This window comes from Leucoraja erinacea, chromosome 7 (assembly GCF_028641065.1).
Source record: "Leucoraja erinacea ecotype New England chromosome 7, Leri_hhj_1, whole genome shotgun sequence".
NCBI lineage: Eukaryota > Metazoa > Chordata > Chondrichthyes > Rajiformes > Rajidae > Leucoraja > Leucoraja erinaceus.
In genome coordinates, this window is record NC_073383.1 from 1,066,328 (window position 1) to 1,127,275 (window position 60,948).

General features: G+C 43.9%; 3 protein-coding genes across 4 annotated transcripts in view; all 3 read left to right on the plus strand.

Moving 5' to 3' along the window:
* dnajb11 (DnaJ heat shock protein family (Hsp40) member B11) overlaps nt 1–3,209 on the plus strand; it is a 23,414-nt gene extending 20,205 nt beyond the window's left edge. Inside the window, exon 10 of the mRNA XM_055637639.1 lies at nt 1,525–3,209. Coding sequence (XP_055493614.1) covers nt 1,525–1,589 — 65 coding nt within the window. The 3' untranslated portion in view covers nt 1,590–3,209. The remainder of the gene's footprint in view (nt 1–1,524) is intronic.
* A 7,249-nt stretch (nt 3,210–10,458) lies between these two features.
* On the plus strand, nt 10,459–53,139 carry LOC129698561 (cyclin-dependent kinase 2-like). Of its 2 annotated transcripts, XM_055637640.1 has the most exons (7): nt 10,459–10,613; nt 19,491–19,568; nt 23,191–23,311; nt 24,823–24,993; nt 31,386–31,487; nt 44,200–44,403; nt 53,001–53,139. In XM_055637640.1, the coding sequence occupies exons 1-7, from the start codon at nt 10,498–10,500 to the stop codon at nt 53,103–53,105; spliced, it is 897 nt and encodes a 298-aa protein (XP_055493615.1). In that variant the 5' UTR covers nt 10,459–10,497; the 3' UTR covers nt 53,106–53,139. The 2 variants fall into 2 exon arrangements, with proteins under 2 accessions (XP_055493615.1, XP_055493616.1); XM_055637641.1 differs by lacking the exons at nt 31,386–31,487; nt 44,200–44,403; nt 53,001–53,139 and adding an exon at nt 26,647–26,785.
* Nucleotides 53,140–55,928: 2,789 nt separating this feature from the next.
* On the plus strand, nt 55,929–57,654 carry LOC129698526 (uncharacterized). Its single transcript, XM_055637609.1, has 4 exons — nt 55,929–56,763; nt 56,842–57,003; nt 57,088–57,267; nt 57,378–57,654. The coding sequence occupies exons 1-4, from the start codon at nt 56,593–56,595 to the stop codon at nt 57,492–57,494; spliced, it is 630 nt and encodes a 209-aa protein (XP_055493584.1). The 5' UTR covers nt 55,929–56,592; the 3' UTR covers nt 57,495–57,654.
* The last annotated feature ends 3,294 nt before the right edge of the window (nt 57,655–60,948 follow it).

Below are 60,948 nucleotides of genomic sequence, written 5' to 3' on the forward strand. Positions count from 1 at the left end.
TCCTAGAATCGTGTTTGCGGCCACAGACATGGCCATCTGTGCCCTTGACTAAAGAATCCCTTGTCATTCTTGCGTGCCTAGTCCTTGACCTATGGTGCCGTACAACAGCGACAGTCATGGTGCCACCGGTCTGGCTGCTGCTGTCATTTTATCCCGAGAGGTCCTATCGGCCTCTCGAAAATCCTTTCCCTCCCCTGCTAACCGTCACCCATGTATCTGACTGAAACTTTGGTCTGACCATTGTCATCAGGGACTCTCCCCCCCCCCCCCCCCCCCCCCCCCCCCCCCCCCCACCTCCCCCTGAAAGCTCCTTGCTCTCTCGTGTATCAAGTGAAGTGTGCCCTGCCCCTTTAAACAGCTAGTGCAACCCAAAAAATGAACAATTTTCCTTTCCCTGTTCTGCTTTGCCTCAACAAAGCACTGGGTCCCCAAAATCCATACTTTGACTTCGACATCAACACTTCAACCTCATGTTAGCCTTCCTCAAAATACCTAAATAGGATACAAGTTCCTGACGGTGTATGCAATCACTCGTTCCAAGTTAGTTTAATTTTGAATGTTAAATTAATTCGTAATTATTATGGATGAAATCCAGATAAGTAATGGATTCCTTTTTTAAGCAATAGAAGTTTCAATGAAAATTGACATTTTTATAAACTGAATATTTTAACTCCCTAAAAATAGTTGGTGAATTGTCAGGAACTGTTTTGGTCAAAATTGGAACCAAGGACCAAGCTGTCTCTTATTTTTAATGGGAAGTGGTGGTTCCAGGCCTTCAGAAAGCTAGCGGCTGAAAGCTGAGGTGTGGATCTGGATCAATGATGCAAGTTCCTTTTCAGGAGTATTGTCGATCATCAAGAGCAAGCGTCAAGGCCAACACGCTGCTCTGCTGTCACCACCCACTAGCTCTTAAATGTGTTCTGAGCCAGGCTTCCTGCTCAATAATCTGCACCTTATCAGTTGTTTACAGCACTCGCATAAAAAAGCCTAGATTTAAATTCTGCAGGAATTTTAGAAAGTTTGCATAATGACAAAGCTGCAGTGACCAGAGAGGAAATTACTGGGGATTTCACCTGCCTTTCCCACTGTGGCTGGGGACACAGCATTTTATGATAATTTCATTTTATCACATAAAATTTATCATGTGTTTATTCTTCACATTATGTTTGTCAGAGGAGCTTACTTTGTTTTTTTATTGGCAGAAGATACTTTGCTTTCTTGTACAGAGCAAATTGACTTTAATGGGAAAACCAGTCTTCGGGTTTCTTGACCACAGCAGGCCCTGCATCCCAACATTCCCCAAGAAAAGCCTCTCTAAAGCTAAAATCCAGGGGGTTGTTCTCTTTATTGTTTTATTGATGTTTATGTGCAAATATTGATAGCTCTGGTCAAGAAACATGGATGAGATTCGGACTCTTGTCCATCCGAGAGCCGTGCGTACATTCTCTCGCTCCTTAATGAGTAATATAAGGCAATGTTGATTATGAATTCAAAAAATAGATGATTTTTTTTTTAATCCTTTAGATATAAAGAATCTGCTTAAACAAGGACCAGTGAAGAAAGTCTACAATGGGCTTCAGGGATATTGATGGAAACACAAAAACAGACTTTTATGTGAAAATGAAAATTTAATTATTTATTATCTGAGGTTTCTAATGTTGAATGTATTCCTTATTTTGGGCTTGGGAGGGTGGGAAATTGCTAATCTTTTAAAAACTGAAATCTGTGTACGTGTGTTTCTAACCAACACCAGATTATAGTCTTTTCAAAAAATTGTTCCTATTTCTGTCTGCCTTTTCACATCATTTCTCTTGCCTTCAACCTAAATCTAAAAAAAACAGTTGACTGACCAGAAGAGGAGTAATGTATTTTTTAAGGTGAATGGATCTTTAAATGCTCTTCAAAGCAGAAAAGTTGAATGCAACTTCACTTCACCGTTAAAAAGTGCTCTTGGCTTGTAAAATACTAGATGTTTAATTTTGAATATTGTATGAATCAAATATGCAGATTACAGTACACTGAGAATTTTTCAGATACTTTCATTTAAACTTCCTGTGTTTCTTTTGAGGTATTTGGTAGCCAAATACTGCTCAAGGTTAAAGTAACTGGTTTTGTAGCCTCTTGTGGGCTGCGAAGAATGCAACATTATACATCTCAGATATATCATTTGGGATTAATCTATTCCTACTCAAAGTCTGTGAATTACGATTAATGTTTTCTGAAACTTTTGAGGGAACAGTTTGAGTGACTGCAAAACAATTCATTTACTGTACAGCGCGCAGTTCATGAATAAAATTGTCAAATGGAAAATTACATTTTTGGAATTGTGCAGTGTTGACATTATTGTAAATTAAATTCATTAACTAAAATTGTTTGGGAAGAAAGTGCATCTGTCCCATGCAGCAGGATTGTTGCGTCTTTTTTTTTGTGTGCGCATTATTATAATTGGAGAATTGAGCAATCAATTTTTTTTTTTCCAGAAACTGGGTTGCCTCAATATGCTTAAAGTACAGCATAAAAATTTGATTTGAAACTGGACTGTGATATGTTTGGATATCAGAAGAGATAAATGCTGACTAAAATGCTCTTTGCATACATCGTAACAAGATTATGCAATTGTCTCTGCCACTGATTAGTCTTCCTTACAAAAGCTATAGTTATTTTAGAATGACAGATGGCAAAATTATTGAACCGTTCATTGTTATCTTTGAAGTAGAATTGTTTTTTTGGCATTTGTTTGATTATTCTGCACATGAGATGCACAACTTCAAAGGAATTTGTATGCTTCCTCTGTATTTTCACGTGATGCTCCATTTATTTATAAAAAATGAGGCAATGTTGCCTATTCATTATTGAATTTAAAACTACAGGCATACAACTTTTTTTAAATATTGCTGTTTTCATAATTCAGGATTGCAAAATTGTGATCTGTTTTTGGATCAGTAAAATGCCGTATGTTTCTTTTGATCAGTTCTCACACATCCCACTGTTTTAATGCAAATGTTTCCTCATGATTTCTATTACTGAACAAAAATACCAAAAAAAATATTTTAAAAAGTTTTTGGCGTGACAGAAGACAGACCGCTTTAAGATAAAACAATTTGTTTTTTGTATATATAGTTAAATAAAAATGGTTAGTGTTCTGTTAAGACATCTTTTTTGAAACAAACATATTTTCACAATTAAAATCACTAAATGTGCACAGAAAATGTCCTTGTCTGGATAATGTAGATCTATGGAGTGACAGATGGTTTGTTGTTTGAACACTAATGGATTCAACTTACTTTCAAAATCTCGCGTTATAGGATTAGAATTAGGCTATTCAGCTCATCGAGTCTACATCGCCATTCAATCATGGCTGATCTCTGCTTCCTAATCCCATTTCTTGCCTTCTCCCCATAACCCTTGACACCCGTTCCAATCATGAATTTGTCTATATCTGCCGTAAAATTATCCACTGACTTGGCCTCCATAGCCCTCTGTGGCAATGAGTTCCACAGATTACCCTCTGACTAAAGAAGTTCTTTCTCATCTCCTTTCTAAAAGAGTGCCCTTTAATTCTGAGGCGATAACATCTAGTGCTAGACTCTCCCACCAGTGGGAATCTTTTGTTCCACATCCACTCTATGCCTTTCATTTGTTCTGTAAGTTTCAATGAGTTTCCCCTCAACCTTCTAAACTCCAGCGAGTACAGGCCCAATGCTGTCAAGTGCTCTTCATATGCTAACCCACTCATTTCTGGAATAATTCTTATAATCCTCCTCTGGGCCCTCCATATGGCTCATATGGTGCCCAAATTTGCTCTAAATACGACCTGACCAGTGCCTTGTAGACCCTCAGTGTTACATCTCTGTTTTTGTATTCCAGTCCTGTTGATATAAATCCCAGCATTGAATTTGCCTTCCTTACTACCGATTCGACTTGTAAATTAACTTTTTGGGAGTCCTGCACCAGTACTCCTAAGTTTCTTCGCACCTCCGATTTCTGGATTTTCTCTCCGTTTAGAAAACTCTTGGTAAATGGAACAATGCTAAATTACTGCCTTCAAGCTTAATCTGTTTTAGACATTTAAAATGAGTGCAGGAGTTGAGTGTTTTATTGTCGTATGTCCCAAAAGAGAACAATTCTTTCTTGCAGTAGCACAACATATATGTGAATAAGGTACTCTGCAAACACCATAATAAACAATCAAAAAAAGTTCAGTATATTTAAAAAAAACAATAGTAGTGCAAAGACAAAAATAATGCCCGCATGCCTATGTAGTTGGGAGCTTAGTTGGAGGTTGTAATATTTAATAGCCTGATGGATGTTGGGAAGAAGCTGTTTCTGAACCTGGACGTTAGTTTTCCAGCTCCATTGCAGGAGTGAAATGAGAGTGGTGAGAGTTTCTGATGCTGGCTACCTTTTTGAGGAACCTGTGATATGGAGATTGTAATAGGAAAAAAAAATCACATGTGGTTAAAGTGCACATTGTCAGATTTTAATAAAAGGTAATTTTATACATTTTGGTTTCACTATGTAGAAATTATAGCAGTGTTTATACATAGTCCCCCCCCCCCCATTTCAGGGCACCATAATGTTTGGGGATACAGCAATGTCATGTTAATGAAAGTAGTCATGTTTGGTATTTTGTTGCATATCCTTTGCATGCAATGACTGCTTGAAGTCTGCGATTCATGAACATCACCAGTTGCTGGGTGTCGTCTCTGGTGATGTTCTGCCAGGCCTGTATTGCAGTCATCTTTAGCTTATGCTTGTTTTGGGGGCTAGTCCCTTTCAGTTTTCTCTTCGGCATATAAAAGGCATGCTCAATTGGGTTCAGATCGGGTGATTGACTTGGCCGCTCAAGAATTTATCATTTATTAGCTTTGGAAGAACTCCTTTGTTGCTTTAGCAGTATGTTTGAGATCAATGTCTTGCTGTAGAATGATCCGTCGGCCAATGTGTTTTGAGGCATTTGTTTGAACTTGAGCAGATAGGATGTGTCTATACACTTCAGAATTCATTATGCTACTGCCGAGCGCTCTCATATACCTGCATTAAGGAGGCATTTAAACACACCCGAGCTATTACAAACACCTATGAAGCCATGTGCCCCAAACATTATGGTGCCCTGAAATTTGAGGGGAGATGGGGGGAATTATGTATAAACACAGCTGTAATTTTTACAGGGTGAAACAACAATGTATAAAAATACCCTTTAATAAAATCTGACAATGTGCATTTTAACCACACTTGATTTATTTCTATTACAAATCTCAAATTGTGGAGAACAGAGGCAAGTAAATAAATGAGGGGTCTTTGTCCCAAACATTATGTTTGGGCACTGTAGTTTAGAGATACAAGGCGGAAACATGCCCTTCGGCCCACCTGGTCCACACCTTCCAGCGATCCCCGCATATTACCACAACCCTACAATCTGACATGGATAGAGAAGTGGTTGGCAGACGGGAAATAAAGAATAGGAATTAACGGGTCCCTTTCCAAATGGCAGGCAGTAACTGGTGGGGTACCGCAAGGCTCGGTGCTGGGACCGCAGCTATTTACAATATACAAGGGATTCAAAGTAACATTAGCAAATTTGCAGATGACACAAAACTGGGTGGCAGTGTGAACTGTGAGGAGGATGCTATGAGAATGCAGGGTGACTTGGACAGGTTGGGGGAGTGGGCAGATGCAGTTTAATGCGGATAAATGTGAGGTTATCCACTTTGGTAGCAAAAACAGGAAGGCAGATTACTATCTAAATGGCGTCAAGTTGGGAAAAGGGGATGTTCAACAGATTCCGGGGGTCCTTGTACATCAGTCTATGAAAGTAAGCATGCAGGTACAGCAGGCAGAGAAGAAAATGAATGGCATGTTGGCCTTTATAACAAGAGGAATCGAATATAGGAGCAAAGAGGTCCTTCGGCAGTTGTACAGAGCCCTAGAGACCACACCTGGATTTGAGGAAGGACATTCTTGCTATTGAGGGAGTGCAGCGTAGGTTTACAAGGGTAATTCCCGGGATGGCGGGACTGTCATATGCTGAGAGAATGGAGCAGCTGGGCTTGTACACTCTGGAGTTTAAAAGGATGAGAGGATATCTCATTGAACAACCAGGTTCAGGAATAGCTACTCCCCCACAGCCATCAGGCTATTAAACCTGGCTCGGACAAAACTCTGATTATTGGTGGTCCATTATCTGCTATTTGCACTTCATCAGTTTATTTGTTTAAGTGTGTATATATTTATATTGTGGTATATGGACACACTGATCTGTTTTGTAGTAAATGCCAACTATGTTCTGTGTGCTAAGCAAAGCAAGAATTTCATTGTCCTATCAGGGACACATGACAATAAACTCACTTGAACTTGAACTTGAAACATATAAGATTGTTTAGGGTTTGGACTCGCTAGAGGCAGGAAACATGCTCCAGATGTTGGGGGAGTCCAGAACCAGGGGCCACAGTTTAAGAATAAGGAGTAAGCCATTTAGAATGGAGATGAGGAAACACTTTTTCTCACAGAGTGGTGAGTCTGTGGAATTCACTGCCTCAGAGGGCAGTGGAGGCAGGTTCTCTGGATGCTTTCAAGGGAGAGCTAGATAGGGCTCTTAAAAATAGCAGTCGGGGGATATGGGGAGAAGGCAAGAACGGGGTACTGATTGGAGATAATCAGCCATGATCACATTGAATGGCGGTGCTGGCTCGAAGGGCCGAATGGCCTACTCCTGCATCGATTGTTTATTGTCTATTGAAACATCACCTATTCCTTCGCTCCATAGATGCTGCCCCACCCGCTGAGTTTCTCTAGCTTTTTTCCAGCATCTGCAGTTCCTTCTTAAATAGATTTGGCTTAATATTTTATCTTGTAGACTGGAATAGAGTGGACTATTAAAATGTATAAAGCTGATCTGAATAATTGTGAAAACAAATATTGACAGAACATTTGCAGTTAGTCTTGGTACAAATATTGTTTTCTGATTTGTTCCACTGTCATTTGGCTTGTAAATTGCCAAAGAGCTCCATGTAGAAAAAAAAAGTTGTATCTTTAAATTAGTCAAGAAATGTTTCTAAATTATTCTGCACCAAACAACTTGTGCACTTCAACTTTAAAGTAAAAATTTGTGAGGGTGTTTGGGATAAAATATTGATATTAAATGTTTAAATTTAGAGCAAAGTCCTGCATGTGTGAATGCCTAATTAGAATGCATTTCACAGCCATCTGGTGGTAGCCGCATGCAATGTTGTGCAGATACGGATCCAAATGTATTTGAATATAATTCCATATTTTGTTATGGTTCATGCTGCCGTTATCCATGATTGCGTTTCCAAACATCATAATACTGTATGATTAGAAGTTTTTTCATCCCAAAACTTAAATTTATATCATCATTCTAATAACAGGAAAAAAGAGGAAAAGGGAACAAAATGATGATTAGTTTTTTTTCCCTTGGACAATTTATTTTTAATTATTGAGTAGATATGAGGAGAATCTGTAAGAACGGAGTTCATACAGGAGACTCGATGGGATTGGGATAGTTTAGGTGTCCGATGGTTTTTAGTTAACATTTAAATTTAACCAAGGGAGGAATAATGGTGCAGCGGTAGAGTTACTGCCTTACATTGCTGGAGACCCGGGTTCGATCCTGAGTACGGGTGCTCCTTATACTGACTTAATATGTTCTTCATAATCACATTACAAGTACTGGAATGATCAATACAGCCAAATAGCAGTTTACAAACATCAATCAAGCAATTGTCAAATCACAACAGTATAATCGGTAAGCATGATGAACTGGACCCTGTCGTGACCCGTGTTCACAAACTGCCTCTCGGACACGCAGTTGATTCAGGCAGGCCACTCGAATGCTCGCTGCCTGGACCCTTGAAGAAGGGTCTCGAACCGAAAAACGTCACCCATTCCTTCTCTCCAGAGATGCTGCCTGTCCCACTGAGTTACTCCAGCATTTTGTATTTATCTTCTTTTCAACGGCTATTGCGGCCAGGCCCAGGAGCAAACTGGCAGTGAGAATCCTCCACCAGCCACTGTCCCTCTCCTTTCTGTACCAGTTGACCAAATATCAAGAGTGACTCGACAAAGGTTTCAATATTTTACAAATCAAAATCTTATTGGTTACTGTAAATAATGCATTGCTAGTTAGAATCACGGTTAGAAGTAGTGGAGAGATCTAAGCTGCCAATCTAAGCTGGGAACTGCAGATGCTGCGGTTTCACAAAAAAGTGGAGAAACTCTCTGGGAGCTCTATGAGCGAAGGAAATAGGCAACGTCTCGGAGCCGAAACCCTTCTTCAGACTGATCGGGGGCACAAGAAAGGGAAAAGGAGGAGTGGCCAGAAGGCTGGAGGGTGGGAGGAGACAGCAGGGGAGCTGAGGAAGGGGAGGAGACAGCAAGGACTAACAGAATTGGGAGAATTCGATGTTCATGCCCCCGGGGTGCAGACTCCCCAAACGGAATATGAGGTGATGTTCCTCCAATTTCCGGTGCTGCTCGCTGTGGCCATGGAGGAGACCCAGGACAGAGAGTTCGGAGAGAGGAGTGGGAGGGGGAGTTACAGAATAGTGAGCCACCGGGATAGCTTGGATATGCGGACCGAGCGGAGGTGTTCGGCGAAAGATCGCCCAACCTCCGCTTGGTCTCACCGATATAGATCTGCTGACAGGTAGAGCATCTCTAGAGAGAAGAGATGCAGGTAAACCTCTGTCGCACCTGGAACGATTGCTTGGGTCCTTTCCGGAGTCGAGGGGGGAGGTAAAGGGACAAGTGGTCATCTCTTGCGGTTCAAGGGAAAAAGGACCTTGGACCGAGAGGGAAGGGAAGAATTGACAAGGGAGTTATGGAGGGAGCGGTCTTTGCGGAAGGCAGATATGGGGGGAGATGGGAAGATGCGGCGAGTGGTGGGGTCACGTTGGAGGGTGGCGAAACTGACGGAGGATTACTTTTTGTATGTGACGGCTGGTGGGGTGAAAGGTGAGGACTAGGGGGACTCGGCCCTTGTTGCGAGTGCGGGGATGGGGAGAGAGAGCAGTGTTGCGGGGTATGGAAGAGACCCTGGTGCGAGCCTCATTTATGGTGGAGGAGGGGAACCCCCGTTCCCTGAATAGTGAGGACATTTCAGATGTCCTGGTGTGGAACGCCTCATCCGTGGAGCAGATGCGGCGTAGACGGAGGAATTGGGAGTAGGGGATGGAGTCCTTACAGGAAGCAGGGTGGGAAGAAGTGTAGTCCAGATAGCCATGGGAGTCAGTGGGTTTATAGTGTATGTCGGTCGGTAAGCTGCCAATTAGCGGTTTCAAACAGTGTGGATTTTCTCTGGGTGCTCTGGATTCCTCCCATATTGTGAGCCAGTTTGGGCACCCTATCTGAGGATGTGCTGGCTCTGGAGAGGGTCCAGAGGAGGTTTACAAGAATGATTCCGGGAACGAGTGGGTTAACATATGATGAGCGTTTGATGGCACTGGGCCTGTACTAGCTGGAGTTTAGAAGGCTGAGAGAGGACTTCATTGAAACAAACAGAATAGTGAAAGGCTGTGGATGTGGTGAAGACGTTTCCACGGAAGATAGACACAAAGCTGGAGTAACTCAGCGGGACAGGTAGCATCTCAGGAGAGAAGGAATGGGCCCTTCGAGACCCTTCTTCAATCCCTTTCCATTAGTGGGAAAGTCTAGGACTAGAGGTCACAGCCTCAGAAATAAAGGACCTTCCTTTAGGAAGGAGATGAGGAGGAATAGTCAGAGGGTGGTGAATCTGTGGAATTCTTTGCCACAGAAGGCTGTGGAGGCCAAGTCAATGGATATTTTTAAGGCAGAGATTCTTGATGAGTGCCAGTGTCAGAGGTTATGGGGAGAAGGCGGGAGAATGGGGTTAGGAGGAAGAGATAGATCAGCCATGATTGAATGGTGGAGTAGACTTGATGGGCCGAATGGCCCAATTCTGCCATCACTTATAACCATAGTCCAAAGATGTGCGGATTTGTGGATGAATCGGCCCCTAGTGTACAGGACGTAGAACAAGTGAATCTTGGATAGGGCTTTGTATCTTCCACGCTGTATCTCCAAAAGTAAACTGTTTCCAAGTATGTAGACAGATTGATGGAAGGGGGGGGGGGGGTGGAAGCACAGGTGTTGGGGAGGGAGGGAGGGGGACAGGTGGGCGCGCGGGGGAGGAGGATGGTTGGACGCGTGCGCGGGGAGGGGGTTGGGGACGTGAGGGGGGGGGGGGGGGGTGAAGGCGCGCGGGGGGTTGAGGGAACGCGAGGGGGTGGGGGTGGGCGCGCGGTGAGACGACGGTTGGGCGCGCGGGAGGTTGAGCGGGGACGCGCGGAGGAGAGTTAGGCGCGCGCTGGGGGGAGAGGGACGGTTGGATGCGTGCGCGGGAGGGAGGGAGGGGGGGTGGGGTGGGGCGGGGAGGCGCGCGGGGGAATTGAGGGGACGCGGGGGGGGGGGGCGGGGCGGGGCGCGCGGCGCGGCTGTCAACAGGGGCGGGAGGACGCCATGGACAACTTCCAGAAGGTGGAGAAGATCGGAGAGGGCACCTACGGTGTGGTCTACAAGGCTATGAATAAAGTGACGGGAGAGATGGTGGCTCTGAAAAAGATAAGACTGGACGCGTAAGTCAATGCCAGGGCCCGCAAGGTTTACTGGCCTTTCAAGGGACGACACAAAGCGCCAGAGTTACTCCAGCACTTTGTGTCACTGATGGTTCCCTGGTGGCTTAAGAGTTTCGTGCTAATCCTCTGAAACTCTGCATTTGGAAACAATAAGGAGCAAGTACATATTCTCCCTGAAGTCGCCTATAAGCAGGACATTCTCATTTTATGCCTGCACTCATTCTCCCAGAATGGTATCAACGTGACATTCACGGAAATTGATCATTAAAAAAAAATCCAATGTCTCCATCCCGACGCTTGCATTAAAAAAAAGAACATAAACAACGTAACTTTTGACAAGTATCAAACGCCAGTTGCTTGACTATGAAAATCGTACAGACATTTTCCTCTGCAACATGATCTGGATCAGTTGGGAAGGTTGTGCCAAGGAATGGCACGTTGAATTTAACACTGAGAAGTGAGAGATATTACACTTTGATATGTCAAACCAGATCAGGAGTTGCACAGTTAAATGGTAGAGCCCTGGAAAGTATAGTAGATTGGAGCTGGGAGCAGGCAAATGGGACAAGCCCAGTATGTCAACTTGGTCGGCATGGACAAGATGCGCCGAAGGGGATAATTCCATTCTGTATAGATCAATGAGTCTATCGTCCTTTCGGTACATGGTTCGATACAATAGAACTTTATTTATCGCAGGAGGAGAACCGATCTGCCAACAGTCATAAATACACAAAATACATGAAACATGAAATTAAAGTGACGAGTGGAAAGGCTTGGGGGATGTGCAAAGATTGGGGAGGGGGGGGGGGGGGGGGGAGGAGAGTAGGCCTTAGTCTACCCCCCACCCCCTCCCCGATAGAAGGGGAAGGAGTTGTAAAGTTTGATAGCCTTTACAACTCCTTTAGGTTCCCTGAAAGTGATAAGGTCTAATGGACATAGTGAAGAAAGCATTTGCCATGTATGCCATTATTGGGAATGGTATTGAGTACAAAAGTTGGGAAATTATTATACAGCTGTAAAACACATTGGTGAGAGCTCGTGAGGAGTACTGTGTGTAGTTCCGGTCACCCAGCTAAAGGAAGAGTCACTCAGCTATACGGGACATAAACATGCCTTTTTGCTCACCTTGTACATGCCAGCCAACTTGGCTAGTCCCATTTGCCTACACTTGATCCATCAACATCGAAATCCTTCCTATCCATGTATCTGTTCTAATTTTTTTTTGAAAGTTGTAATTGTATCTGCATCTATAGCTTCCCCTGGCAGTTCATTCCAGATAAGGACGACCCTCTGAGTGCAAAAGGTGTCCCCGGGTCCCCTCTTAAATCGCCGTCTTCTCAGCTTAAGTGTATACACATGAATTTTAGAATCCTCTACTGGGAAAGAGTGTAAGCATTCACTTTATTGGTGCACTTCGTGATCTTATACACCTCAATAAAGTCATCTCTCAGCCTCCTATGCTCCAAAAGAAAAAAAGCCATGGCCTATCCACCTCTCACTATAACTTAAGTACAGGTAACATCCTGGTGAATTTCTCCTGCACCGTTTCCAAATTAATGACATCCTTTCTATGCTGAGCGATCAGAACACAATATTCTCACCAACAGCTTGTACAGCTGCATCATGATGTTTCAACTTTTGTACATAATACCCTTCTCAATGAAGGCAAGTATGGCAAATGCCTACTTCACCAAATCGTCCACCTGAATCTTCACCTTCAGTCATTCATGCATCCTGTTGTAAACAAATATTATTTCTTGCTATACCGTCATTTTATAGGCCAATTTAGTGAAAATGGTATTTAAACCACAGTAAATCCTAATTTTTAAGGACCTCTTTTTAACGGATTTCGGTCATAGCGGACTGACCTTCCGACGTTCACTGCCAGGCAGAGCTTCCGACCTTTGCCACTACTCCAGCCAATCCTGCCACCATAGCCGCTATGGCTACCACTGCAGTTTCCACCACTACCTCTGCGCTAGCACCATCACCTACGCCACTACCATCACTGCTGCAGTCGCCACACCCATCACCACTACCTCCACCACCGCCGCCACCAGCATTACCACCATCACTGCCACTGCTGCCCCTTAGCTGCATTCCGGCCGCCACCAATGACTGCGTGGATCCTTGCCTCTCTCCCGGCCATCAACTCACCTGAATTCCAGGTCCAGTTCCAGACCAAGAGTCTGAAGAAGTGTCTGGAACCAAGACGGGAGACGCCTTGTTCTCCAGAGATACTGCCTGACTCGCTGATATACTCCAGCACTTTATGCCCTTTTTTGTATTAACCAGGAACTGTAGTTGTTTGATCGGTCTGAAGAAGGGTCTTGACCCGATTCCTTCTCTCCAGAGATGCTACCTGCCCCGCTGAGTTACTCCAGCATTTTATGTCTATATCTTCGATTTAAACCAGCATCTGCAGTTCTTTCCTACATACTGTAGTTGTTTGTTTCTGCTAGTTACACAATTACTCGGTTATACGGACAATTGTCAAAAACGGACACCTTCTTCTCCCCTTTGGTCCGTTATAACGATGGTTTATTGTATTTATTTTTCTCTTGACACAATCTTACTTTTCCTCTTTATTGCCCTTTATGATAATTGATTTGATTCCTAAATCGTTAGCCTTGCTTGTTTCATTCCTTCTTTTGATCCTTGTGTTCCTATAGTTATGAATTATGATTTTGGTTCAGTAATAAGGCAGATGAAATACATAGGTGTGCAAATTTGAAAGACTAAATGATTTTATGCTGCTTTAAAAAAACTGTTTATGGTCCTTTGCCATCTGGTGGTTCACCTCTACCAAGTGCAGGGGAGAGAAAAGGGGATAGAGGAGGCATCCCCGGGCGCGTGCTCAGTGCCTGTGCTGCGCAGCTGACAGACGTCTGGACTGACATCTTCAACCTGTCACTTGCCCAAGCAGTTGTCCCCACTTGCCTTAAAGCCACCTCCATCGTGCCAGTGCCAAAACACTCCACTGCGGCAAGCCTCAACGACTTCCGCCCAGTTGCACTTACCCCCATCATCACCAAGTGCTTCGAGAGGCTGGTCCTGGCACACCTCAAAAGCTGCCTACCCCCCACACTGGATCCCTATCAGTTTGCCTACTGCAAGAACAGGAGTACGGAGGATGCCATCTCAACGGCACTTCACTCCGCCCTCTCCCACCTTGACAACAGAGACACTTATGTAAGAATGCTGTTCATCGATTACAGCTCAGCATTCAACACCATTATTCCATCAAAGCTGATCACCAAACTCGGTAACCTGGGCATCGACCCCTCCCTCTGCAACTGGATACTGGACTTTCTAACCAACAGACCCCAGTCTGTGAGGTTAGACAAGCACACCTCTTCAACCCTCACCCTGAACACCGGCGTTCCTCAGGGCTGTGTGCTGAGCCCCCTCCTCTACTCCCTCTTCACCTATGACTGCACACCTGTACATGGTACTAACACCATCATCAAGTATGCAGATGATACAACGGTGATTGGCCTCATCAGCAACAACGATGAGCTGGCCTACAGGGAGGAGGTCCAGCACTTAGCAGCATGGTGCGCTGACAACAACCTGGCCCTTAACTCCAAGAAGACCAAGGAGCTCATTGTAGACTTCAGGAAGTCCAGAGGTGGCACGCACACCCCCATCCACATTAACGGGACGGAGGTGGAACGTGTCTCTAGCTTCAGGTTCCTGGGAGTCAACGTCTCCGATGACCTCTCTTGGACCCACAATACCTCTACTCTGATCAAGAAGGCTCATCAGCGTCTCTTCTTCCTGAGGAGACTGAAGAAGGTCCATCTGTCTCCTCAGATCCTGGTGAACTTCTACCGCTGCACCATCGAGAGCATCCTTACCAACTGCATCACAGTATGGTATGGCAACTGCTCTGTCTCCGACCGGAAGGCACTGCAGAGGGTGGTGAAAATTGCCCAACGCATCACCGGTTCCACGCTCCCCTCCATTGAGTCTGTCCAAAGCAAGCGCTGTCTGCGGAGGGCGCTCAGCATCGCCAAGGACTGCTCTCACCCCAACCATGGACTGTTTACCCTCCTACCATCCGGGAGGCGCTACAGGTCTCTCCGTTGTCGAACCAGCAGGTCGAGGAACAGCTTCTTTCCGGCGGCTGTCACTCTACTAAACAACGTACCTCGGTGACTGCCAATTACCCCCCCCCCCCCCCGGACACTTATTATTTATTTTTTATTCAAATCGTTTGCTATGTCGCTCTTCAAGGGAGATGCTAAATGCATTTTGTTGTCTCTGTACTGTACACTGACAATGACAATTAAAATTGAATCTGAATCTGAATCTGAATCTAAGTATTCCCTGTTTGCTATAATCAGCAGACAGAAAAAATAAATAGATCTCATTGTTTCCATCACAGGAAACAGACTATTGACCGACATCCTCTACAAATCTACTGACTCCCATTGCTGTCTTGACTACACTTCTTCCCACCCTGCTTCCTGTAAAGTCTCTATCCCCTACTCCCAGTTCCTCCGTCTATGCCGCATCTGTGCGCAGGATGAGGTGTTCTATGCCATGTCCTCATTCTTTAGGAAATAGGGGTTCCCCTCTTCCATTATAGATGAAGCTCTCACTCTATATCACGCAGCTTTGCTCTTGCTTTTCCACCCCCCATTCGCAACAAGGACAGAGTCCCCCTTGTCCTCTCCTTCCACCCCATCAGCCGTCGCATACAGCATATAATCGAACACTTTCACCACCTCCAAGGGGATCCCACTACTGGCCACATCTTCCCATCTACACCCCTTTCTGCTCTCCGCAGAGACCGTTCTATCCGAAACTCCCTGGTCAACTCGTTCATTCCCACCCAAACCACCTCCTTCCCAGGTACTTTCCCCTGCAACCGCAGAGGGTGCAACACCTATCCCTTTACCTCCCCCCTTGATCCCATTCAAGGATCCAAACAGTCTTTCCAGGTGAGGCAGAGGTTCACTTGAAAGTAAGCATGCAGGTACAGCAGGCAGTGAAGAAAGCGAATGGCATGTTGGCCTTCATAACAAGAGGAGTAGAGTATAGGAGCAAAGAGGTTCTTCTGCAGTTGTATAGGGCCCTAGTGAGACCACACCTTGAGTATTGTGTGCAGTTTTGGTCCCCTAATTTGAGGAAGGACATTCTAGCTATTGAGGGAGTGCAGCATAGGTTTACAAGGTTAATTTCCGGGAGGGCGGGACTGTCATATGCTGAAAGAATGGAGCGCTGGAGTTGTATACTCTTGAGTTTAGAAGGATGAGAGGGGATCTTATTGAAACATATAAGATTATCAAGGGTTTGGACACGCTAGAGGCAGGAAACATGTTCCCGATGTTGGGGAAGTCCAGAACCAGGGGCCACAGTTTAAGAATAAGGAGTAAGCCATTTAAAACGGAGACGAGGAAACACTTCTTCACAGGGAGTTGTGAGTCTGTGGAATTCTCTGCCTCAGAACACGGTGAAGGCCTGGATACTTTCAAGAGAGAGCTAGATAGGGAGTCAGAGGATATGGGGAGAAGGCAGGAACAGGGTACGGATTTGGGATGATCAGCCATGATCATGTTGAATGGCGGTGCTGGCTCGAAGGACCGAATGGCCTACTCCTGCACCTATTGTCTATTGTCTATTGTCCTCCAACCTCATCTACTGCATCCGCTGTTCCAGTTGTCAACTTCTCTCCATCGGCGAGACCAAGCACAGGCTCGGCGATCGTTTCGCTGAACACCTCTGCTCAGTCCGTCTTAACTTACCTGAACTCCCGGTGACTCAGCACTTCAACTCCCCCTCCCATTTCCAATCTGACCTTTCTGTCCTGGGCCTCCCCCATTGTCATAGTGAGGCCCAGTGCAAATTGGAGGTACATCACCTCATATTTTGCTTGGGTAGCTTAAACTCCAGCGGAATGAACATTGACCTCTAACTTCAGATAGCCCTTGCTTTCACTCTCTATCCCCTCCCCCTTCACAGTTCTCCCACTAGTCTTTCTATCTCCGACTACATTCTATCTTTGTCCCACCCGACTTCATTCTATCTTTGTCCCAACAGTCTGAAGAAAGGTCTCGACCCGAAACGTCACCCATTCCTTCTCTCCAGAGATGCTGCCTGACCCGCTGAATTACTCCAGCATGTTGTGTCTATCTTAGAAAAATAAATATCAATGAGTAACTTTGATATGATATATTTTCTACCTTTTAAATATTGGCATTTAAAATGCTCTTTTTAAATAATTTGGATATGTGAATCTACATATTTAGTCTATAGATTTATGTGTTCTCAGACGCTAAAATAATCCTTTTTTAATATATTTGAGGTTTTTCCTGGTAAATACAATTTTTTAAAACATTAAAAAATTTGAGAACTTTCAGTATTATTTACATGAACTTTTATAAATTCTTACCCATGATCTCTTTAGCATTATCGAGATGTAATTAAACTGTCATGCACTGGGGTATTGCATAACATCAGTTTTGGAATTCCTGGGTGTTTGGCCTGCACTGCACGGGAGCCTTTGTGTGCGAAATAGCTGCGTCACCTTATTTTACAAACAGCTACAAGTATTGCTATTGGACCGTATAATAAAAATGCAAAGTAAAAATAATAACCTATTATATGAACTTTAAAATAAAAAATAAATGTCATTTATTCCCACAGCCTAATTCTACTTCAGCTAAAGAGTGTATGTATTTGCACTTGATTTTTATTCAGACAATGCCATTATTTCAGGCATGCAGAAGTAGCAAGAAAATCTTTTTTCAAATGTAGCAAGGATATGGGGATGATTAGAAGGAAAAAGAGAAATCTTACGGATAACTCCAATAAGAATGACTATTTTGTATCAATCTTCACAAAGGAAAATAAAATCAATGTCAGAGTAAGGAAAGAACAGGCAAATAACTTTAGAGGATATAAATAAAGAGGAACTACTTAAAAGGGTAGCACTGCATGAAATAAAAACAATGGTAGAATTAAAAGAGGTTCTTGGGTGCAGTCTTTCAATCTGTTGATAATGCGGATACTGCTAAAAGACTGGAGGATTGAAAATGTTATTCTGTTTTTAAAAAGACAGAGAAATAAACCCAGTAATTATAGAGGTGTAAACCTGATGTTTTGGGAACATTTCTGGAGACTACAACTACTTTTCATTCAAAATAAAACATGGATTAGTTAATTACAACTTACAGATTTTTATTGAGGCTAATATTGTATGACATGCTTGATTCAATTCTCCGGTGAAATAATCAAGGGTATTAAAGTAGTATAATTGATACCTTGTATAAACACATTCCCAAATAATTCAAAGCGTACCCTATAATGTTGGCAATGGTAGAACTGAGCCCAAGGAATGCAACAAGCATTAGCCATGGCAGCATTGATACACTTTGCTGCAGAACAGAAAGCAGTATATGGTAAATAGGTGTCCTTGAGACTCTTGAAAGGCGCCCATAAATAAAATGTATTATTATTATTATTAAATGGATGTTTTTCAGATTAGTGGCAGGCATTTGCTTGTTAATAACACAAATCTAATAATTGTAGCCTACTTCAGAAGGCCATGGACTGATGATCTAAATCAATTGAAGGCAGAGCAGAGTGGTGAAATATAAACCAAATTTTTTGTGAATTGTTTGTTCTGAACAAAAATGTAATAACCTTTCAGTTAAATTAAATTATTTTATTCTGATAATGCGGTGTCACAGGTAGATAGGATGGTAAAGAATGTTTTTGGTACATTGGCCTTCATCATTGAATATGAATGTTGGGACATTATGTTACAGTTGTACAAGATATTTGTGAGGCTGCATTTGAAGTTTTGGTCACACTGCTAGAGAAAAGATGCCATTCGGCTGGAAAGAATGCAGAGAAGATTTATGAGGATGTTGCCAGGACTGAGCCATAAGAAGAAGTTGGGCAGGCTAGAACTTTATTCCTTAGAGCTTAGGAGGCTGACGGTGATCTTATGGAGTTACAAAACCAAGAGAAGAATCAAGTAGCATCAAGAATTAGAGGATTTAGGTTTACTGCAGGAGAAGAAAGCTTTACTAGGAATTTAAGGGGCTACCTTTTCACTCGATACTATAACAGCATTTAAAAGACACTTAGACAGGTACATGGATGGGGGAAGACGGCTGTGGGAGACGTCTGATCAGGAGGTCCGGGCCGCTGAGGAGGAGGATTTTCACTGTCGGGGATCGGCGTTGGCGTTCCACTAGCCCGGCGTGAGGGCCTGAACATCGGGCCACCCGGGGCGGCGACTGCGGGTGCTCGGAAGGCCCCGACCACGGATGAACATCTGGGAAGATCGGAGGGGAGGCTGGCTGGACAATGGTGCCTTCCTCACCTTGGTGCCACTGTGTTATGTTGCGTCGTGGACTTTCTGTGTTTGTGCTTTTTTTTTTTTTTCTATTTTATTTTTTTAATATGTTTTAATATTTATTATTTATTTATTTTTATGATACTGACTGTAAAGGGAAATTCATTTCGTTGTCTCTAATTGAGACAATGACAATAAATTTGAATTCAATACAATACCATACAATGGGAAGGGTTTAGAGGGATATGGACGAACAAATGGAATTAGTTTAGATGAGGCATTAGATAGTCAAGATGGGCTGAAGGACCTGTTTCCTTGTTGTATTACTCTATGTGGATGAGAATCGGTTTTCCTCGCTATATTTGGAGAGCTCCTGTTAAGAATAATTTTTGCAATGATTAATTATTTTAGGAATCAGGATAATTAGCTTGTTTGATAGTTGGGAGAATTCAATGGGAAAATCCTGAAGATAGAATTGAAAAAGAAAGAAAGGTTATTGCATAAGACCAAGGTGTGAAAGTAAATGTAAAATATATATAAATGTTCATTATTCTTAAATATAGAGAAATGGAAGGAGTGCCCAGTACTGCTATTCGAGAAATATCATTGTTAAAAGAATTAAATCATCGAAATATTGTGAGGTAAGAAAAATATTTTTGATTGGGTGAGAAAATGATTAACTTATTATGATTTTTAATTATTCTCCATCTTAAGTAAATGATGTTGTTTCCTTCATAGAGTTTATTAGTATTGCAGCACCCTTTATTGCTGCTGTTCAAACATAAGAATGTAATAGATATTTACCATATCCACGGTTCGGGAACAGACAAGTATTGTTAGTTGGGTTTGAAAGCAGTACTCATGAATAATAGGCATTCAAAATGATCTATAGTTATGGTAAGCATAAAGTAGGAATGCACTATTTTATACATGTGGTAATCTGAGGCAACATTTCCGCCAAACAGTGTTTTTCCTTGAAGTGGTTTTAAGTTTCTCTTATTATGGAAGATATCAAAACCATTTGGCTACTTACTGAAAGACACCAAACACAATGGAAGAACAAAGGCTTGTGCCCTACATAGTTCTTCTAATATATTTAAACTTTCTTTCAGCTCTTCTTGGCTCTTTTTATTTCTTGGCTTTGACTAAGATCAATACTTATGTGTACTTGCTGCCTCTGTTCTTTAACAGCTCATGCATGTTACCGGCCACGTTTTCATTTTATTAGAATCTTAACTAATTAAGACTAATTCTATTTTGTCACACCCTTTACATTAGAGTCATAGAGAAATACAGCATAGAAACAGGCCTGTTAGGCCACCAACTCCAACAATAATCCAATCAATTCCATTCTCTGCACATTCTATTGCCAGATTCTATTACTAACCTACACACTCGGGGCAATTTATAGGGGCCAATTATCCTACTGACCTGCACACCTTTGAGATGTGTACAAATGCAAGCCTGAACCTATTTGTAGATCATAAATCAGAGATATTAGCCACTTAGCAACTTAACTGGTGAATTCTGAAGCCTTCTCTTATTATATTAACAAACATTTTAGTCTGAAGAAGGGTTTCGGCCCGAAACGTTGCCTATTTCCTTCGCTCCAGAGATGCTGCTGCACCCGCTGATTTTCTCCAGCATTTTTGTGTACCTTCGATTTTCCAGCATCTGCAGTTCCTTCTTAAACATTTTAGTTTAGTTTAGTTTAGAGATACAGTGCGGAAACAGGCCCTTCAGCCCACTGAGTCCACACCGACCAGTGATCCCCGCACACTCACACTACCCTACACACACTAGCGAAAATTTTACACATGCACCAAGCCAATTAACCTACATACCTGTACGTCTTTGGAGTTTTGGAGGAAACCGAAAATCTCGGAGAAAACTCATGCGGTCACGGGGAGAACGTACAAACTTCGTACAGGCAGCACCTGTAGTTAGGATCGAACCCTGTTCTCCAGCACTCTAAGCACTGCAAGGCAGCAACTCTACTGCTGCGCCCTTAGTTTTATTAAAAATGTGTTCAAGAACTGGAACTTTAATCTTTATACCTGATTGTCAGGGATATATAGATTGACCTTTCACTCAAGGATTCACTCAATAAACCAGGGAAGGTAGTGCATCCGTGGATAACAAGGGAAATCAGGGATAGTATCAAAACAAAAGATGAAGCGTACAAATTAGCCAGAAAAAGCAGCCTACCAGAGGACTGGGAGAAATTCAGCAGAGGAGGACATAATTCAGCAGAGAGTCCAGCAGAGAAGGACATAATTAAGAAAGGGAAAATAGATTATGAAAGAAAACTGGCAGGGAACATAAAAACTGACTGCAAAAGTTTTTATAGATATGTGAAGAGAAAGAGATTAGTTAAAACAAATGTAGGTCCTTTGCAGTCAGAAACAGGTGAATTGATCATGGGGAACAAGGACATGGCAGACCAATTGAATAACTACTTTGGTTCTGTCTTCACTAAGGAAGATACAAATAATCTGCCGGAAATAGCAGGGGACCGCGGGTCAAATGAGATGGAGGAACTGAGTGAAATCCAGGTTAGCCGGGAAATGGTGTTAGGTAAATTGAATGGATTAAAAGCTGATAAATCCCCAGGGCCAGATAGGCTGCATCCCAGAGTACTTAAGGAAGTAGCCCCAGATATAGTGGATGCATTAGTGATAATTTTTCAAAACTCCTTAGATTCTGGAGTAGTTCCTGAGGATTGGAGGGTAGCTAATCTAACCCCACTTTTTAAAAAGGGAGGGAGAGAGAAAACGGGGAATTACAGACCAGTTAGTCTAACATCGGTTGTGGGGAAACTGCTAGAGTCAGTTATTAAAGATGGGATAGCAGCACATTTGGAAAGTGGTGAAATCATTGGACAAAGTCAGCATGGATTTACGAAAAGTAAATCATGTCTGACGAATCTTATAGAATTTTTCGAGGATGTAACTAGTCGAGTGGATAAGGGAGAACCAGTGGATGTGTTACATCTGGACTTTCAGAAGGCTTTCGACAAGGTCCCACATAAGAGATTAGTATACAAACTTAAAGCACAAGGTATTGGGGGTTCAGTATTGATGTGGATAGAGAACTGGCTGGCAAACAGGAAGCAAAGAGTAGGAGTAAACGGGTCATTTTCAGAATGGCAGGCAGTGACTAGTGGGGTACCGCAAGGCTCAGTGCTGGGACCCCAGCTATTTACAATATATATTAATGATTTGGATGAGGGAATTGAATGCAACATCTCCAAGTTTGCGGATGACACGAAGTTGGGGGGCAGTGTTAGCTGTGAGGAGGATGCTAGGAGGCTGCAAGGTGACTTGGATAGGCTGGGTGAGTGGTCAAATGCATGGCAGATGCAGTATAATGTGGATACATGTGAGGTTATCCACTTTGGTGGCAAAAACAGGAAAGTAGACTATTATCTAAATAGTGGCCAATTAGACCTGGGTGGCATGGTACACCAGCGAATGGTATGTTAGCATTCATAGCAAAAGGATTTGAGTATAGCAGCAGAGAGGATCTACTGCAGTTGTACAGGGTCTACGTGAGATCACACCTGGAGTACTGCGTACAGTTTTGGTTTCCAAATCTGAGGAAAGACATTCTTGCCGTAGAGGGAGTACAGAGAAGGTTCACCAGACTGATTCCTGGGATGTCAGAACTTTCATATGAAGAAAGACTGGATAGACTTGGCTTGTACTCGCTAGAATTTAGAAGATTGAGGGGGGACCTTATAGAAACTTACAAAATTCTTAAGGGGTTAGATGCAGGAAGATTGTTCCCGATGTTGGGGAAGTCCAGGACAAGGGGTCACAGTTTAAGGATAAAGGGGAAATCCTTTAGGACCGAGATGAGAAAAATATTTTTCACACAGAGAGTGGTGAACTCTCTGGAACTCTGCCACAGAAGGTAGTTGAGACCAGTTCATTGGCTATATTTTTAAGAGGGAGTTAGATGTGGCCCTTGTGGCTAAAGGGATCAGGGGGTATGGAGAGAAGGCGGGTACAGGATACTGAGTTGGATGATCAGCCATGATCATATTGAATGGCGGTGCAGGTTTGAAGGGCCGAATGGCCTACTCCTGCACCTATTTTCTGTGTTTCTAAGGTCTCTTATTTTGCCAACAAAAACTATAATCCAGACCCTCATTTTTGAGGCTAAAGATGTGAAGACTTTGTGCATTTTATTTCCATTAAATTATGATATTGTGATGAACCCATCAAAGTAATAAGAATAATTTGTGTACATTTACTCTAGACTGCTAGATGTTATCCACAGTGAAAAGAAATTGTACTTGGTGTTTGAATTTCTCAATCAAGATCTGAAGAAGTATATGGACTCTGCTCCACCTACTGGACTCCCTTTGCAATTAGTTAAGGTAATTAAAAGTTAGTTGTTTTTCAGTATGTAATTAGTCTAAAGAAGGGTGTTGATTCGAAACGTCACCCATTCCTTCTCTCCAGAGATGCTGCTTGTCCCGCTGAGTTACTCCAGCATTTTGTGTTTACCTAGTTGTTTTTCAATTGTCTCTTCTATAAAATACTGTCACACACACACACACATGCCTCTTTTGTCAGGCTTGATAACCAGTCAACCTTGTTGTTTTTTGGATCTACTGGGAGACATAATTTGGAACGTGACATGTTGCAATTAATGGAAATAGACTTAAATAATAATGTTTACCAAAATTACATTGCAGCATCATTATGTGTAAATGTTAAAGCCTTTAAAAGAAAAGAACTGACTTTGATTTTCAGTTTAACTCAAATAGAACTCTGGATGCAGGGTGAAATCTTGTTCAAACTGGACTAAGCATATGAACATTAATGTACATTTGTCTATTTGGCTTTATAATGCTGACAACTTTGTAATTGAAGATCTTTTTGGTCTGTTTTTTTCATCTCTTATCAACTTTATACCTTGGATCTTTTTGGTGAATTGTTCTTGAAAGCATCTTTTCCCTAAACATCATTTATAGGAGAGCCATGAAAGAGGATTCCTTTACAGATTGCGGGAGGAAGACATGGAGGGGTGTAGATCTGGAGATTTAAGTCCACAACATGCATACATTATTGTAGCAGATATACATCTAGAAACTAGCCAAATTGATGGGTTCCATTAGGGAATACTCCAGGGGAGGCTTAAACACTGGATCTTCTAGGCTTTCTGCTACTCAACAAGATATCTCTGAATAATATACAAAATAGTTTGAATGGTTAGCAGAGAGGGGGTCGGGAGGGTGGGTGGTGTGGAGGGAACTGTTGTGGGGAGATGGTGGAGAATGAGTGGTTTGATTTATATGGAGTGGAAGTGGATTTATTTGGGGATGAGGTTGGAATATCACCATTTTCCTAGCTCACAGCATTACAGAAAAGCACATTATCCATGTAACAGTCCACTTATATATTTAATTGCTGTTTTCCCCATATCCTGGGTGACCTGGCCAGCAAATATTAAGCCAGAAAAATAGATAAAATCTGAGACACAGCATTGTTAAAATATTTTTGTTAAACAGTTTACTTCCTTGTACCCTGTTAAATCCAAATTGGGCTAAAATTACCTGTAACATTAGGGCCATGGAATAGGAGCACCTTGAAATTACTTTTTGATTCTGGATGAGAGAGCTCTATAACTTGTCTCAGTATGAGAACCAGCTGATAAATAAGACACTCATGTCTCATTTATCAGCTGTCTGCATGTTTGTTTACTCCTGAATCATTGGTGTACACATGTTACTCTCATTTTGTATAACAAGAATGATTGAGCAGATTTTTATGTGCAATAATAGGGATTGTTTGATAGAAATATAGAAATTTGCCTGCAGTAGATAACTGAATTGTTTATTTCTGGATGCAAAATGTTCAAATAATGAAACCCCTCTTTTGGCAGAGTTATCTATTCCAGCTGCTTCAAGGTGTCGCATTCTGTCACTCTCACAGAGTCCTTCATCGAGATCTGAAACCACAAAACTTGCTCATTAATGATGGTGGTGCAATCAAGTTGGCAGATTTTGGATTGGCAAGGGCTTTCGGAGTTCCTGTGCGCACATATACTCACGAGGTAGCAAAGATTTATGTAATGGTTCGTAAAATGTATATTTAGATTCTCCCTTTTTAAATAATTTAGCCCCTGCTTACAAGTGACCAGTTTTGAAATGGTTGCTTATTCAGTAAATATGAAGATTCTAAAAACAGAAAGCATGACTTTATAAGAAAAGATTATAGGAGGCCTTAAGAAAAAGTTGGCTTTAATGACACTATTTTTAATTTTGAGTCAATTCCTGTCCTAGTTTGCAGTAAGCAAACTGCATGCAATTCTAACAGTAATGATGTACACCTACAGAAGCCGATGGAAGCATTTGAGGAATGACGTTAAGGCCAATAAGATTGTCCCATTTTTAGAAATATTTATTCTAAGATGAGAAGATTCAAGATTTAAAAAAAACCTAATTGAAAATTTAAAGTTCAGAAAAGAATAATGGGCCAGATTTTGCTGGTGTGATCCCAACTAGAAATGTCATCTTGCTGCTTTTATAATTGTTTTTAGCATCACTGATCTAGGAAAATAAAAAATGGCCACACCTTCTATTCCTGATCTGTCGTTAGTGTTGCTCTTCAGATATTTCATCTGTATGGACATTGACGCAGATTCATCTGTAAAGCTTCCTGAAACAAACTCAGAGACCATAATCACTAGGAGGCTGAGAAAGCATTATGTTATCTGCCATCAGAAGAAATTCACAAAACCTGGATAACTATAGCTCTGCCTTCAACACCATAACATCTGTAAACTACTGGAACTATGAAATCAGCACCCCCTCTGCTACTGTTTCCTTGATTTTCTGACCCACAGACCACAATCAGTGAGGTTAGGTGCCAGCCTATCTGCCAGTGTGGAAAATATACATCTTCAAGATGCACTTGGGACGCATCCTCAGTGATGTGACCTGGGGTCATCGGGTGTTTCGGGTCTCACAACATCAGACACCTGTAGATTAGTTGCTCATGCTATGAGTCATGCATGTATAGTTACGCCCACTAGCTTGTTAGCGTCGTGGTCTGCTGCATTCTATTCGTCTTAAAGTGAAATCTCAAGTGAGAAGTTGTATTGCTGGTTCCAAATAAACTCGATATAACCTGACATGGTGTGAGGCCACTGTTATTATAAGGGCCACAAATCGACATGGTGTCAGAAGTGGGATTCAAACCCACGCCTCCAATCGGAGACCAGAACATGTACGATAGAGGCCATCTCCATTCATTTTCTCTGGGGAAAGAGCAGGCGATTTCACCGCCGTGGGGGAGTGGACCAACATCTCTGGATCGAAGCAGGAGATTGCGGCGCAGATGGCCGAAGCAACTGTATTCACAGTGCTAGGTGCCAAGAATTCATTCTGGAAGATTCCACTGGAACATAAATCCTCCAAGCTGACAACTTTCAGTACTCCGTTCGGACTTTATAAATTTTTGAGGATGCCCTTTGATATAAGGGACGACATGGCGCAATGGGCTAAGTGTTCGGCTGGCGACTGGAAGGTAGCCGGTTCGAATCCCGCCTGGAGTGCATACTGTCGTTGTGTCCTTGGGGCAAGACACTTCACCCACCTTTGCCTGTGTGTAAAATGTAATGTAATTATGTGAAGCACTTTGGGGTCAATGCAAGTTGACTAAAAATGTGCTATATAAATAAGATTATTATTATTATTATTATAAGATCTGCCAGTGAAGTATTTCAACAATCCATGGAGCAATTGTTTGCCGGATACCCATGCTCCATCGTAATGGACGATATCCTTATTGCTGGAAAAACGATCGAGGAACACGATGTCAATCTAACAAAAGTAATGAAGCGTGCCAATGCCATCCACCTCAAACTCAATCCAAAAAAATGCAGATTCAGAGTGAATGACGTAAAATACCTAGGCCATATATTTACGAAGGACGGCCTGAAAACTGATCCAGCGAAAACCAGAGCTATTAATGAGCTTCCAGCACCCACGATGTGCCAAGCTTGCAGAGGTTCCTTGGCATGGCGAACTATTTGAGCAAATTCATTCCAGATTTCAGCAAAATATCAGCCCCATTGCGCCGTCTCACACACAAAGACGCTTGGACCTGGCATGAGCAACAACAGACAGCATTTGACACTCTTAAATGGCAGATGTCGGCCACCTCTACTCTAGCGTACTTTGATCCCAGACTGCCTGTTACACTTACATGCGACGCGTCACAACATGGCCTGGGCACTGCATGCCTTCAGAATGATGGCCATGGCAATAAGCCTGTCGTCCATGCCTCGCGCACCATGTCTGACACAGAACAACGATACGCTCAAATCGAAAAAGAGCTGTTAGCGGTTGTATTCGCCTGCAAAAAGTTCAACGGTTTCATCTTTGGTTGCACTATTACATTTGAAACTGACCACCAACCTCTTATCAGCATTTTCAATAATACTACTCATAACTCTCCTGCGCGCCTTCAACGGATGTTACTACAACTTCAAAAATATGACATCGTCCTGACCTACAAACGCGGTAAGGATATGCACCTGGCTGACACTCTTTCACTTGCACCTCGTAAGACCTGCAAGGATCTGCCCTTGCAGGATGATGACTTTATTGTGATGACTGTATCCTTCATCCCTTCATCTTGGATGGAGGACCTGGTTGCCCACACAGTCACTGACAAGACCCTACGATTGCTAACTTCTGTCATTAAGCGCGGCTGGCCAGACAAGCACGACAACGTTCCGTTGCCAGTCCGACCTTTCTTCCCTGTTCGAGACGAACTGGTGCTACAAGACGGCATTGTTTTAAAAGGACACAAGGCCGTGGTTCCTGTTTCGCTGCAGCACCGGTATTTTGACGCTGTCCATGCAGGTCACCCAGGTGCTGAAGCCACTGTTTCACGGGCGAAAAGTATGTTTTATTGGCCTGGTATGGCCGAACTCATCAACGAAAATGTGGCAGCTTGTGCGGTGTGCAATAGCCTGGCACCTCATCAACGAAAGCAACCACTTCTGCCACATCCAGTACCTGTGCTCCCATGGTCTACAGTGGCAGCTGATTTATTTGAATGACACGGCAAGCAGCACCTGGTGTTCGTGGATTCAAATTCAGGATGGTTCGACATTGATTTTCTCAGCAGCCCCACTTCCAGCAGTGTGATTTCGAAATTATCTCGTCATTTTTCCGTCCACGGATCTCCAGGCAAGCTGTTGAATGACAATGGCAGTCAGTTCACCAGCCAACAATTCAGAGAGTTTGCCAGACGCTGGAATTTTCACCACATCACCAGCAGCCATGAATATCCACAGTCTAACGGGCTGGCTGAACGGGCTGTCAGAAGTGCAAAACAACTCATGGAGCGTTCTCACAGGGCTAAATCTGACGCATTCCTGGATTTGCTCAATTTACGCAACATTTCCCGTGACCCTGCCTTGGGTTCACCTGCTCAACGATTATTGTCAAGGCAGACCTGTACCCCGCTGCCCGTAGCAGAGCAAACATTAATCCCACATGTCTTTCCACCTGACGAGGTTCAATCCAGGTTGCACCAGAAGCTTCTGCCGCCAATGACCAAAGGACAGGTGGTTCATTACAGACTGACAAAGGCCATGACCGTATTGGGGTGGTTTCAGGTCCCGCCTCGGAGCCACACTCTTACATTGTTAGAGCCAATGTCGGTGCCTACCGACGCAACAGACAACATCTTCTGCCTGTCCCTCCTCCTTATTATCCGGATCGTACAAGTTCATTTCAATCTGCATCTAGTGACCCTCGCATGCTCTTGCCAGCACAACAATCCATGCCTGCGACAGTTCCTCTGTCTGTTCCATCTTTGCCTGCGCCACAGTCTCCTGCTTCGACTCCAGAGGCGTTGGTCCACTCCCCCACGGTGGTGAAATCGCCTGCTCTTTTCCCGGAGAAAAAGAATGGAGATGGCCTCTATCGTACACGTGCCGTTCGTGTTTGCAGGCCGGTCGTGAAGTATCCGGACTATGACTTTCCACCAGTCTGTCATTGGTTGTGATATTTGCTTTGCTTAGTTATGGGTATACATCGTTATTGATTCTTTCAGAGGGGGGATGTCGATTAGTGGCTCATGCTATGAGTTATGCATTTGTAGTTACACCCACTAGCTTGTCTGCTGCATTCCGTTAGTCTTAAAGTGAATTCTCAAGTGAGAAGTTGTATTGCTGGTTCCTAATAAACTCTATATAACCTGACACGGTGTGAGGCCACAGTTATTATAAGGGCCACAAATCGACAACACCCTCGCCCAGGCAACCCAGCCAGGATTGATCAGGTCCCGACTTGCGTCCCAGCAGCAACCGTCCACGGATCAGCCATCTTAATAACTACTCTGCAGGGGTTGGGCGACTCTAATGCGTGGAGGGACTGGGCTCTGTGGGGTGAGTCCTGGCCGGGCTCCTCCTGCGTCTCACCAGGTTCAAGGCCTGTGCGCTGCACCTCTTTCTCCTTCTCCGAGCATTTCATTCTCACCTGATGGATTTTTAGGCCACAGCGGTTCATTAGGTCTTTCCGTAGCTTTATTGGGTGTCTTTCTCACGAACAACACAGACTGGGGTGCTAACCCAGCCTGTCCCGGGTGCCGTCTTTCCGTGCCGCCAACTGTCTTTCCAGTAGTCACCAAACTATTCTTGGTTGTCTCCAAGTCTATTCCGAGGTGCCACTGACTGAGCCAGACTTCAGTATGAAAAATATACATCTTCGAGATGCGCTGGGACACATCCTCAGTGATGTGACCTGGGGTCATCATGTGTTTCGAGTCTTACAACAACAGACACCCTCGCCCAGGCGACCCAGCCGGGGTTGATCAGGGCTGATCAGAGCCCGACTTGCGTCCCAGGAGCAACCACACACAGATCAGCCATCTTAATAACTACTCTGCAGGGGTTGGGAAACTCTAGTGCGTTACAATAATTCTCAAAGCTGATGCCCTGTAAGGATACATTCTCAGACCCCTACTATACTCCCTATACAATCAGAACTGAGCAGCAGATTACATCACTGCGGTGGGCCGGATCATGAACAATGATGAGAAGGAGTACAGCTTGGGGATAGAGAAATTAGCAACGCAGTGTCAGGACAACAACCTCTCTCTCATTGTCAGCAAGACGAAGGATCTTGTTGACTTCAGGAAGCATGGTGGAGAACATGCCCCAATCAGCAAGAATGGTGCTGAAGTGCAAAGGGATGAGAGCTTTAAGTTCCGTGGTGTTAATATTACCAACAATCTATCATGGGCCAACCACATTGAAGCAACTGCCAAGAAGACATACCAGCTCCTCTACTTCCTTAGAAGACTAAGAAAATTCAGCATGATTCTTACAAACTGCTACAGATACACCATAGAAAGCATACTGTTGGGTTTCATCACAGCTTGGTTTGGGAACAGCGTTGCCCAAAACAGCAAGTAATGGCAGAGTTGTAGACGTAGCCCAATCTATCACACAGACCAGATTCCCCATCATTGACTCCATCTACATTTCACACCGCCTCGGCAAAGCAGCCAACATAATCAGTCGTGTCCTACCCCTGTCATTCCTTCTCTCTGCTGCCGACTGGCAGAAGGTATGGTAGCTTGAAAGCACACAACACTAGACTCAGGAACAGCTTTATCCCATCTGTTATCAGGCTTTGGACAGTGCTTTCGTAAGCTAGTGTACTGTCCAATTCACCTCTACCCCATTGTGGACATTTGACTTTGTCTTTAGAACTGAAGTGCTACTTTGTTGAGAACTATATTCTGCAATCTATACCTTCTCCTTTATACTGGAGTTCTACTTGATTATATTTTTGTATAGTATTATTTGATCTGATTGGCTAGCATGCAAAACAAAACTTTTCACGATAGACGTGACAATAATAAACCTAAATTTAAACAGTTTGTTCAGTAGAATGGAATGCCGCTTTATTTTATCATAGCAAACTGAAACAAAGCTTCATAATTTATTTATCTCTTAGTTATTGAAATTTATGAACCAAACAATTACCAGTTTAATGTAGAAACTGAAAAAGGATCCCGGCTAGAAACATCACCTAATTATGTTCTCCAGAGATGCCAGCTAACCCACTGAGTTACTCCAGCAATTTGTGCCTTCAATTACCAGTTTAATCAACGCCAGTCCAAAAGGAGATAGATGTCAGTTTGAACATTAACTTGACTATCTGCACTAGAAAAGACTGTAAGGTAGTAAAAACGTAGACGGCATAATTATATTTATATAAATTAATATTGGGATACATGTAGATCTCTATTGACTTAATAATGACACCTGTAACTTATCACTAAAATCCATTGATGCTTGTTGCTCATATTATACTCTGATCAGTCATGTGCACCAAAAATGTTTTATTCTGCGATTGTTTGGGGGATTTGGATTCAAATAATTACTACTAAAATGTTTCCTTTATATTTTGTTTTTAGGTTGTAACTTTGTGGTATAGAGCACCCGAAATTTTAATGGGATGCAAATTTTACTCAACGGCGGTGGATGTTTGGAGCATCGGATGCATTTTTGCAGAAATGGTATTTATCTCAGATTGCAAAAAATGTATAACTTGTATTTTGGTTTATACTTTACAAACACTATCACATTATTAGTTTATTTAAATTCTTGACTGATGAAAACATTGCAAAAAATGGACAAAATCTGACTGCTGTATCAGTTAAGAATATTTTCCTCTCGCTTTGCTACTGGAACAATGAAACGCTCAAATTGCTTAACGAAAAACACATTAACAACTTTTTTCAATAATTAAAATGCTGATTGCCCAAATAATGTTTTAAACAAACTAAAATTCAACAAATTACCTGATTACTTTCAGTCCTATCAGAAAGTTTTATTGTAAGACCTCATCAACTTCCATTGGTCTGTTGCAGGAGGGACAGTTGTCCTGCAAAATGAGGGGAAAGTCGTTTAAAATTGAGTTGCATAGGAATTTCTCATAGAAGATGGTGAATCTGTGGAATTTTACTTCGGAGTCACGTGAGTGATTCCGTGAAGATCCCAGCCCAGTGCGCAGGTGCGGCATTATCGCACAGCTGTGCAAACTGCGACCAGCGGGAGTCGGGCGCTCCCGCAACCAAGGAACGTGAGGTAAGTACTTACCTTAATCGGGCCTTGTGGTTTTTGCTCCAGGGGGAGCAAAGCAGCAGAGGAAGCGGCCCCCGTTCGACTCCAGCGAAGGAGCCGACAGTGGAGGGGGAAAGGCGCTAACGGGACCGCACACGCTGCGGACCGCTGCAGGGAGCTGCGCTGATGCCGGTCCGCTGAACAGCTGTTTGGTTAACAGCAGCGGACCGGCAGGAAATTTAAAAACCCGACCGGCAACCCTGCAGACTCCTGACAAGGAGAATCGCCGCCCGGGAACCGCTACAATGCCGCCTGAAAAACGGCAGGCAGCCTCTAAATACAGGTAAGACAAAAATCTTACCAAAATTACAGGTTCTACAGGAATCAGCTTCCTCCAACACTGGAACAGGTGGAGACAGCAAAAATAAGTATGTCTGTCTCCCCAAGCCAGAGGAGGTCATGGAGTTCAAAACCTCCAGGAAAAAAGGGGCACTAGCTGAATGCCAAGGGAGCTGACACTCCTACCCCAGTGCTATTGCACTAGCCATCTCCCTTGTCGAGGGATTGATGCAACAGCGGAGTTTGAGCTATGCCTCCTCCAATTTATAGCACACCCTTTTGCTCCCTCTTTTGAGGCTAGCTAAGGAGGCCAGGGCTGGGCTGGCTTAAACGCAGGGCAGGCGGACGAGAACAGCAGTATGCCAGGGGAGCAGGATCAGGAAGAGCTACTGGGTGTCGTGGGCCACTACATGGCTCCTCCACGCGACCATCTTCCCAAACAAAGCCCTGCAGGAGCAGGCCTTTCCAGAGGCAAATCCGCAGGCAGCTGGGTCAGCAGACTCGCAGACAAGAGCTAAAAGCAGCGAATTCTGAAGCTCCTAACAGAAGGGTCAAGATGTCACCGCCTTTGCTCGTTTTCCACAGATCATACTCACCTGGCAGGCGAGACGCCATGATCACCAAGGTGGTTCTCCCAGGATGAGACTATCCCGTTGCACTACGAGTGTGCTGACGCCTAAGATGTTCCCAAATTTGGGATACTCGACTGACATTTGTGCATATAAGACCTGCCCGCAACCCCAAATATACGGGGCAATGCAAACCGCTGCTGCGGGAAGAGAGGCAGCTAAACCTGTGCGCCTCATGAGGGCAGGCCATGGAACGAGCAGGACATCGCATCCAACACCCAGCTGGCAGCACCCCTCGGCATCCACCAGCAATATCGAACAAGGACTGGTGAAAGCCTGGCGACCGCTTCACATTACCCCCAAAGTTCTTTTTAGACAGGGGCCCAGAGCGGAGGCGTGGGAAAATGCGCCGCCCCACCGACAGCACCAGCATACCAGCAAACTAGGCCGTCATGAAAAAAAAACCCAATAAACATGGAGGTAGGTAGTCTGGTTCCTCCCAGTTTACACTAAATAAGGGTGTTCTACTAACTGCGGGGGGGGCATTTACACTTGTTGATAAAGCATGGGATGCTGTCACAAATAACTAAAATATACTCAACAGTATTAGTGGATAAAAACGAATTCAAATTGGGCATATTACCGCCAGTTCAGCAATGCGCCCAAAGGGCATTTTCTCCCTCTAAGAAAGAGAAGTGAGAAGGTCAAGCTGAACTAGAAAGGCTCATTACTAAACGGATCATGGGAGTAAACATGAACCATTGGAATTTGTATCGAATATATTCACCAAAACTACAAAAGATGGTGAATGTAGCATCATCATTGATCTAATATCACTAAATAAATCTGTTGAGTATATACACTTTAAGATGGAGACGGGTTTTTGTCACTGCCAGACATCTGATCTCCAAAGGATACCTATGGGGAGCATTGATATGGAAGATGCTAACTATCTTATACCCATACACTAGGATCATTATAGATACCTAAAAATTTTTACCTGGATAATGGATATCCCGGTTAGGGCAACTATGGGAGCATAGAGCATTCCCAATGGTCTAACCTCAGCCCTAAACTATTATAAATATTAAAAATGGCCATGAAAATATTAAGAAAACAAGCATAATCATGGCATATATTGGATGATATCCTCATATTAGGGGAAACAAAGGAATTAGCTGTGGCAGCAGTTCTAGCTACGAAACAGCTCCCTAAAGCTCTGAGGTTCATCCCACGCCCAGATAAACCAGAATTGAAGCCGTTAACTACCATGGATTATCTGGGCTTCAATAACAATTCCATCCATATGACTGTTACTTTGCCAAGGTACTTGGGTCACTATAATCAAATCATGAATGTACCCACTGAAGCTATATCACAATTACGGTGGTGGGCAGACATATATTTGGCATAGTTTTCAGCCCTATTATCATCACCAATCCCAACTTGGTTATTAAAAACCGATGCCAGTACTTTAGGCTGGGGAGCAACTAAACTCCATATCCAGCACAGGTAACAGATGGACCAATTCACAAACATCGTTACTACACACACCGGGCATCAACTACTTGGGATTGGTGATCGCCTATTGGGCTAAAAAGCATATGCATTTCAAATGCAGCACGTACATATGTGGTTACGGATTGATAATACTATGGTGGTGGCTTATATCAACCATATGGGGAGCATAAAATCATTATTGTGCAACAAATTGGTCAAACAGATCTGGCAATGGTGTGTCAAAAGACATTTTAACTATCAGCTGCCTATGTCCTAGGAAGCTAGAACACAGTGGGAGACACCACGTCACGGGTAAAAATTTATGATAACATTGAATAGATGTCAAACCCAAGATATCTGCTAAAGGTATTAAGCAGTTTGAACGCCAGATATCAATTTGGTTGTACAAGACGGAATCACCAGTAACCTATGTATGTGACTTAGGAACCAGATCAGAGGCAGCAGCGATAGATGCCTACACGCTGGAAGGGGGAATTTCTGCTTTGCCTTCCTCCCTTCTGCCTCATCAGTCGGGCACTTCGCAATACAGATGGAATCTGTCTCCGAGATATTGAACGTGCCCGACCGGCCTACACAGCCATGGTTCCCAGTTCATCACGACATGGTGGGCGAGTCACCTATGGATTTCCCTAGTGGACCATGGTTGCTGACTCAACCCAGTATCAGGCATAAGCCACCCATGCCAGAAAAACATCAAACTCCTGGGTGCAGGGTTAGAATAGACCTTACCAGGGACTGGGATTATCCAAAGGAACCATTACCACCATGTCGGCATCCCTGCGAACAGTCACCAAGAGCTAACATGGGTAAAATACTGCCACGACGCAGGGACAACATACCAAACTATTCAACCACTGACGTATTGGAGTTCCTGGAACATCTACACCATGACTAAAAGGTGAGTTACAGTGCCGTAAATACAGCATGGAGCACCTTGTCTGCTTATCTAAAACAGCAGGACAGCAGAGCATGGAGGTATACCCATGTATGGGATATCGGTGTGATATTGACATATCTCAGAGAATGGCACCAGCCAGATCCCTCAGCTTGCTCAATCTATGTTAAAAACGCTCATGCTTATGGCTCTCGTATACGCTCACAGAGTCCAGTCACTCCATAAAACTAGACTGGATAACATGGTGATTACCCCAGACGCATCACGTTCATATTCTAGGTCTGGTAAAAACCTAACTCGCAGGTATATGGGACTAGGCGAGATTATGAGTTCGGCACGGACTAGTAGGGTCGAGATGGCCTGTGTTTTCCGTGCTGTAATCGTTATATGGTTATATGGACCAGGAACGCCCAATTCACTGGTGGGATTCCGGGCCTACCCACCAGAGTCCAGGTTGAGTGTGGTGACCCATCTACTACAATATATAGACACAACCCACAATCTTAGAGGGAGAGGAAAGCCTATGGGTCAACCACAGAAACCCCAAGACGGGGTACGAGCCAAACCACTCCAAGGTGGCTCAAACAGGTACTGAAAGCTGCCGGAATAGATAATAATACATTTTAATCCCATTCCACTAGGGCAGCATTGATATCAGCGGCTGAACGAATGGACATCCCGGTTGACCACATTCTCAATACGGCAGAATGGTCAAGGGAACGACGTTCAGAACATTTTTAATTATAAACCGTTGATAAACCTGATTTAATTGCAGAAAGAATATTACAAACTGCAATATTAATTTAATTTAAGCTCAGGGGAGCTCTTTATGTTGAAACCTTTCTGTTTCTTGTGAAAGCAGATCCACTGGTTGATTACGAAAGCACTTCCTCCCTCAAAAACTTTGGCAGTGAGTGAAATAAAAACTGTTACACGGTTTGAAATCACAGACCTTTGAAGTCTTCACGGAATCACTCACGTGACTCCGAAGTAAAATAGTAAGATTAAACGAGTACTTACCAGTATGAAGTTTGATCTGTATTTTATGAGGAGTTACGGTGAGGTATTACGTGCCCTCCGCTCCCACCCTCAATATATAGATCAAACTAATAAACTGATGTCTCATGATCTTTACTATCTTACTTCAAATATTGTGTCTATCCTGTGATTTCACACCGCTGCTTCGAAGTATGCCGCACCTGCGCACTGGGCTGGGATCTTCACGTAATACCTCACCGTAACTCCTCATAAAATACAGATCAAACTTCATACTGGTAAGTACTCGTTTAATCTTACTATTCTCTATACCAAATGTTTGTGGAGGCTAGATCATTTGGTTATTTCAAGTGAAATGTGAAAACCGAGCCTGTTTTAGCTATTCAAGCCTATTTTATCTATATTACTAAAACTCTTTGTTTGTGCTGGCAATGTGTCACTCTGCTCTGCTTTTTCCTATTTTCTTCCAAACGCTGCACCACAGCCTTCCCATTTCCTACTCACATTTTCCCCATCAAAGCGATAAACATCTACCCGTCACACACCTACCTATATTTTCGAAGTTATTCATGATTTAAAGTTTCAAAAAAAGGCAAAACCGCTTTCTCAGAGAGCGTCCAGTGATGATGTCACAATGTCTCTCACAGTGCACCAACCACAATGGGCTCTCAAGCTGCCTGCCGATTGCCACAATTACATCACAATAGGACGTTGCCAACCTTAACAATGGCCTCTCAAGCTGGCTGCCCCTCACAGTACACCAATCACAATGGGCTCTCAAGCTGTCCAGACCCTGGCATCGCTCTATGACCTGGGTAGGTCCTGGGGCAGGGAATGGGAGTGAGGGAGGAGGATGAAGGAATTGAGGAGGAGGGAGATGGGATAGGGCCTCTGTCCCTCTCCATCTATACCCCTCCCCCTCCCGCAACCCTCCCTCTATACTCCCCCCCTCCCTCTCCCTCTCTACCCCCTACACTCCCCCCCCCTCTCTAACCCCTCCCCTCCTTCTCAACCCCTTCCCCCTCTACCTCCCCATTCCTCTACCCCCCCCCCCTTCCTCTCTATCCCCCCCCTCCCTCACTACCCCCTCCCTCCCTCTCTCTTTACCTCCTCCCTCCCTCTCAACCCCCTCCCTCTCTAGGAAGTGGTGAGTATTGGGACCTATGGGTGAGTGGTGGAATATTGCGTTCGGTGACCAGCCCTCCCCTGAGAAGCCGCGAGTCCCCCCACGTCCACTTGGTCTAGTATACTATTAAAAGTCCCATCTTCTATGTATGTATACGTGTTTGTGTTATCTGTATCTACCTACGTTTGTCAAAATGGCACGTGCTAGCGCAGAAATGTTCACATTATTAATCACATGAACCCCGTCGACAAAATGAACGGCTTTAATTCACATTACAAGCTATATTTCTCAAGTTACAGCGTTTTAAAATAGCGAACACCAACGATTTAAACGGCAAACCAATCCGCTTCGATTGACGCCACAAAGGGGAGGTGGGCGGCCACCAAGGGTGAGTGGGCGGCCACCAGCTTCCAGTGACGTTGGGGAAGGCCACATTTAAATTAACATTCCGCTATTTCCGACCCGGGCTTAGCGGACATCGGAATGACATTTCTGACCCAGGCTTCTACCCACGACGCCCCAGCTGGGGTTTTACACGGCCATCAAGGAGGCATCGAGACCGCGGTGGTGAAGGAGACATCGAGACCACAGCGGTGAGCCCTTGCTCGGGTCCACGACCCCCGCGACCTCGCTCAGGTCTACGCCCGCCCTCGACCACGCTCGGGTCCACGCCCACCCGCAGCCTCGCTCGGGTCCACGCCCACCCGCGGCCTTGCTCGGGTTCATGCCGCCCACGGCCTCGCTCGGGTCCACGCCCGCCCTCAACCACGCTCGGGTCCATGCCGCCCGCGGCCTCGCTCGGGTACACGCCCACCCACGGCCTTGCTCGGGTTCATGCCGCCCACGGCCTCGTTCGGGTCCACTCCCGCCCTCGACCACGCTCGTCGTCTAGTTAATCATTAAAAATGTGCCTGCTCTACAACATGTCCATGTATCTGCCCTTGTTGCATAGATTCTACGTGCTATTCCCGGTAAATTAGATTGTCCTACAATTCTCATATAAGTAACAATAAAAATCATTATTTTAGAAATTCCTCGTTTCCAAATAAACTACTTTATGATATTAATTCATACATAAAATAGTAAGATTAAATGAGAACTTACCAGTTTGAAGTTTGATCTTTATTTTATGAGGAGTTACGATGAGGGATTACGTGAAGACCCCGCCAGCACGCATGTGCGACATTCTTCAAAGCAGCGGTGTGGAATCACAGAAAACACAGTAATTGAAATAAACATAGTAAAGATAAGAAGAACTAGGATACCAGTTGACCTTTATAATTGAGGGTGGGAGCGGAGGGCACGTAATCCCTCATCGTAACTCCTCATAAAATAAAGATCAAACTTCAAACTGGTAAGTTCTCGTTTAATCTTACTATTTTACTTCAGAGTCACGTGAGTGACTACGTGAAGATTTTAAAGCTCTGTGATTTCAAACCGTGTAACAGTCCATGCTTCACTCACTGCCGAAGTCATCCAAGGGAGGAAGTATGTTATCGTAATCAGTTTTTTTAAAAACAATAACAATATTTATTTTAAACAAAGAAAAATAACGCTCCCCCAGGCTTAAATTATATATTTGCAGAATTTTAAATCCTTTCTGCAAATAATACAGGTTTAGCAATCGGCTTATTATAGAACTTTGGAAAGTTATTTCCGTGGACCATCCCGCTGTTGCCAGGATATGGTCCAATGGCACGTCCATATTCCTAGCCGCCGATATAGCTGCTGCCCTGGTGGAGTGAGATGTAAAAATGTCAGTACCCACCCCAGCAGCTCCCAATACCTGTCTGAGCCATCTAGAGATGGTTTGTACCGACACCCGACCATGTGGCTTTTTGTAGCTGACCCATAGTGCCTTTTCTCTCCCTCTGGATTCTTTGGTTGTGTTGAGATATTGCAGCAAATGTGTCATGACACATAAACGGGGTTCAGGTGGGTACGCCCAGAATTCCATAGTTAGTCCTGAAGTTCCCGGTCTGCTCTGCTTAACCAGCTCCCAGATAGTAAATGTAACTTGGTCAGCTGATATGACCATGTTGTCCAGTCTGAGAAGGTGTAGGGACTGGACCCTTTAGGCTGAGACTAAAGCCATCAGCATTACCATTTTCAGGTTGAGCTGTTCCAGAGTCAGGGATCTGGCTGATGACCATCCCCTTAGAAATGACAGGACAACACTTACGTCCCAGATCTGGGTGTACCTTGGTCTAGGGGGGTTGGTATTAAAGATGCCTTTCATTAATTTGGCCACCAGCGGATGTGATCCTATGGACTGTTGTCCTGGTGCCTGCCATAGATAGGCTGACAGAGCACTCCTAGCACAATTAATTGTACTGTAACTCAGACCTTCATCGTAGTGAAGGCTGGACAGGAACTCCAGTACGTTCGTTATGGTGGCTGTTCTATATGTTGTCCCTGCTTTTGAACAGTACGCTTCCCACTTCCTGATGCTGGTGAGGTACTGTTTCTTGGTGGATTGTCAGTGAGATGCTGTCATCATGTCCATGGTCCTGTTTGACAGTCCCAGGTCCAATAATGGTCTTTTTACATTCTGCAACCCAACAGATTTATTCTGTCATGGCACGGATGACTCTCGCCTGTGACAGGGTGGACCAACAGATCTGGTCTCCTGGCAATGGTCATGGGTGGTTTAGTGACCATGTCAAGGACCACAGGGAACCATGGCTGTGTAGGCCAGTCGGGTACTACCAAAATACCTGAAGCAGAGTTCATCTGTATTTTGCGTAGTACCCGACTGATGAGGCAGAAGGGGGGAAAGGCATAGAAAAACAATTTTCCCCAGTTCAGCGAGAATGCGTCCATCGCTGCTGCCTCAGGGTCTGGTTCCCAAGTGACATATGTTGATAGAAACATAGAAACATAGAAAATAGGTGCAGGAGTAGGCCATTCGGCCCTTCGAGCCTGCACCGCCATTCAATATGATCATGGCTGATCATCAAACTCAGTATCCTGTTCCTGCCTTCTCTCCATACTCCCTTTAGCCACAAGGGCCACATCTAAGTCCCTCTTAAATATAGCCAATGAACTGGCCTCAACTACCTTCTGCGGCAGAGAATTCCAGAGATTCACCACTCTCTGTGTGAAAAAAGTTTTCCTCATCTCGGTCCTAAAAGATTTCCCCCTTATCCTTAAACTATGACCCCTTGTTCTGGACTTCCCCAACATCGGGAACAATCTTCCTGCATCTAGCCTGTCCAACCCCATAAGAATTTTGTAAGTTTCTATATGATCCCCCCTCAATCTTCTAAATTCTAGCGAGTACAAACCGAGTCTATCCAGTCTTTCTTCATATGAAAGTCCTGACATCCCAGGAATCCCAGGATACCTGGTGATTCAGTTGGGATGCGAAGAGGTCGATATCTGGTGTTCCATATTGCTTTGTAATTTCAGCAAATACTTTGGGGTTTAACATCCATTCGGTGTTATCATTTAATTTTCCTGGTGTCTGCCACTGTATTAAGCTTACCTGGTAGGTAAGTTGCTGATAGCCAAATATGTCTGTCGATACACCATTGCCAGATTGTGTTGACCAGATTATCACATGATATCGATTTTATCCCGCCCATATGATTAATATAGGCCACCACTGTGGTATTGTCAATTTGTAGGAGGACATGCAAATGGTGCTTAGCTGAACAGTAAGCTTTTAGCCCATAAAACGCACCCAACAATTTCCAAATAGTTTATACACAGGGTCTGTAGTAGTGATGATTCTTGTATGTTCCATCTACCACCCGTACTAGATATAATGTTAGTTGCTCCCCAGCCTTGAGCACTAGCATCTGTTTGTATCGTGAATGTTGGGTTATTGATAACGATGGGGCTGGAACTATGCCAAATGTTCACTTTCCACCATTGCAATTCTGATATTGCTTTAGCTGGTAATTTCATGGTTCGATCAAAATGACCTGCATGTTGTTTTAGCGCTTGCACCTTTGCTCTTTGTAAGTTTTGGTAATGCAAAGGTCCAAGCTGCGTAGCTGGAAATGCAGCTACTAATTTCCCAATTACTCTTGCCACCGGTCGAATAGTTGGTTGATTGGCAATCATTAATTTGTTGCAGGCTTGTGCCAATTCTGCTGCTTTTTATTTTGGCAACGTTACAGACATGTGGACTGAGTTAATTGTGAATCCCAGATAGTCCATAGTTGTGGATAGCTTCAACTTAGATTTATCTGGATGTAAGACAAACCCCAGAGTTTCAAATAAATGTTTGGTAGCTAATACTGCTGATTTAGCTAATTCCAGGGTTTTGCCCACTATCAAAATATCATCAAGATATGCCATGACAATATGTTTTTGTTTTCTTAGTATTGCCAGGGCCGGTTTTAATATCTTGGTAAATAGTCTTGTTAGCTGATGTTAGCCCATTAGGCAACGCTATATACTGCCATAGTTGCCCCATCCAGTTAAACTTTAGGTATCTATGATGATCCTTATGAATGGGTACTGAATAGTATGCATCTTTTAAATCGATGCATGCCATGAAGTATCCTCTGGAAATCAATTGTTTGGCAATAACAAATGTTTCCATTTTGAAATGTATATACTTGACAAAAGTATTCAATGTCGTTAAGTCAATGATGATGCGACATCCACCATCTCTTTTGGTTTTTGTAAAGATATTTGATACAAATTCCAAAGGGTCATGTTCCGATTTCTCTACGACTCCTTTTGTATGTAGTCTCACCAGTTCTGCCTGTTCCTCGCATTTTTCTTTTTGTGAGGGTAAACTCCCTGTGGGCTGCATGCTGAACTGGCAGCATACTTTATTGAACAAACTCAATTTTGTATCCCTGAATACTTTGTAGTATATAATTGTCGAGAGTGATAACCCTCCATGCTTCCAAAAACAGGTGTAACCTTCCCCCCGTTAGTAAAGGCCCTGCACCTTTTATGTTCTGGAAGGAACCAGTCCCACCTACCTCCATTGTTACCGGTAGAATATTCATTTCTTGGGTTTCCGGCTCTTCATCTGTCGAGGTGTTGCTGTGTGGTGGATGATATGATATGCGGGCCCCATGCTTTCACCAGTACCATGATGTAGACGCCTACTGGTGGATGCGTTGGGGTGCTGCCGTCTGGGTTGCGTGGCCTTGTTCGTTCCGGGGCCTGCCCTAATGAGTCCAAGTGCTTTAGACTCCTCGTCCAGATCTTTTACCTGCTTTGGCAGGTCTTTACCAAATAGCAGGATTTGTGGTTGTGAGGTCGGCGTTTTGCACAACCCTGCAAATTTGGGATTGAGGGCAGGTCTTATGGCTTCTTTCCGTAGGTTGTTGATTTCGTACTGTGTATTACACAGCAGAGCCAGGGTGTCTTGTTGGTTGTTGGTCATTTCGACACCATCCACGGAACGAGCATATGATGTTATGGCTGACGTCAGGAGCTTCAGAATTTTTTGGAGTTTTAGTTCTTGGGTTCGAATGCCCAACCCAATGTACCCCCAGATTTGATTATTGACGGCCGGTACATTGAGCGAAATACAATTCTCCGGTGGCGTGTATAATTCCAACGCCTCATTGACTACCTGTTCTTGGAGTGGGTTGAAGGACAGGTAGTCAATGCTAGCCGCCAGTTTAGGCTGCAACGGCTGTCCCGCTCGCGGTGTTACAGCGTAGCGGTTTACCACTCCCAGCAGCTCTTCCCGTTCCTGCACCCCCAGCATACTGCTGTTGTCTTCAGCCAAAGACCCCTCTTCTTGACCAGCCCAGCCCTGGTCACCAACGCTCCCCTCTGCTGAGGGAGATGCGATGGCCAGTGCTGGATATTGCACTGTAGCGGGTGTGCTTGCACTCCCTTGGCGGGCTTGCCCAATCTCCCGGAGCAAGTCCCGCAGGAGCATTTGCTCCATCAACCGCTCCATGCGGGACAAACGGTCACCTTTGCCGTTCCCGGGCGGTGTGTCTTCCATGCCGGACTCATCGGAGTCTACCGGCCGGACCAACTTCTGTTTTGCCTTGCCTCCAACCCGCTGCGGTGGTTCGAGCTGAGCAGCTTGCGGAGTTGGGCTCGGCTCTACAGAAATTTTGTCGGTGACTGCGGACCACAGCGAGTGCGGTCCAGGTGCCGCTGGGCGCCCCCCCACTGCTGGAACCCTCCTGGGCCATCGCAGTCGGACGGGGTGCGACCTTCTTTGTTTTCCTGCCCTTGTCCATGTTCTCTATGAAACAGAGCACAAGGGTGTTTCAAATATGACCTCAGAATAAGTTTTACTTACCTAGAGGTCCCGTTTTAAACTCTGTTGCAGGAGAGCTCGTTCTCCCGCCCGTCGCTGTTGCACTGCGTGAGACGCTATGTCGCGCATGCGTGCTGGCGGGGTCTTCACGTAGTCACTCACGTGACTCCGAAGTAAAACTATGTTTCTTTTTTTTCCCCATAGGCTAATTTGATTTGCAATTTGGGATCTTATCGTTAGCCTTAACATCGCCAGATTAGAAAGGGAGCAGAAAAGGCAGGGGTTCCTCTATAGTAGTAATCTAGTGACAAAACTAACAAAATGCTTAATGGATTTTGTGAGGGCAGATCTGGTCTTAGATATTATATTACATTAATTACTGACAAATAGAAAGAATTATTTGGAACCTTTGGAACTGTATAGCAATATAAATCATTTTCAATGGAGAAGGAGGGAAAATAATTTTATAAATGAATAATGGCCTTCAACAGTCAATGCTTCCAATTATGTTTTTCAATTATAGGTTACAAGAAAACCTTTGTTTCCTGGAGATTCTGAAATTGACCAGCTTTTCAGAATTTTCCGCACACTTGGCACACCGAATGAGTCTGTGTGGCCTGGAGTTACTCAACTACCTGACTATAAAGCAAATTTTCCGCGGTGGAGCAGACAAGATTTCAGCAAGATACTACCCAATTTGGACATAGATGGCAAAGATCTGCTGATGGTTTGTAGAATTTATGAATAAATCATTAATTGTAATATTTGTAAAGTTGTACCACATTTAGATGCCACATTTAAGGAATGAGTTTGTACTGATACATTGTTACCATTCTTCAGAAATCATGTTTTTGTGATGGTTGACCCAGTTGTCGGAAGTGTTGGGCTAAAGGTCTTGCATTTTGATTTGAATCATACCACTCATAATTCAAAAATTTCAAGTGTAATTAGAGAAGTGCTCACTTTTAAAACTGAAATAGAATAAAACAGCAGAGCCATTTGGAGGTTCAGATATATGTCTTTAAAAGCTTGTAACCGTGTTAAGAAAAACAAAGATTAATGATTATAATTACAGTGATTGATACAAATACATAGAAACATAGAAACATAGAAATTAGGTGCAGGAGTAGGCCATTCGGCCCTTCGAGCCTGCACCGCCATTCAATATGATCATGGCTGATCATCCAACTCAGTATCCCGTACCTGCCTTCTCTCCATACCCTCTGATCCCCTTGGCCACAAGGGCCACATCTAACTCCCTCTTAAATATAGCCAATGAACTGGCCTCAACTACCCTCTGTGGCAGAGAGTTCCAGAGATTCACCACTCTCTGTGAAAAAAGTTCTCCTCATCTCGGTTTTAAAGGATTTCCCCCTTATCCTTAAGCTGTGACCCCTTGTCCTGGACTTCCCCAACATCGGGAACAATCTTCCTGCATCTAGCCTGTCCAACCCCTTAAGAATTTTGTAAGTTTTTATAAGATCCCCTCTCAATCTCCTAAATTCTAGAGAGTATAAACCAAGTCTATCCAGTCTTTCTTCATAAGACAGTCCTGACATCCCAGGAATCAGTCTGGTGAACCTTCTCTGCACTCCCTCTATGGCAATAATGTCCTTCCTCAGATTTGGAGACCAAAACTGCACGCAATACTCCAGGTGTGGTCTCACCAAGACCCTGTACAACTGCAGTAGAACCTCCCTGCTCCTATACTCAAATCCTCTTGCTATGAAAGCCAACATACCATTCACTTTCTTTACTGCCTGCTGCACCTGCATGCCTACCTTCAATGACTGGTGTACCATGACACCCAGGTCTCGCTGCATCTCCCCCTTTCCCAATCGGCCACCATTTAGATAATAGTCTGCTTTCCCGTTTTTGCCACCAAAATGGATAACCTCACATTTATCCACATTATACTGCATCTGCCAAACATTTGCCCACTCACCCAGCCTATCCAAGTCACCTTGCAGTCTCCTAGCATCCTCCTCACACCTAACACTGCCCCCCAGCTTAGTGTCATCCGCAAACTTGGAGATATTGCCTTCAATTCACTCATCCAGATCATTAATATATATTGTAAATAGCTGGGGTCCCTGTACTGAGCCTTGCGGAACCCCACTAGTCACTGCCTGCCATTGTGAAAAGGACCTGTTTACTCCTACTCTTTGCTTCCTGTTTGCCAGCCAGTTCTCTATCCACATCAATACTGAACCTCCAATGCCATGTGCTTTAAGTTTGTATACTAATCTCTTATGTGGGACCTTGTCGAAAGCCTTCTGGAAGTCCAGATACACCACATCCACTGGTTCTCCCCTATCCACGCTACTAGTTACATCCTCGAAAAATTCTATAAGATTCGTCAGACATGATTTACCTTTCGTAAATCCATGCTGACTTTTGTCCAATGATTTCACCACTTTCCAAATGTGCTGCTATCCCATCTTTAATAACTGACTCTAGCAGTTTCCCCACTACCGATGTTAGACTAACTGGTCTGTAATTCCCCGTTTTCTCTCTCCCTCCCTTCTTAAAAAGTGGGGTTACGTTTGCTACCCGCCAATCCTCTGGAACTACTCCAGAATCTAAAGAGTTTTGAAAGATTATTACTAATGCATCCACTATTTCTGGAGCTACTTCCTTAAGTACTCTGGGATGCAGCCTATCTGGCCCTGGGGATTTATCGGCCTTTAATCCATTCAATTTACCCAACACCACTTCCCAACTAACCTGGATTTCACTCAATTCCTCCACCTCCTTTGACCCGCGGGCCCCTGCTATTTCCGGCAGATCATTTATGTCTTCCTTAGTGAAGACGGAACCAAAGTAGTTATTCAATTGGTCCGTCATATCCTGGTTCCCCATGATCAACTCACCTGTTTCTGACTGCAAGGGACCTACATTTGTTTTAACTAATCTCTTTCTTTTCACATATCTATAAAAACTTTTGCAGTCAGTTTTTATGTTCCCTGCCAGTTTTCTTTCATAATCCATTTTTCCTTTTCTAATTAAGCCCTTCGTCCTCCTCTGCTGGTCTCTGAATTTCTCCCAGTCCTCCGGTATGCTGCTTTTTCTGGCTAGTTTGTACGCATCATCCTTTGCTTTGATACTATCCCTGATTTCCCTTGTTATCCATGGATGCACTACCTTCCCTGATTTATTCTTTTGCCAAACTGAGATGAACAATTTTTGTAGTTCATCCATGCAGTCTTTAAATGCCTTCCATTGCATATCCACCGTCAACCCTTTTAGAATTAATTGCCAGTCAATCTTGGCCAATTCACGTCTCATACCCTCAAAGTTACCTTTCTTTAAGTTCAAAACCATTGTTTCTGAATTAACAATGTCACTCTCCATCCTAATGAAGAACTCAACCATATTATGGTCACTCTTGCCCAAGGGGCCACGCACAACAAGACTACTAACTAACCCTTCCTCATTACTCAATACCCAGTCTAAAATAGCCAGCTCTCTCGTTGGTTCCGCTACATGTTGATTTAGATAACTATCCCGCATACATTCCAAGAAATCCTCTTCCTCAGCACCCCTGCCAATTTGATTCACCCAATCTATATGTAGATTGAAGTCACCCATTATAACTGCTTTGCCTTTGTCGCAAGCCTTTGCCTTGTCGATAGATGCTCCTGAACACATCATCAGTGATGTAACCTGGGGTCATTGGGTGTTTCGGGTCTTTCAACATCAGACACCCTCACCCAGGCGACCCAGCCGTGGTTGATCAGACCATGACTTGTGTTCAGGTGGCATTCGCTCCTCCCCATGGACCTCCTCTCCTGATCCAGAGCCATCTCGAGGCCTTCTCCGCTGCCTCTGTGGTGTTCTTGATGGCCCTTCTCCTCGCCACTCCGTTGATGCCCAGTGCACTCAAGGCTTTGTAGAACGATTGCCCTGCAAAACCTCTGCAGCCAACCTCGTTGGGCATACACCTTGCCTTCCAGCCCTGCTTGCGGCAGTCTATGACCAGTTCTTCATATTTGGCCATATTCCTCTCGTGGGCCTCCTCCAGACGGTCCTCCCACGGCATTGTCAGTTCCAACAAGACGATGTTTTTGGTCGCCTCTGAGACCAGGAGGATATCTGGCCTCAGGGTGGTCGTGGCAATGTGCTGTGGGAACTTCAGCTGTTTCACCAGGTCTACGGAAAGCTGCGTCCTGCGCAGTTGCCAGGATTCCTGACTGATTCCTGGCTGCTGTGGTTCTGGGCAGCTGCACTCCGGCCTTCACGAAGGTGATCATCTGGGTGGTGGGGCGTTCTCGTCTGCAGCTGCTGATTCCCATGCTGATGGCTTCTGCAATGGGTTTAAGAACCTGGTCGTGACGCCATGTGTACCGGCCCTGCCCAAGAGCCTTTGGACAACAGCTCAGGATGTGTTCCAACGTCCCCTTGCCTGAGCATTGCGGGCAATCTGGAGATTCTGCTTTGCCCCAGATGAAGAGGTTCGATGGGCTGGGCAGGACATCATACACTGCCTGGACCAGGAACTTGATGCGCTGTGGTTCAGCCTGCCAGAGCTCAGTCCATGTGACTTTTCGGTCAATGGCCTGCTCCCACCTTGTCCAGGCTCCCTGCTGCTCTGGTACACCTTTCCTCCTCCAGCCTGCGCCTCTCCTTCCCCTTGGCCTTGTCAAACTGGGGAGATGGGAAGATTCCCAGGCCTGCTCTTCCCCGAGTCACTGCTCCCACCAGGACTCTGTGGCGTATCCGGGACTCTGCTTGCAGCGCGGCTTCGCCGGCTCTCCACTTCCTCCCAGTATTCACCTCCACCCCTGCTTGAGCCACCTTGGGGTCGCTGGAGTCCCTGTACAGCATCACCTCTCTGGCCCGAGTCACCTTGAACTCCTCCTCCAGGGACTTCAGGGGCAGCTGGAGCTTGGTGTTATTTCCGTAAAGAGCGATGCTGCTAGGCTCCTGGGCAGTCTCAGCCACCTTCTGAGAAAGCTGCTGACTTTCCTCTCCAATCTCTCTACGATGGATATTGGGACTTCGTAGACAAGCAGTGGCCAGAGTATCCAATCAGTTTCTCCAACCCCTGCAGGATCCACCTGCCTCCTGGCACTGACTCAGTGGTGACAGTCAGGTCGCCCATGAAGGCTCTGATTGGTGGTTGGCGCATTCCTGACTTGGTCCGAGGGCCCCGGGCACTCTGGCTCAGTAGACTTGACGATCATGTTCATCGCCAAGGCAAAAAGGATCACAGAGATGGTACAGCCTGTGATGATCCCAACCTCCAGTCTGTGTCACTCTGATGTCACTGACCCTGATGAGACTCTCATGCTGAACTGGTTGTAATAGTCCAGGATGAGATCTGCCACTTGGCCCGGCACATGATGCTTGGCCATGACTGTCTGGATCAGCTTGTGCGGGATGGAGCCGTAGGCGTTGGCCAGGTCAAGCCAGAGCACTGTCAGGTCTCTCTTGTTCTCCCTGGCTTCTCTGATGAGCTGGGTCACCACTCCAGGGTCACACTGAGCTGTCGATGTAACCATTGCTGGAGAGGAAGTTGGTCAGCCGCCTCGCCACTATGCAGAGGACACTTTGAACCATAATATAAAATGGATGACTGGATGGACTGATAATGAGACAAAGGATCAAGAGTCAAGATTGTCTACTTGTCATATGCACCAGGAATGGAACAATAAAATTGATTGTTGTAGCTTTACAGGTACATTAACGCAACACAACAAATAAATACAAAATAATCAATAGTACAATAAAACAATAATCACATCATTTAGCATCACACAGTGTGGAAACAGGCCCTACGGCCCAACTTGTCAACACCAATGAAGATACTCCATCTAAATTAATCCCTGCCCGCATTTGACATATCCTTCTAAACCTATCCTATCCATGTACCTGTCCAAATATCTATTAAGTGTTGTGATAGTCCCTGCCTTATCTACCTCCTTTGGAATCACCCCCGTGGATTGTCACTTTGTCGTGGTGGAGAAGCTTGTGTGGACCCGAGATCCTGAGAGCAATGCCCTCTGGAGCTCCTGGTAGGGCCACCCATGGCGGTAGGGTTGAGGGTGAGGTCCCTGACAAAGAGCAATCCAACCAGTGCTGGGACCCCAGATATTTACAATATATATATATTAATGATTTGGACGAGGGAATTGAATGCAACATCTCCAAGTTTGCGGATGACACAAAGCTGGGGGGCAGTGTTAGCTTTGAAGAGGATGCTAGGAGGCTGCAAGACTTGGGTAGGCTGGGTGAGTGGGCAAATGCATGGCAGATGCAGTGTAATGTGGATAAATGTGAGGTTATCCACGTTGGTGGCAAAAACAGGAAAGTAGACTATTATCTGAATGGTGGCCGATTAGGAAAAGGGGAGATGCAACGAGACCTGGGTGTCATGGTACACCAGTCATTGAAAGTAGGCATGCAGGTGCAGCAGGCAGTGAAGAAAGCAAATGGTATGTTAGCATTCATAGCAAAAGGATTTGAGTATAAGAGCAGGGAGGTTCTACTGCAGTTGTACAGGGTCTTGGTGAGACCACACCTGGAGTATTGCGTACAGTTTTGGTCTCCTAATCTGAGGAAAGACATTCTTGCCATCGAGGGAGCACAGAGAAGGTTCACCAGACTGATTCCTGGGATGGCAGGACTTTCATATGAAGAAAGACTGGATAGATTCGGCTTGTACATGCTAGCATTTAGAAGATTGAGGGGGGATCTTATAGAAACTTACAAAATTCTTAAGGGGTTGGACAGGCTAGATGCAGGAAGATTATTCCCGGTGTTGGGGAAGTCCAGAACTAGGGGTCACAGTTTAAGGATAAGAGGGAAGTCTTTTAGAACCGAGATGAGAAAATCATTTTTTACAGAGAGTGGTGAATCTGTGGAATTCTCTGCCACAGAAGGTAGTTGAGGCCAGTTCGTTGGCTATATTTAAGAGGGTATTAGATGTGCCCCTTGTGGCTAAAGGGATCAGGGGGTATGGAGAGAAGGCAGGGATGGGATACTGAGTTGGATGATCAGCCATGATCATATTGAATGGCGGTGCAGACTCGAAGGGCCGAATGGCCTATTCCTGCACCTATTTTCTATGTTTCTATGTAAACCTTACCTGTTCAGGTACCTGTCAAGTTAATTCGAGTTTATTGTCATGCACAAGTACTGTGAGGTCCAATATAATGGAAATTTTACCGGCAATCGCATCACAGGCACATAGACTTAGACAACATACAAAACATAAGTTATTCATAAATTATACAACACTAAAAGAGTGCAAAACAAGACATGCCCAGAAGTCTTTTGAATGTTCTAATTGTACCGCATCCACCACTTCCTTTGGCAGCTCCATTTACTCACCATCCTTTGTGTGAAAAAAATTGGTTCTTAGATCTCCTTTACTCAAACCTGTGCCAAATAATTTTGGACTTCCCTATCCTGGGAGAAAGACTATAACAATCTTGAGTTCTTTATTTCCTTCATGATTCTTTAAACCTCTGTAAGATCACCGCTCAGCCTCCATTGCTGCAGGGAAAACAGTCCCAGCCTATTCAGTCTCTGCTTATAACACACCCTCCAGTCTTGGCAACATCCTCGTGAATCTTTTCTACAGCCACTCGTGCTTAATCACATCCTCCCTATAGTAAGGCAACCAGAACTGCACACAATATTCCAGGTGCAGTCTCAACAACATCTTGTACAGCTGTCCCATAACATATTGAAGATTACACAAAAAAGCTGGAGAAACTCAGCGGGTGCAGCAGCATCTATGGAGCGAAGGAAATAGGCAACGTTTCGGGCCGAAACCCTTCTTCAGACAGTTCCCTCTGAAACACATATTGAAGATATGTTCTGAAGAAGGGTCTCGACCCGAAATGTCACCCATTCCTTCTCTCCAGAGACGCTGCCTGTCCCGCTGAGTTACTCCAGCATTTTGTATCTACCTTCGATTTAAACCAGCATCTGCAGTTTTTTCCTACATGTAACATGTTGTGCCTTGTCTAATGAAGGCAAACATGCCATATGAATTCTTCACCACCTTTTCTATCCATGTCACCATTTTCAGCGAACTAAGTACTTGTTCCCCCAAGTTTCTCTGTTCTATAATATTCCCCAGGGCCCCCTCATTTAGTAAGTCCTGCCCAAAATTTAACTTCCCAAAATCCATTACTTTCCACATGTCTGAGTTAAATTTTATCTGCCCACTCTCCCAGTTGCCCTAGATCCTGATAGCCTTAGGCAATCTTCTTTACTGTACACCACACCATCAATCTTGGTGTCATCCGCAAACTTATTCTCATTCAAATTGTCAATATACGTTACAAACAGTATTGACAATTTGACCTCCAACCTGAAAAACAACCCCCCACTACCAATACCCTGTCTCTTTCTACCAGGCCAATTTTGTGTCCATTCGGCTAGCTCATCCTGCATCTCATGATCTAAACTCTCAGACCAGCCAACAAAGCGGGACCTTGTCAAAAATCCTGCAAAAGTCTACGTACATAATATCCACTGCACTGCGTTTGTCAGTGCTCTTTGTCACGTCTTTAAAGAAGCTCACTCAAACATTATTTCCTACACATAAAGCCAGGCTGGGTAATTAGACCTTGCCTATCAAATGCAGATAGGCCCTGCCTCTCAAAATCGCCTCTAATAACTTACCCACCATTGATGGAAGCCTCACCTTGGCTTGGTATACTGGCTTGTCCTTGCAGCCATTCTTAAAATAAAGGCACAATGTTTGCTATCCTCCAATTTTCCGGTACCCATGGCTATCGATGATACACATATCTCGGCCAGATCCCTTACAATTTCTTCCCTTGCTTCCCACAACTTCCTAGAATATACATGGAATATACTTGATCAGTTCACAGGGGTTTATCCACCTTTATGTGCTTCAACACCACCAGCAACACCTCTTTCACAATGATAATATGTTTCAAAACATCCCTGTTCTCTTTTCTGAATCCCCTAGCCTCCAATAACTTTTCCACGGTAAATCCGGACAAGAAGTACTTATTTAAGACCTTGTCCATCTCCTGCGCCTCGACACGTTGACAACTGCACTGATGGGATCTAATCTCTCCCTGGTTACTCTGGTCTTAATACACTTATGGAACTTCTTATGATTCTCCTTTACATTATCTGCCAAGGATATCTCATGTCCTCTTTTTGCCTTCCTAATAAGTATCTGGGTTACAGTCAGTTGTTTGGAGATGTATTACATGCTGGTTAAGAATGTGTAATTAGCACCATTTTTTAAATTCAAGTACTAAAATGTTCCACTTACCTATTTAATGACACTTTAGTAAGCAAGTTGTGAAATTGATTCATTTTTATTTCTAGCAAATGCTCCAGTATGATCCTAACAAGCGGATTTCTGCGAAAGTTGCTATAAGTCATCGATTTTTCCGTGATGTAACTATTCAGCTACCACATTTACAGCTGTAGAGTGATCTTCAATCCGAAAATAAAGAAAACAGCTTATTTACTTGCTTTATATATTTTTTAATGCACTATTTACCTAGCAATTATGCTATTTATCAGAAATTGAAAATTGCACTTGTATTTTGTCAAGTGTGCAGATTAAATAAAAATTTGTCATAATCTGAAGACAATGAAAAATACAGATATGTATTGCATTGTGTGCAGCAGTTTAGTACGTTTAAAATGTTTTATTTAGATTTTCTAAAATGTTATCTGTGAAATCCCATGTTTTAATAAAAGCAACTTGGAAATATAATAGGAAATAGGTTGATATTTAAATGGATATAAATTGGTATACAATAAAGGAATAAAAGATCCTGTAAACCTGGTTTATTTATTTTTATTTTTATCATATTTTAAGGCTTAACCCCAATTCTATGCCTAGGTAAAGAAAATAACAGCAGCCTAGATTTGCTGGTTTTCTAATTAATGAAAAATTCAAATATTCATTTCTTTATTAAACCATAGAATCGGAGAATTCCATTTAATCCATGGTCTACATTGAATTAGATAATTGAAACAGGGCCCCTATGGATATTGAAAATTGATCCATACTCCCATTCACTATCCATTAATCCAAAATACATATTTGGATATTGAATGTGCATATCCAGGACCTTCCATGTGTTTAAACAAACAAAAGATGTCACACTTAAAAAAAATTACGAGAATATTTGCTCATAGTAAAATTATAGGTGTTCATGTTAAATTGAAAGGAGAAAGAAAGAAATTCTAAACAAATAATCACATGTATCCTCTTGGTTAATAGTTGAAACCAGTCTTGGTTGGGATTGCATGCTTTGATTTTTCTTTCCCGTTCTGCAAGGACGTGGCTGAAACCCTACTGAGCATGTCACCATATGTTTCTTCAAATTTATGAGTTCTCATTGTGTATTTAATGCCAAAGAGGTGACCAAGTTGCCTTGGGGAAATTGTTTTGCCATGTTGTTTATTTTTTAATTATTGATTTTGTAGTTTGAGTAATAGTATAAATAAATACCATTGAATGTAAATACTGGTTTGTGAATTACAAGTTATTTAGCATTGTGATTCTTTATTTTCTAAACCATCAATTGTAATAGTATCCATAGACAAAAAGAAACAAATAGATTTCTACTGTTTTCTTTAAACTACTCTTGGACTGAAGTTTGGTAGTTGTACAGCACTTTATTTAGTTTTGTTTTCGTTTAGAGATACAGCACTGAAACAGGCCCTTCGGCCCACTGAGTCCGCACCGACCAGCGATCCCCACACATTAACACGATCCTACACACATCAAGGACAATTTACACTTCACCAAGCCAATTAACCTAAAACCCGTATGTCTCTTTGGAGTGTGGGAGGAAGCCGAAGATCTCAGAGAAAATCCATGCGGTCACGGGAGAGAACGTACAAACTCCATACAGAAAGCACCCTTAGTCGGGATCAAACCCGGGTGTCCGGCGCTGTAAGGCAGCAACTCTACCACTGCACCACCATGTTGCAAGTGATCCCGTGATAGTATGTTAAATTGCCGAGTCAAAATCCATAGCGTGCATAATAATTGTGGAATTCATTGAATTAACTCATTGAACTATGCCAAGTGGAGCAGTGCCTTGAAAAGCAGCAGCATCTGGCAAGATATTTTTACACTTGCCCATTTGCTTTAATAGTGGGTGTTCTATTTTAAGTTTATACAATATTAAACGTCCAAGTATAATACAGAAGAAATGTGAAATACAACATCTAACAGTAAAAAAAACTAGAACACGGTCAATATTTTCAGATGGTTGCTATTGTCTGCAGTTTCCAACCTCATTCTAAAGTGAAACAGGTCATAGCTATTTTGTTTCCACAATCCTTACTGGAACATACTTAATTGGAGGTCCTGACAGTAAACTCACATCTGGTAATAGACAATAGGCAGGAGTAGACAATTCGGTCCTTCGAGTGTGATTATGGCTGATCATCCCCAATCAGTACCCGGTTCCTGCCTTCTCCCCATATCCCCTGACTCCGCTATCTTTAAGCAGGTGGTGCGGGGCCTAATTGGGAATTCCCCCCCCCCCCCTCCCCCCCCGTAGAAATATATAAATAAATAAATAATTATGATTGAGTCACGTGTCGTGAGTAACATGACAATTGGGGAGAGAGTTCCTTTCACAGCGTGTGGGGAATCTAGCCTGGGATAAAGTTGCGAGGAGGAAGGAGCGTTGAGAAGGAGAGGGTCGTGTTCATGCCAGTAACATGCCTTTCTCACGGGGCGACTTGACGCAAGAGTTGACCAGAGTTTAACATCGTGGGAAACTCGTGCGATAATAGTATTCGGCATTCGTGGACCACCATGGCGCTAACGGCAGGTAATCGTGTAACTTGGTGACTCGGGAGAAAATTCAAGCAAGCTTGAATTTCCCCAAGAGTGACTTGTACACTTGTGGTTGAGCATTGCAACATTATATGAACGTAGTGGCCAGTGCGATATCCGTGCGATATCTGTAATAACTATTGCGGTTACCGTGGGAACTCCTGCGAACAGTAAACCCAGAAGCTGGACAGAGGGGACAGAAGGTGAGTAAAAAGGGTGAATATCGCAATAGAACAGTGTCCAGAGGAGACCAGGTGTCATTGAGGAGAATCTTTTTAACAGGAGCAGAGATGCTCCCAGAAAAGCTCATAACAGGGTAAGCCTGTGGGTTTTTTGCCATGCAGGAGAATGGGAGCAGGCAGCAGAGAGACAGGTGGAGCAACAGATAACACTGCCTGGATTGGAGCAGGGAGAGGGTGCAAGGTCCCCCCAGTAGTAGCCGTTGTAGGAATAGCCTCTACAGACGCTTATGTAAAGGGAAGATGGCAGAAGGCAAGGCCATATAACTTCACCAGGGAACAAGAGGGGGAACTTGTAGAATTGTACCAATTTAATGAGATTCTCTACGATATAGAAACAGGGAGAGAAAACGGAACCTGCTGGAGACGAAGGCTGCGGAGGATCCCGGGTGCTCATGTGAGTATATATAACGATATATTAGTTCATCAACAGGAGAACCATTTAATGTTATCCAAGATTTAAAAACATACAATGCTATAGGTGTAAAAGTGCTGTTTTTGCAGTTAACTTAAACTTCTCTTATAAGTCTGTCTGTGCCCTGCAGCTGCAAAGTAAAAAAGTCGCAGACAGCTTTTACACCCTCTGTGTTTGAAGTTGGAATCATGTCTCTTTAAGAGCCATAAAATAAATTATGCATGAGGGCAGGCAATTCTCACTTGTAATGCTTGGTTTAAAAAAGGCCATCTGTATTTACAAACTTGTGCTCAGGTATCCAAGAAGCACAAGAAATAGCACATTAAATGCAGGAGGGCAGGCTCTTAAACAGGCCTCTATTTACTGTCCAGAACTTTTAATATAACGGAATACATCCAATGCTTGAAGTTCTATTTAATTCCACCACTCTACTGTAATGCAGATGACCAACTCATGCAATGGTTCACTAATCAGAGGACCATCTATGGAAAGGTCACCGCACTTGGGACCAAAACAGGGTCAGCTGGCAGCACACTGACAGAGAGGAATAGGTGGATCGAGGAGAAGTGGCGGTTCCCATCAGGGCATATTGTGTGTGTAGTGACCAGGACTAGCGCACCCAAGGTACTTTTATCACAACAAATTTTTGAGGTCATGCAGCTCTGGACACTACGTCTAAATGGTTTTATGTGATTCCTACAGGAACAACACATCATTGACCATGCGTTCGATGATCCTGTGGAAGGGACTTCCACGCCGAGCCCATCCACCATCCAACAGCACCGCAGTAGGCACATTTCCAGCATCGACCTCACCACACCCGGAGGTGCTGAAGAAGGGACAGATGGAAACAGCATTAAAAGTGTGAGTATATAAACTTGATGCTTATTGGACAATGCACCCACCCAGCATTTTGCTGTTTTTTATATTTGCGCTGTGAATTTTCAGCTCAATAATACTGTTCGAGACGGTGTTAAATTGTTGGAGGAAGGACGCCTGAGACCGAACAGCTTTACGCAGAGGGCAGTAGACTTCTGTCAAGCTATTATGGAAGAAGAAATAAATGAACGACAATGGGATTTTATATGGAATATGATCAATGGGGCAATCACTATGCGAAATAAAAAGGTATAGATCTATTCTTAATCTTCTTCCCTTCATTCAGCGTTTCTGTTAAAACTCTTTATTTCTCACATCATAAAGCAACATAGTTTTAATGTGTGGTGTTGTCTGTGCAGTTAATGGAAGCACGTGCACCTGAGGCGCAGCGTCCACTGGTTCCTCAGACTCGCCCGCCTCACTTCTATGACCAGGTATTAACAAATATATGTGCGCTTCCCAAACTTAATTCATAATCTGTCTTCTTTTTATGCATTGACTAATACATCACTCTGTGATTCGAAAGTATACAGATAACATATGGATTGCCGCATGCAATGGGAACACATCCACCATTCCGTGCTGAACAGGTAAACAATTGTGTTTTGTGGGATTGAATTTAAAAAATAAAGATTTGCATCCGTTTTGTGGAGTTATTGAATTTAAAAAAAACTCCAATCTTAAAGACTTTAATGCATCCGCATATGGAAAACATACAATAGAAATTATGAGTTATTTAATGAGCATTCAATATGAAATCCAACTCAGTAACTGCTTCTCTCCAACCCTCTTTTAAAAGGCCACATCTACTTCTTAATATAGCTAATGAACTGGTCTCGACTTCCCTCTGTGGCAGAGAGTTCCAGAGATTCACCACTTATGGTCCGTGAGAAAATTTTCACATGCACTGATGTTTACAGAGCAGCAGCCTGCTAGAAATCCACCTTTGCCTTTTGTTTACAGAGAGGGCCGTGCACAAACACCATTTCAAGAAGGGGCAGATTGTTTCGCTGACGTCAGTGACTCCAGTTAATCCTCGGACGTTGAGAATTATTTATGTGGTGTTTAAGTAACCGTTTGAGTTTTAGTTTATTTTAGTTGTTGGCCACTCAACATTTGGTGTGACATCTAGAGTCCTTTATAAATGTCTGTATGTTAATATCTGTGTCTTTTCCTCTTGGGCATTACTTTTTTTCTGGTGGTGGCTCCACATTTTATGATAGCCTGAAGTGTGATAAAGCTTTTACCTCAGCAGTTTGATTGTCAGTGCTTGTTTACCTCATTGTTAAATAAATATATTTTTTACTATCAGCTTGATGTCTGCAATTCTTCATCAACACAACACTACAAGATGAATGTCTCTAATGTTATAATCCCTCTCATGCTGAAACACAAAATAGTTGAAGGGAGGTGATATAATCACATTTTCATTTATTTTCATTTTTGAGTGTTCAGGTCCATCAATTGTTGAGCAATTTAAACGTTTGAAAGTTTCACCTCTCGGTAGAAAATAAAATAAGCCAATCAGCACGGTAAATGTGAGACAAAGTCTTTATTCCTATTTGACAATATAAAAAGACGACTTGCACATATTGAGAGAAGGTGCATCACACCAAACATTTGTCTATAAAAGGGCCTCGCAAACACGAAAATCAACAAATGAGGCACACTAGATTATTTTAAACACATTATATTCATTAACCTCCACAACAAGCCCAAACTCAGGCATTAAAAGGGACAATGCAATGTGCTAAATGGCAGGTTTTGCGGACGAACATCTTATAGGAAGCACTTTTTAGAGGACAACACTAGAAAGTCAGCTTATTTGCTATGCATTTCTGCTAACATGCAGTAGTGTTCCTGTGGTCGGCTACCCATCAATATAGCTGTCCTGCCACGGCACACTCCCCAATTGTGAATTGTAGTAAGCGCAGAGATGGCCTCTTTGCTCTTTCACACTGTATGTGCCCGAGTTACCTTTGAAACGCTGCAGTGGGACCATTTCCGACTTGGTCGCACCACTTCTCCATGTACCTAGTGTTATTCCCCCTGTGTCACTGTCCACTAGGTCACCGTCCTGGATGGATGTTGCCTGCAGCTGCACCTCTCATTCGGATCAGGTTGTGCAGAACACATGCTGCATATACTATACTCTCCACATTCTTGGGCCTCTGCTCCATTTTCTTGAGCAAGCATCTAAATCTGTTTGCCAAGATGCCAAAAGAATTTTCTACAACCCTCCTGGCCCTTGACAGCCTGTAATTGAAGATCCTCTGTTCCCTAGTTAGATTCCTCTGTGGACATGGCTTCATAATCCAGGGCCGTAGTGCAAAGGCGTCATCAGCAACCATCGCATATGGGATGTCCGGGCTGTCTTCTCCTGGCAGAGGTTCTGGATCAGGCATGCCTGCTGTTCCACCTTCCATTCTCTTTCCAAGCCAGGTTTCTTTCCAAATCCGGCCATCACCAACACTTCCAGGTGTGCCCACATCCACATACAGGAAGTTGTAGTTATGATCAACCACCGCCAAGAGTACAATTGAGTGGAATTTCTTGTAATTGAAATAATTTGAGCCACCTCCGGGTGGTTTACGAATTGCCACATGCCTGCCATCCAAAGCCCCACATGTGTGAACAAAGTTCCACCTGTTTTCAAACCCCAGCGCCACTCTCTTCCACGCATCTGGTGTAGTGGGGCATTCCATCACTTCAGCTGAATAAAATTGGATGATCGCCTCACAGGTTTCTCGGACAATACCACTGATGGTGTTGGTGGCGACAAGAAATTTGTAAGATAGACTTTTATAAGAATCGCCTGAGGCCAAGTAGCGGAGGGTGATTGCTATGCGCAACCCTGGTTCCAGTGCCTTTCTCATTACAGTGTCATTCTTCTTCAGCAGAGGTCCCAAATTATTCTTCAGCTCATTAAAGAGCTCGGGTGAAATTCTGACAAAGTTTGTGAATGCACTTTTATCCTCTTCGCACAGCACATAAAGCAGTTGCTCATATTGTCCAAATTGAGGTCTCCGTTGAAACATGGGCTTAACCCAGTGGGACTTCCTCTTAATTATCTTTTTAATTAATTCTCTTCTGCCTTCACGCAAGCGTTTTTGATGCAACTGTAGCGCTAATGCATACAGCACGTCAATGAAAATAACAACCAGCCTGTACTCGAACCAACTTTGTATAGGCATGTCTGCAAATGAGCCAATTCTACGAACGGAGGATATTTATATAGTGTGTGAAAAAAAAGTGACATCATTTGTGCCACGTGATTAACTCCACTACAGTCCACGATGTTCATTCACGATTAACGGGAAAGATCGGGAGACGGACAAGTCACTCGCACAAATGACAGAATTGCCGAGTACCGTGGGAACTCTTTATCTACCCCCGTTATATCGTGCGGAACTCGTGCTGGACCACGACCACTTCACTCTGGTGACATCTGGCAGTGCTCTCCGTCTGAACAGCGAGGGGATCAGCTCAAGAGCAAAGATCCTAGAGCGGAGTGGGTCAGCGGAGAGTCGCTGCGCGTAACCTCAATTGATCCCTTGTTCGCGCTGACACAGGAGTAAGCTCCACCGCCCGCTGTGATGTTATCCATCACCACCCGCGGAGGGAACATATCACTTATCAGGAGCCGCCACGGGCCAGGACTCCCCTCCCACCCCCCAACAGAAAGGAACCGCAGATGCAGCCATCACCGCAAAACGTCTAACAATTAACTGTAGATGCTGGACAAAAAGGTAGACAAAAATGCTGGAGAAACTCAGCGGGAGCGGGTGTGAGGCAACATCTATGGAGCGAAGGAAATAGCTAACGTTTCGGGCCGGGTCTAAAGAAGGGTTTCGACCCGAAACGTTGCATATTTCCTTCGCTCCATTAGGGGGGGGGGGGGGTGCAGGGAGTCAGATAGACGGCGCAATG

Bases quoted from the DNA above. Each gene is read 5' to 3' on its own strand.
- LOC129698561 (XM_055637640.1), top strand. From the start codon at position 10,498: ATGGACAACTTCCAGAAGGTGGAGAAGATCGGAGAGGGCACCTACGGT. The intron at 24,994-31,385 runs GTAGCAAAGATT...TTTTGTTTTTAG, and splicing joins TGCGCACATATACTCACGAG to GTTGTAACTTTGTGGTATAG. The intron at 44,404-53,000 runs GTTTGTAGAATT...TTTTATTTCTAG, and splicing joins ATGGCAAAGATCTGCTGATG to CAAATGCTCCAGTATGATCC.
- LOC129698526 (XM_055637609.1), top strand. From the start codon at position 56,593: ATGCAATGGTTCACTAATCAGAGGACCATCTATGGAAAGGTCACCGCA. The intron at 57,004-57,087 runs GTGAGTATATAA...GTGAATTTTCAG, and splicing joins ATGGAAACAGCATTAAAAGT to CTCAATAATACTGTTCGAGA. The intron at 57,268-57,377 runs GTATAGATCTAT...TTGTCTGTGCAG, and splicing joins TCACTATGCGAAATAAAAAG to TTAATGGAAGCACGTGCACC.